This window comes from Salvelinus alpinus, chromosome 32 (assembly GCF_045679555.1).
Source record: "Salvelinus alpinus chromosome 32, SLU_Salpinus.1, whole genome shotgun sequence".
Lineage (NCBI taxonomy): Eukaryota > Metazoa > Chordata > Actinopteri > Salmoniformes > Salmonidae > Salvelinus > Salvelinus alpinus.
Window position 1 is genome coordinate 6,597,220 of NC_092117.1, and position 72,089 is coordinate 6,669,308.

The 72,089-nt window shown below is 41.0% G+C and overlaps 1 protein-coding gene across 2 annotated transcripts; it reads left to right on the forward strand.

Annotated features, from left to right (window-relative positions):
• The first annotated feature begins 2,118 nt into the window (after positions 1-2,118).
• fam204a (family with sequence similarity 204 member A) lies at positions 2,119-39,716 on the forward strand. Of its 2 annotated transcripts, XM_071379706.1 has the most exons (7): positions 2,119-2,591; positions 3,007-3,097; positions 3,577-3,619; positions 4,033-4,135; positions 17,176-17,265; positions 38,805-38,914; positions 39,364-39,716. In XM_071379706.1, exons 1-7 carry the CDS (start codon positions 2,334-2,336, stop codon positions 39,413-39,415), a joined length of 747 nt encoding a protein of 248 aa, XP_071235807.1. In that variant the 5' UTR covers positions 2,119-2,333; the 3' UTR covers positions 39,416-39,716. The 2 variants fall into 2 exon arrangements, with proteins under 2 accessions (XP_071235807.1, XP_071235808.1); XM_071379707.1 differs by lacking the exon at positions 17,176-17,265 and having other exon boundaries at positions 2,143-2,591.
• The last annotated feature ends 32,373 nt before the right edge of the window (positions 39,717-72,089 follow it).

Consider the following 72,089-nt stretch of genomic DNA (forward strand, 5'->3'; position numbering starts at 1 on the left):
AAACAGCTTCTATCTCAAGGCCATCAGACTGTTAAACAGCCACCACTAACATTTAGCGGCCGCTGCCAACATACTGACTCAACTCCAGCCACTTTAAAAATGGGAATTGATGGAAATTATGTAAAAATGTACCACTAGCCACTTTAAACAATGCCACTTAATATAATGTTTACATACCCTACATTACCCATCTCATATGTATATACTGTACTCTATATCATCTACTGCATCTTGCCATCTTTATGTAATACATGTACCACTAGCCACTTTAAACTATGCCACTTTATGTTTACATACCCTACAGTACTCATCTCATATGTATATACCGTACTCTATACCATCTACTGCATCTGCCATGCCGTTCTGTACCACCACTCATTCATATATCTTTATGTACATATTCTTTATCCCTTTACACTTGTGTGTGTGTGTAAGGTAGTAGTTGTGGAATTGTTAGGTTAGATTACTTGTTGGTTATTACTGCATTGTCGGAACTAGAAGCACAAGCATTTCGCTACACTCGCATTAACATCTGCTAACCATGTGTATGTGACTAATAAAATTTGATTTGATTTGATTTGATTACTTGGTCATTCACCTTTGTTTTGATTGAGGGTCACCTTTAAGGAAGATCTGGGTCATTAGTTGTGACTTTCACCCTGTTATGCATATTTTGACATCTGTAAACAATAATGTTCGCTGTCTACCAATCAATATAGTCCAGAGAGAATATGCACACATTTATTGTTGTCAGCCACATCCTTCCATACAATTGAAACAAACAGGCATATACACTCCATCGTAGGCAACATTTTTCATATAGACATAATTCATGTAGATTATTGGTTTGGCAATCACTTGCAACTAAAAAAGACTGATGTGATTTACTGAATTAGCAATTTAAGGGTAGATGTTCCTTTGCCAATGCCAAGGGCTATACAAGATTTGCATGCTAATCATTCTAATGATAATGCAATGCCTTCAGCTGTTTGAATAAATTGTGAACCATTGGTCACAAAATAGAATACTTATCTTCCTGAGAACATGGCATAAATAACAGATTTACTTGCCAGTTATAACAAACCACTTATCTACAATTACTAACACTGTATAACTTCCTTGGCGATACTGTTGGCTGAATCTAAATTATTTTTACCTGAATTTCTAGATCGAGAAAGCCAAATAGTTATTACCCTTATTGGCAAACCAGTGAGTATAGCCTATGCTTTTGTTAAACAGTCAAAAATCTGAATAGAATAAACCTAGTCTATTAAACATAGTGTAGGCTCCTACAACTCGCTGTTGGCTGGGCACATCGCTTGTGCCATCAAACCCCTACAACTTATCCAGAACGCTGCAGCCCGCCTGTGTTCAACCTTCCCAAGTTCTCCCATGTCACCCTGCTCTTCAGCACACTCCACTGGCTTCCAGTCGAAGCTCGCATCCACTACAAGACCATGGTACTTGTCTACAGAGCATCAAGAGGAACTGTCCCTTCCTCCTTTCAGGCTATGGTCAAACCCTACGCTCCAACCCGAGCACTCCTTTCTGCCACCTCTGGTCTCTCAGCCCAGTCGAAGCTCTTCTCTGTCCTGGCACCCCAATGGTGGAACCAGCTCACCCTAAATCTAGGACAGCAGAGTCCCTACCCATCTTCAGAAAACATCTGAAACCCTACCTCTTCACCCTATCATCTGAACCCCCCCCCCCCCCCCCATAAATAAATGAGGCCTTTTGTGAACTAACACTTGCACTTTCCTTTTTTCCACCTTACTAGGTCTGACAGATACTTTATTGAGGAAAAAATGTACTTACTATGACTGTGATATGTGATTGTCCCACCTTGCTATCTTAATTTGAATTCACTAACTGTCAGTCACTTTGGATATGAGCGTCTGCTAAACTACTTTTAAAAAATGTTATGGGCTGACCTTTTGAAAAATACAATAGCAGCAATAGGATATGTATTTTAAAACTAATCATGGAATACCAACACATTTATGGTGGTTATCTCTCTATAATTAGGTTAATTCTGAGAGGGACAATCGTTCAACATCTCAGCAATAATCTGAGATACGCAGCGCGACTGTAATAAAGACGACCTGAAACGCAACCATCGGCTTTAGTGCAGCGATAGAACAGTTTTCATTGGTAGAGACTATATTGTTTTTCCCAATCGGAGCAGTTGTTTTGCTAGAGTCACAATGTCCACCAGGAAGTGAAAATGTTTACAACGCTTCAAGTAGTTTTCGATATATTTTTAAATTTCAGTTTGTTTTGGATTATGACTAACACGTTATAAACTGATTTGCTGTTGATTTGCCATTCTCAAGATGTATAGCGGACTTTTACCGAAAGGTCTGAGCGATGCTGAAATTAGTTCAGATGATGAGGACGACCAAGGACAAAGTGTAGTTGCAGATCAAGAAAAAACGTTAGCCTCAAACAAATGTCGTGCAGTTGGACTTCCGCGTGGTCTTAAGGAAAACTGTGGGACACTTGTAGACACAAGTTCTTCTCATACACAGCCCGTCATAGAACATGACAAGTCGTTGGACTGCTTACCCGGGATTTCCGAGGAGAAGTGGCAAGTATGTCACACATGTTATGCTTGCTAGTCAGGTGTTGCATATCAAGCTAACGTTAGCTAGCTAGCTAGTTAGCGATGTTGCCTATATACTCTATAGCATCCCCTACAACTTTTGGATAGGCAGTCCATGAATGATGAAACCTGCATGGAAAACAATAACGTGTTATAACAAAATGGCTGCATTGCTTGGCTATACCACTTATTCCCGTTTCCCAGGATCAGCGCGACTTTCAAAAGCAAGTCAAATGTGGATAAGCTACTCATCTTTGTAAAGCTACATTTTATGTTTTTCTACCATATACACATTACACACAATTCATCAACTGTTGAAAGGGAGATTTTCATGATTCGGGTAAATGCTTTTGTTGCGTACATTGTTGTTGCTAAAATGAATGGTTACACTTCATGTTCTTTAGAGATTTAAAGAGCTACAGAAGAAAAAAGACGAGATCAAGACAATGAAGCTCCCCAAAAAAAGACAGCGGGGAAGACGACGACATAAGAAAGGTCAATTGCACTTCTTTTTAACCACACAGCCACTGAAAAGATAACGATCCAGGACGTCTTTGCCCTGGTCAGATGTAACCTACTTGACTTATCCCAGAAATAATGGAAATGTGGAAAGAAGAGGGTTCATCCTGTGTCCAAATTCTAAGTGTCTCATGACCCAAACGTTAGTGTTTTTGTTAAAGTGCTGTGTTCCTTTGTTAAATTCAAAATGGTATTATAATTGAGTTAGTCTTTTGCCTATAAAAGCTGAACTGGAATGGATCTGAGTGGAACATAATTAAATAATATACTATTCCATTGAAAGTCACTGAAAGAAATAGTCAGCCGGTCTACCTCTTTTCACTGTTTTGGATATGATCACAGTGTACGTTAATATTTCTGAGGCCATGAGTTATGACACAATACGACGGACTGTAAAATTGGGTGATTTTGGAGTTGACAAGATTCATTTCTTTGTGTTTCATGTCACTAAACAGATGATGAATCAGGGACTAAGAACATGGAATCAAACAATGAAAGGTAACGTAGGCCTAAATGTATCACAAAATCTGTTCAAACATAGTTCTATACAGTATTCCACTAACTACTAAAGAGTCTTCAAAGGCTTTGTCCCAATTTTCCACCATTCTCCCAAAGTGCGCATTAGAGCTTGCACACTTCCTTGCATGGAAACTCCATCCAGCCAATGCTTAGGCTACACCAATCCTATGCTTTAAATCCATGACAAGGAGTGTCCACGTGCACACTTATGGAAAAGGGTGGAGAATCGGGACATAGCCTTGTTGTTGGTGTAGGCCTAACTGAAAGCCTATTCTACCCGGGCATTCCAAAAATTTGATTGGTACTTAGCACCCATTTATAGCCTTAACATATGCTGTAGTCTTGTCCTGAACCGATAATAAACATGAACACTAATTTTTATTCTTCACCAGAGAGCCTCGAGCAGAGCATGACAAGCATTGGGATGGGCTGACGCAGTACTTTGGCATCAATGATAGATTTCAACCCCCTGCCTGTTACAAGCCTGCTCCCAAGGTAAAAAAAATAGTCTGCCTGTGTCTAATGCCATCAAGTTATGGCAAAAGCATTGAACATGTTCTGTCTTTCTGTATCCATACCTGTGTAACTTCTCATTGTTTTATTAAATATGACAGGCGGCTTAAGAGGTTTCTAGACTCAAACCTGACATTGTGTAAAATATAAACGATTGTGTTACATTCTAATGATGAGATTACCTTAATCTTGACATTGGGATGATTCTCCATTCCACTTTTTTTGGGTTGAGATTAAAGCAAAATGTAGATTTGCTCTAGAGAGAAGTGTCTGTACTGAATGTCTATACAGAAACCCGACAGCTCCTGCTCACCGTGTTACTGTATGTGGAAAGCTCAGAGTGCACTCAGTACATGCACAATAACATAGGCTATTCAAAGTGTGAGAGGCTAATTATCAGACCCATGGATCTAGCCTACATGGATATGACTCTAGCCTACATAGCACTAGCCTACATTTTGATGAAAAGGTGTATAGAAAATGGCATCACAGACACTCGCCTGCTTTTGTTTTAGTGTCTCTCAGCCTTGCGTCTTTGTGAAGGAAAGTGCATGTGAATAGCTGTTGTGTGTGTGTGTGTCCTAATAATAACCCTAATAAGAAACTCTTGGACAAATGAGTTAATTTCTTACTTGAATCCATTTAGAAATACATCTGTGTACTTGATAAATCTGGTGTAATAGAACAAGAAAGAGACATACATATTTTGATATGTAAATTGTCGTGCAAGCAAAATACTATATATATAATCGTGTATAATTTGTCCTAATTCAATTGTGAGTTCTCGTAATGCTTATTTGGAGTGTTATTTCAATTTCGTTTATCTGAAAGTACCATCAAATTTAGTTTCTGCTCTGTTTTTGCAGCAAAAACGGCCTACTTTGAAAGGGATAAGATATATTTAACAAGAAGCTAAATTAAACAGAACTTGTGAAGTCAACATAACGAGAAGGCCTTGCTCCTCCATTTTCAAACATTATTATTAGTGATCAATGTCATTTACATATTGACATGACATAAAAAAGGTTAGGCCTTTGTCAATTACACGCTAGACATTTAGAATCTATTTGGGTCTTTCTATAAACTACGGCACCAGTGAGAATTTCCTGCAGTGGACAACTTGTTACAGCTGTTAATAAGTCATTGATAATAATCTGCAAAACAATTTCATGTGATTACATTAAGATATAGGGGGGAACATAGCTATGTTCAATCAAATTCACGCTGGTCTGACCAATCGGAATCTATGCTTCAGGACTGTTTTGATCACGTGGACTGGGAAATGTTCCGGGTTGCCTCTGTGAATAGTGTCGACACACTGACTCTGACTTGGTTCATCAGAAAGTCCATAGAGGATGTTGTTCCTACTGTGATGATTAAAACTAATCCAACCAACGTAAGGCAATCAAAGAGGCAAAACGACAGTACAGGGACAAAGTGGAGTCGCAATTCAACGGCTCAGACACAAGACGCATGTGGCAGAGACTCCAGACAATCATGCATTAAAAGGGAAAGCGAGGCCTCCCGAGTGGCGCAGTGGTCTAAGGCACTGCATCGCAGTGCTAGCTGTGCCACTAGAAGTCCAGGCTCTGTCGCAGCCGGATGCGACCGGGAGACCCATGGGGCGGTGCACAATTGGCCCAGCGTCGTCCGGGCTAGGGGAGGGTTTGGCCGGCAGGGATTTACTTGTCCCATCGCGCACTAGCGACTCCTGTGGCGGGCCCGGGCTCAGTGCACTCTGACATGGTCGCCAGGTGTATGGTGTTTCCTCCAGCATTGTGTCAAGAAGCAGTGCGGCTTGGCTCGGTTGTGTTCTGGAGGGCGTACGGCTCTCAACCTTCGCCTCTCCCGAGTCCGTACGGGAGTTGCAGCGATGGGACAAGACTGTAACTACCAATTGGATACCACGAAAAAGGGGTAAATAAATAAAGGGAAAGCCAGCCATGTCTCGGACACCAGTGCCTCACTACTGAAAAAGCTAAGCATCTTCTTCGCCCGCTTAGAGGAAAACAACACTTTAGCCGCTGACGTGGGCCCCCGCCGCTCACGAGGACTGTGTGCTCCCGATCTCCGTGACCGATGTAAGACTTTCAAGCGTCTTAACCTTCACAAGGCTGCCGACCCAGACCGCATCCCAAGCCGCGTCCTCTGACGTGTGCAGACCAGCTGGCTGTAGTGTTTACGGACATATTCAATCTCTCTTTATGCCAGTCTGTTGTCCCCACTTGCTTATATGCCCACCATTGTTCCTGCACCCAAGAAAGCGAAGGTAACTGAACTTAATGAGCAGTGCCGCGTAGCACTCACTTCTGTCGTCATGAAGTACTTTGAGAGGATAGTTAAGGACCATATCACCTTACCCGAAACCCTAGACTCACTACAATTTGCATACTGCCCCAACAGATCCACGGATGACGCAATCACCATTACACTGCACACTGCACACTTCCCTATCCAGTCAACATTACACTGCACACTTCCCTATCCCACCTGGACAAGAGGAATACTTCAGCGTTCAACACCATAGTGCCCTCCAAGCTCATCATTAAGCTCAGGGCCCTGGGTCTGAGCCCCTCCCTGTGCAACTGGGTCCTTGACTTCCTGATGGGCTGACCCCAGGTGGGAAGGGTAGGCAATAATAACACCTCTGCCACGCTTATCCTCAACACGGGGGCCCCACAGTGGTGCGTGCTCAGCTCCCTCCTGTACTCCCTGTTCACCCATGACTGCGTGGCTACGCACGTCTCCAACTCAATCATCAAGTTTTCTGATGATACAACAGTGGTAGGCCTGATTACCAACAACGGTGAGACAGCCTACAGGGAGGAGGTGAGAGCCCTGGTGGAGTGGTGCCAGAATAACAACCTATCCCTCAACATTATCAAGACAAAGGAAATGATTGTGGAGTACGCCCCTATTCTCATCGATGGGGCTGTAGTGGAGCAGGTTGAGAGCTTCAAGTTCCTTGGTATCCACATCACCAACAAACTAGAATGGTCCAAACACACCAAGACAGTCGTGAAGAGGGCACGACAAAGCCTATTCCCCCTCAGGAAACTAAAAAGATTTGGCATGGGTCCTCAGATCCTCATAAGGTTCTACAGCTGCAACATCGAGAGCAACCTGACTGGTTGCATCACTGCCTGGTACGGAAACGTCTCGGCCTCCGACTGCAAGGCACTACAGAGGGTAGTACGTACGGCCCAGTACATCACTGGGGCTAAGCTGCCTGCCATCAAGGACCTCTACACCAGGTGGTGTCAGAGGAAGGTCCTAAAAATTGTCAAAGACCCCAGCCACCCCAATCATAGACTGTTCTCTCTACTACCGCATGGCAAGCGATACCGGAATGCCAAATCTAGGACCAAAAGGCTTCTCAACAGCTTTTACCCCCAAGCCATAAGACTCCTGAACAGGTAATCAAATGGCTACCCGGACTATTTGCATTGTCCCACCCCCCACAACCCGTTTTACGCTGCTGCTGCTCTCTGTTTATCATATATGCATAGTCACTTTAATTATACATTCATGCACATACTACCTCAATTAGCCCGACTAACCGGTGCCCCCGCACATTGCCTACCCGGACTATCTGCATTGTGTCCCACCACACGCCAACCCCTCTTTCACGCTACTGTTACTTTCTGTTTATCATATATGCATAGTCACTTTAACCTTATCTACATGTACATATTACCTCAATTAGCCCAACTAACCTAGCCTGTATATAGCCTCGCTACTGTATATAGCCTTACTACTGTTATTTCTCACTGTCTTTTTACTGTTTTTAATTTATTTACTTATCTATTGTTCACCTAATACCAATTTTTTTACTTAAATTCCACTGTTGGTTAGGGCTCGTAAGTAAACATTTCACTGTAAGGTCTACACCTGTTGTATTCGGCACATGCGGCAAATAAACTTTGATTTGATTGTGTGTGTGTGTGTGTCAATGTAGTGTGAGTGTGTATATGGTTGGTTTATATAGTCTAGTGTTATTTTATTGGGATCCCCATTAGTTGTTGCAAAAGCAGCACCTACTCTTCCTGGGGTCCACACAGAACATGAAACATTACATAATACAGAACATTAATAGACAAGAACATAACTACGTCATATTTAAAAAAGGCACATGTAGCCTACACATCAATACATACACACAAACTGTCTAGGTCAAATAGTGAGTGTTTGTAGGGTCAGTGCAGATAGTTTAGGTACCATTAATTGACTATTTATCAGTCTGGCTTTTTAGCAGTCTTATGGCTTGTGGGTAGAAGCTGTCCCTGGGCCTGTTGGGTCGAGAGCCGATGCTCCGGTACCGTTTACTGGACGGTAAAAGAGTGAACAGTCTATGGCTTGGGTGGCTGGAGTGTCTGACACCGCCTGATATAGAGGTCCGGGATGGCTGGGAGCTCGGCCCCAGTGATGTACTGGGCTGTCTGCACCACCCTCCGTAGCACTTTGGGGTCAAGGGCGATATATTTGCCATACCAAGTGGTGATGTAGCCAGTCAAGATGCTCTCAATGGTGCAGCTGTATAACTTTTTGAGGATACGAGAGCCCATGCCAAATCTTTTCAGCCTCCTTAGGGGGAAGAGATACAACCCTCTGTGTGGGTGTGTGTGGACTATGTTAGGTATTTAGTCATGTGGACGCCAAGGAATTGAAGCACTCGACCCGCTTCACAACAGCCCCGTCGATCTGGATGGGGTCGTGCTCTCCCCTCTTTTCTCCTATAGTCCACAATCAGCTCCTTGGTCTTACTGACGTTGATGCAGAGGTTGTTGTCCTGTCACCACACTGCTAAGACCAACTCCCTCAGGCCTACCGCCGTCGTGTCATCAGCAGACTTGATGGTGGTGTTGGAGTCGTGGGTGAACAGGTTGTACAGGAGGGGACTAAGCACACACCCCAGAGGGGCCCCCATCTTGAGGGTCAGCTTGGCAGAGGTGTTGTTGCCTACCCTCACCACCTGGGGCCGTCCCGTCAGAAAGTCCAGGATCCAGTTGCAGATGGAGGGGTTCAGTCCCAGGGTCTCGAGCAGGTTACCTTGGAGCTCTTGGGAAGAGGGACAATCGTGGTCAGCTTGAAACGTGTTGGGATTACAGAGTGGGTCAAGGATAGATTGAAAATGTCTGTGAAGACACTTGCCAGCTGGTCTGCGCATGCTTTGAGAACGTGCCCTGTTGTTCCATCTAGCCCGGCAGCCTTGTGATTTGTTAACCTGTTTAAATGTTTTGCTCACATCGGCCACGGAGAGCTAGATCACACAGTCATCCTTAACAACAGGGGCTTTCACTCAAGTCACAGGGTTAAATTCTTCGAATCGAGCATAAGGCATTTCGCTCGTTTGGTAGTTCTGCATCGCAGGGCAACTCATTGCTGGGTTGCCTTTGTAATACGTTATCTGCAGGCCCTGCCACATACGACGAGCGTCGGAACTGGTGTAATAGGATCCCTCCGTCTTCCTATATTGTCCTTTCGCATGTTTAATGTCTCGTCGGAGGTTGTATTGGGCTTTCTTGTATGTGTCCGTGTCCCGTTCCTTGTAAGCCGTTTGTTCTTTAGTCCAGAGCGGATATTGCCTTTAATCCATGGTTTTTGGTTTAGATACGTTCTTGTAGTCACTGTGGGGACGACATCGTCTATGCACTTATTGATGAAGCCCGTGACTGTTGTGGTAAACTCCTCAATGCTATTGGGGCTCCCGAGTGGCGCAGTGGTCTAAGGCACTACATCTCGGCGCAAGAAGCGTCACTGCAGTCCCTGGTTCGAATCCAGGCTGCATCACATCCGGCCGTGATTGGGAGTCCCAGAGGGCGGCGCACAATTGCACATACTTGACTTTTTGTTATTTTTATTCGCAAATGTAACGCTTGCACTGTAGAGCACTGCAAATTGACCACCCGCCAACGTGGCTGATAAAATAGACATTCTTACCCGCCAATACCTAAATCTACCTGCATGTGGCGGGTGTTAGTTTTATTCCCTGACTAGAACACATCCCAGTATGTACTAGCAAAACCATCTTGTAGTCTCGTGTCTGCTTCATCTGACCACTTCCGTATTGAGCACATCACTAGTACTTTCTGTTTGAGCTTTTGTTTGTAAACAGTAAGCAGGAGAATGGAGTCATGGGTAAGATTTGCTTGGAGGGCCTTTTATTCTACCCACAGAAATGCATACAAGTGGTCTAGAGTTTCAGCGCCCCTAGTGGCTCATGAGACATGTTGGTAGAAGTGACGGTTTAAAGTCTTCCCATGTTCAATTCTCCGCCTACCAAAAACACTGCCTCTGGGTGAGCAATTTCTTGTTTGTTTATGGCCCCATACAGTTCGTTGAGTGCCAGAGTGGTGTTGGCTTGGGGCGGGATGTAGACAGCTGTGATAATTACGGATGAGAACTCTCTTGGTAGATAGAAGGGTCTGCAGCTTACCATGAGGGATTCTATATCAGGTGAATGAAAGCTTGAGATTTCCCTCACACTTAAAGCAGCAGGAGACTCTGAAAAGAAGCTCATCCATCTTATTCTCGAGTGACTGGACATTTGCCAATGGAACAGACAGGAGTGCTGTTCGCTTTACTCTTTGCCTCAATTTCACCAGGACTCCTCCTCGTCTCCCGCGTCTATGCCTACGTCGTTTTGGTAGCCCATGGAACAAAGGAATAGGGTCCGGTATGAACAGCTGAGTCGAGTTGAAGTCGAAATCGACGTTAGTATTTGTCGATCTTATGTCCAGAAGTGCTTAGTGGTCATACACTATATATTCAAAAGTATGGGACACCTTTTCAAACTAGTGTATTCGGGTATTTCAACCACACCCGTTGCTGACAGTAAAAAATCGAGCACACAGCCATGCAATCTCCATAGACAAACATTGTCAGTAGAAAGGCCTTACTGAAGAGCTCAGTGACTTTCAACGTGGCACCGTCATAGGATGACACCTTTCCAACAAGTCAGTTGATAACATTTCTGCCCTGCTAGAGCTGCCCCAGTCAACTGTAAGTGCTGTTATTGTGAAGTGGAAACATCTAGGAGCAACAATGTCTCATCTGCAAAGTGGTAGGCCACACAAGCTCACAGAACGGGACGGCCGAGTGCTGCAGTGTGTAGTGCGTACAAATTGTCTGTCCTCGGTTGCAACACTCACTACCGAGTTCCAAACTGCCTCTGGACACAACGTCAGCACAATAACTGTTCGTCGGGAGCTTCATGAAATGGGTTTCCATGGCCGAGCAGCCGCGCTCAAGCCTAAGATTACCATGTGCAATGCCAAGCGTTGGCTGGAGTGATGTAAAGCTCGTCGCAGTAGTCAGTAGTGGACTCTGAAGCAGTGGAAATGCGTTCTCTGGAGTGATGAATCACGCTTCACCACCTGGCTGTCCGACAGACTAATCTAGGTTTGACGGATGCCAGGAGAACGCTACCTGCCCCAATGCATAGTGCCAACTGTAAAGTTTGGTGGTGGAGGAGGAATAATGGTCTAGGTCTGTTTTTCATGGTTCGGGTTAGGCCCCTTAGTTCCAGTGAAGGAAAATCTTAACACTGCAACATCCAATGACATTCTAGACGATTCTGTGCTTCCAACTTTGTGGCAACAGTTTGGAGAAGGCCCTTTCCTGTTTCAGCATGGCAATGTCCCCTTGCACAACTAGAGGTCCACACAGAAATGTCAGTGATGTGTACGCCGAGAAACTTGAAGCTTTCCACCTTGTCCTCTGCGGGCCCATCGATGTGGATAGGGGGGTGCTCCCTCTGCTGTTCTCTCACCTCCTCCCTGTAGGCTGTCTCGTCATTGTTGGTAATCAGGTCTACTACTGTTTTCGTCTGCAAACTTGATGATTGAGTTGGAGGCGTGTGTGGCCACGCAGTCATGTGTGAACAGGGGAGTACAGGAGGGGGCTGAGCACGCACCCTTGTGGGGCCCCTGTATTGAGGATCAGCAAAGTGCCGGTGTTGTTTACTATTTTCACCATCTGGGGGTGGCCCGTCAGGAAGTCCCGGACCCAGTTGCACAGGGCGGGTTTCAACCCAGGGCCCCGAGCTTAATGATGAGCTTGGAGCATACTATGGTGTTGAATGCTGATATAGTCGATGAACAGCATTCTTACATAGGTATTCCTCTTGTCCAGATGGGATAGGGCATTGCGATGACAATATGTATCTGACATTAGAATGAGGTAACACATTACTTGACATCCAGCGTCATAATATATCATAACAGCTGACATAATTTGTCATAACCTATCATAATATGGTCATCACTGTCATGACCCATATATTTACACCTGTTGTGACATATTATTTTATGGCTGGTTATGACACTTACACAGGAGTGTCAATACCCACATGGATTTAAACATGTTTTTTCCCAGCCAAGAAGTTTCCTTTCGTTTGTTGTTGTTGTAATGAATTCTTTACAGTCATGTTTTTTCATCATATTTTAAATAACTTGTAGACTCCAACACCATCATTAAGTTTGCTGACGACACAACAGTGGTAGGCCTGATCACCTACAGCGATGAGACGGCCTATAGGGAGGGGGTCAGAGAACTGGCAGTGTGGTGCCAGGACAACAACCGCTCCCTCAATGTGAGCAAGACTAAGGAGCTGATCGTGGACTACAGGAAAAGGCGGGCCGAACAGGCCCCCATTAACATCAACGGGGTTGTAGTGGAGCGGGTCGAGAGTCAAGTTCCTTGGTGTCCACATCACCAACGAACTATCATGGTCCAAGCGTACCAAGACAGTCGTGAAGAGGGAACGACAAAACCTTTTCCCCCTCCGGAGACTGAAAAGATTTGGCATGGGTCCCCAGATCCTCAAAAGGTTCTACAGCTGCACTATCGAGAGCATTCTGACCGGTTGCATCACCGCCTGATATGGCGCTAAAGAGGGTACTGTGAACGGCCCAGTACATCACTGGGGCATAGCTTCCTGCCATCCAGGACCTATATAATAGGCGGTGTCAGAGGAAATCCCATAAAATTGTCAGAGACTCCAGTCACATTTAAGTCATTTAGCAGACGCTCTTATCCAGAGCGACTTACAAGTTGGTGCATTCACCTTATGATATCCAGTGGAACAACCACTTTACAATAGTGCATCTTTTAAGGGGGGGGGGGGGGGGTTAGAAGGATTACTTTATCCTATCCTAGGTATTCCTTAAAGAGGTGTTGTTTCAGGTGTTTCCGGAAGGTGGTGATTGACTCCGCTGACCTGGCGTCGTGGGGGAGTTTGTTCCACCATTGGGGTGCCAGAGCAGCGAACAGTTTTGACTGGGCTGAGCGGGAGCTGTACTTCCTCAGAGGTAGGGAGGCGAGCAGGCCAGAGGTGGATGAACGCAGTGCCCTTGTTTGGGTGTAGGGCCTGATCAGAGCCTGAAGGTACGGAGGTGCCGTTCCCCTCACAGCTCCGTAGGCAAGCACCATGGTCTTGTAGCGGATGCGAGCTTCAACTGGAAGCCAGTGGAGAGAGCGGAGGAGCGGGGTGACCCAGTCACCCAAGTCATAGACTGTTTTCTCTGCTAGCGCACGGCAAGCGGTACCAGAGCGCCAAGTCTAGGACCAACAGGCTCCTCAACAGCTTTTACCCCTTAGCCATAAGACTGCTGAACAATTAATTAAATTGCCACCAGACAATTTACATTGACCCCCCCCTTCCTTTTGTACACTGCTGCTACTTGCTGTTTATTATCTATGCATAGTCACTTCACCCCCACCTACATGTACAAATTACCTCAACTAACCTGTACCCCCGCACACTGGCTCGGTACAGGTGCCCCCTGTATATAACCTCATTATTGTTGTTGTTATTGTGTTACTTTTTTATTATTACTTTTTATTTGAGTCTACTTGGTAAATACTTTCTTAACCTCTAACGAGTCACAAACCCGGATCCGGGATCCCCCCCATCAAAAAAGCTGACTAGCATAGCCTAGCCTAAAGCCACAGGGATATCATATAATAAAATGTTCATGAAATCACAAGTCCAAGACACCAAATGAAAGATACACATCTTGTGAATCCAGCCATCATTTTTGATTTTTAAAATGTTTTACAGGGAAGACACAATATGTATTTCTATTAGCTAACCACCATAGCAAAAGACACTTTTTTTTCTCCACCATTTTTTTCCTGCATAGGTAGCTATCACAAATTCGACCAAATAAAGATATAAATAGTCACTAACCAAGAAACAACTTCATCAGATGACAGTCTGATAACATATTTATTGTATAGCATATGTTTTGTTCGAAAAATGTGCATATTTCAGGTATAAATCATAGTTTTACATTGCAGCCACCAGCACAACTCTCACCAAAGCAACTAGAATAACTACAGAGAGCAACGTGAATTACCTAAATACTCATCATAAAACATTTATGAAAAATACACAGCGTACAGCAAATGAAAGACAAAGATCTTGTGAATCCAGCCAATATTTCAGATTCTTTAAGTGTTTTACAGCGAAAACACAATTTAGCATTATATTAGCTTACTACAATAGCCAACCACACAGCAGCATTGATTCATGCACGTTAGCGATAGCGAATAAACCAGCAAAAGATATAAATTTTTTCACTAACCTTCTCAAAACTTCATCAGATGACAGTCCTATAACATCATATTACACAATACATATACTGTTTGTTCGAAAATGTGCATATTTAGCGGCACAAATCGTGGTTATACAATGAGAATAGTAGCCAAGCTGCCAACAAAATGTTGGAAGAAATCTTGGGAGAGGCACCTAATCTAATCAATAACTAATCATAAACTTGACTAAAAAATACAGGTTGGACAGCAAATGAAAGATACATTAGTTCTTAAGGCAACCGCTGTGTTAGATTTTTAAAATGAACGTTACTACGACACAGCGTGCGCTAAAGCGAGACCGCACCGAAATTAATGGCGGAATAATAGTTTTACATTTTTTAACAGAACAACGAATTAACATCATAAATAGTTCTTACGTTTTGATGAGCTTCCATCAGAATCTTGTGCAAGTGGTCCTTTGTCCAGAATCATCGTTGCTCGGTTGTAGATTGCCGTCTTCAACTTAGGAATTAGCAGCAAACATTAGCTATGTGGCCCAGACGTGCCCAACTCTTCAAAACGCAGCACAAAGAAATATCCGAAAATCGCAATATACTGATATAAACTGATATAACTCGGTTTAAAATAACTACATTATGATGTCTTTAACACCTATATCGAATAAAATCAGAGCCGGATATATCTAAGGCCTATAACGAGAGCTTTTCAGAATGCCATCCTGAGGTCCTCCTTTGCGCCATGACGAACGTTGAAAAGAGTGCACCCCCGGTTCCATGAGCCTTTATATGGCCTCAAATCTGCCTAGCAACACCATTCCAATTCTCACTGCTTACTGACATCGAGGGGAAATCGTATGCAGTGCATGTCGACTCATAGATAACATGCAATTTAATAAACTGACCCTGGAACAGAGCATCGATTTCAGATTTCTCACTTCCTGACAGGAAGTTAGCTGCAACTTGAGTTCTGTTTTACTCACAGATATAATTCAAACGGTTTTAGAAACTAGAGAGTGTTTTCTATCCAATAGTAATAATAATATGCATATTGTACGAGCAAGAATTGAGTACGAGGCAGTTTAATTTGGGAACTAATTTTTACAAAGTCGAAATGGCGCCCCCCTATTGACAAGAAGTTTTAACCAACAATGCAGTTCAAGAAGAGTTAAGGGCTTGTAAGTAAGCATTTCACGGTAAAGTCTACACTTGTTGTATTCGCCGCATGTGACAAATAAAGTTTGATTTGATTGGGCTAGTTGCATGTCTGACATCAACGTGTGCGCAATTACAATGATCATTTAATATGGTACATTTCAGACAGTTTCATATAACATGGACTACTTGTCAACAGTGTGTTTATGGTGTAATGGAATGTTTTGCCTTGTGTGGTAGGTTTTGTGGGTTTTGACACTGTCATAACCAGCCATATTTTTCACAACAGGTCTAAATATGTGTCCTGACAGTGTTATGACCATGTTATGTCAGGTGTTATGACGCATTATGACATGGTTTTGACCGTGTCGTAACGTGTCATGGCGCTGGGTGTCAAGTGAAGTGTTACCTAGAATGACAAGATAGTAGCCTAGAGGCCATTTTTCACAACATGAACTGGTTATGAAATTACATGACAAATACATTTTTGGTGTCCATATTACTCTACTTCTGCAATTGTAAAGGATATAACTGCTAGTCCTAGGTCTATGCTGTTGTTAGGCAAAGTGATTTGCCAATTTGGCATATTCACTTTTATTCCTGTAAGGACACATGTGGAACTGCATTTAAAAAAAATGTTGATCCCAATGTGACACATTGAAATCCCATTTACAAACTATTTTATTTGGAACGTGACATTGCCACTTTGCCAGCAAATAGACCACTGTAAAGTTATGGTAGTAATAGAGGTAGATTTCTTATTTGTTTATCTGTAATTATTACTATATTGCCATACCATTATTAGGCTCAGCTTGCCGTCTTTGTCCAAATTAATTTGAGGGATGAGTGTGCGTCTATAAACAACCTGAGTCCTTGAATCATTCGTTTGAAGATGCTTCCGAGAGGGTTCCCCTAATTTAAAATGACAACATCTCGCTTTCATGCGTTCTGTGAAATTATTGAAGAAATGATCTTAACTCTACTTCTTCAGATAGTCTCCTTTTTTTGGAGAACCACCCCTGCCATCAGTAACCAGGGGCATCTTTGCTCCCTCCTCTGCTCCAGCCTGTAATGGAAATGTGTAATTAAAGAGTCACATAATGTTTGGTAATCTCCAGTAGCATTTTTGAAGATTTCCCCACTAATATCCAATCAAAAAGGTTTTCATTTGTGAAGGAAAATCTACATATTTGTAGTAATAGCAATCATATTAAAAATAAGGCCCAGGGGACTTTTGAAGTTACTCTTTGATTTCTCCCCCCCCCCCACTTTTCTATTTCTAAAATCACTACATTTTCCCCTTCTCTCCAGTCCAGCTTAGAAAAGAGCATAGAGAGCGCCATCGCTGAAGGGGACTTTGGGAAGGCGGAGGAGATGAGCGACAGACTCGCCACTCGAGAGGTATGTTGTACCGATAAGAGATCTTTGGGGCGCTCCTGCTGTGACAAATTGAACTAATGGATCCGTGGCCATTTCTTCCTTCCAAGACATAGGGGAACAAAAACACACACAGGCACCCGCAATTGAGAAGTCCTGCAGCCCTTTCCCATTGAGTTAATGGAAAGCCCTCCCCCTTAGTTTTGGAGTTCAGCAGTGTCAAAAGCACTTTTGGCTCAGCTTTTTAATGAAGGTCTACATTGCTTTCAAGCCAACTGTTAAAACATTCTCAAGGTGCGAGTTTCATACCTTTGAAGTGCACACGTCCCTAAATGCACTGCCTGCAGTTTCGAAACCACTCGTCTCGGCAGGCATCGGGGATCAAGCGGTTTGAAGCTAATTTAGCAGAAAAAGTTGCCCACACACCCATAATTGCGCTTAAGAAGACACCGCTACTACTTTTCATAGTTGTCGATTACAGTATGTTCAATTGTCACAACTTGAATTGTATTAAGTGAGAGATGTGATGCTCTTATAGAAGCACTGATGTTAATGATACTTTTGAAAAACTAGATGATTACTTTAGAATTCGGAAAGGATGTTTGGGGATTTTTTTGTTGTTGTTGACACTTCCCTGTTTTCTCAATGACATTTAAATCGGCGTTGAAAAAAGGCGCAAGTTTAAGTTTGTTCCGGCTGAGCGAATCTGACCACAAGTCAGAGACCACTATGATGACACACCAAATGTGTTTGATGGATTGCAGGGAAAGAGCAGGAATAGGCTTTTGTAGGCTACAGTCCAAGCCAATAGTGTGACTGTTGTCGGCATCCAAAGATTATCCAGTTTTAATAAACGCTTGGAGGTAAGGATGACCGCAGTGGTGTAGTCTACGGATATCACTTATTATTGGTATCTACATAGCACATTGATGTGAATCACACTGCTGCTCTCTCATTTAGCTATTTGCGCCTTACAGATTGTGGTTGTTGTGGATGGCTGTTCACAAATCTAAATGTGTATTTGAACACAATAATGGTTGAATTCAAGAAGTTTAAGCTGCCTATCAATCATTGTTTTTGTAACCAATGGACAGCCAGTGTATAATACGCTCTTGTAACAGCTATATAGTGTGGATCCCAGCCAATGGAATAAAAGTGGGCCTTTTATTGCTCAATCTAATTTGATACTGATAAAAAAAAATCCATAGGCCTAATAGATACATGCTCAAACTTGCACAAGTTTGATAGATTTAAAGGGACAATCTGTAGTTGCTACATCTATTTTTGGATTTATACATTTATATATAATAATATATACTACTGTTCAAAAGTTTGGGATCACTTAAAAATGTCCTTGTTTTCGAAAGAAAAGCAAAAAAATGTGTCCATTAAAAGAACATCACATTGATCAGAAATACAGTGTAGACATTGTTAATGTTGTAAATGACTATGGTAGCTTAAAACGGCTGATTTTTTTTTATGGAATATCTACATAGGCGTACAGAGGCCCATTATCAGCAACCATCACTCCTGTGTTCCAATGGCACGTTGTGTTAGCTAATCCAAATTTATCATTTTAAAAGGCGAACTGATCATTAGAAAAACCTTTTGCAATTGTGTTAGCACAGCTGAAACTGTTGTACTGATTAAAGAAGCAATAAAACTGTCCTTCTTTAGACTAGTTGAGTATCTGGAGCATCAGCATTTGTGGGTTCGATTACAGGCTCAAAATAGCCAGAAATAAAGATCTTTCTTCTGAAACTCGTCAGTCTATTCTTGTTCTGAGAAATGAAGGCTATTCCATGCGAGAAATTTCCAAGAAACTGAAGATCTCGTACAACGCTGTGTACTACTCCCTTCATCATGGTTACTACATGATTCTATATGTGTTATGTCATAGTTTTGATGTCTTCACTATTATTCTACAATGCAGAAAATAGTAAAAAAATAAAGAAAAACCCTTGAATGAGTAGGTGTCCAAACTTTTGACTGGTAGTGTATATATCCATTGATTCTTGACGAATATAACTTATACATTCCTCATGTGCTTAGTTCAAATGTCACACTCCATGAGAACCCAAAATATAAGCTTGTTTTACTCCAATGTTTTAAATATTGTAAATGTAAACAAACACTGTATAGCCTCATAACATGGTTAAAACAAAAATATATATATAATGGGTGGTCAGTCCTTGCGTCCATAGCTCTGTCTATTATTCTGAGAGTAGTTACATTTCTCCAGGCCCATCCCTCAGCTTTTTACCAAAACAGAGGCGGGGCGACCGTTTTGTTAATGTTTCATTTGTGGATTTGCCCAAAGTGTCACCAACAAAGAGGTAAACAATAGGCCTATAGCAAATGCAGCATATGGCATACATTTTTCACATGCAAATAGCACTTTTCAGTAGTGCTCAAAGCATGCCATTCCATGAGCGCAGCATTTATTTTTCAAATCGAATCAATGAGCCCAATCAGTCCTCCATGACAACAAAATCATAAACAACAGAGTAGGGCTGGCTAACACCTTGCACAAACCGGCTGCGAGCGTGCGCCATCGTGCGCTATCGTGCATACATTTAATTTGCCCCCCCCCACACCAAACGCGATCACGACACGCAGGTTAAAATATCAAAACAAACTCTGAACCAATGGCATTAATTTGGGGACAGGTCGAAAAGCATTAAACATGTATGGTCATTTAGCTAGTTAACTTGCTCTTGCTAGCTAATGTTAATTTGTCCTATTTAGCTAGCTTGCTGTTGCTAGCTAATTTGTCCTGGGATATAAACATTGAGTTGTTATTTTACCTGAAATGCACAAGGATCTCTACTCCGACAATTAATCCACACATAACATGGCCAACCGAATCGTTTCTAGTCATCTCTCCTCCTTCCAGGCTTTTTCATCGTTTAAATTATATGGTGATCGCATCTAAACTTTCATTGTATTACCACGACTACCGGCAAAACAGTTCGTCTTTCTATCACCCACGTGGGTATAACCAATGAGGAGATGGCACGTGGGTACCTGCTTCTATAAACCAATGAGGAGATGGGAGAGGCAGGACTTGCTGCGCGATCTGCGTCAGAAATAGGAACGACATCTATTTTAGCCCTTGGCGTCGCAGACGCTCGTTGGCGCACGCAAGCAGTGTGGGTGCAATAATTGAATAACATGGATTTCTAAATTTATTTTGCGACGCTCGCACACGCGACGTGTCCGGTCTGGTCAGCATGTAATAAGTCCTTAGATTTAGGGCCATGCTCAGGTAAAACAATTTGACTAATCTATACTTCCATATTTCCAAGTCCTGTTCTTGAAGATCATGGGGTATAACATTGATTGGAATGACTAGAATTCTGTTAACTTTGGTTTATAATGTAAAGATATAATGGAATCTTATTATTATATGTAGTAGAGAGAGATGGGTTAGAAGAAGCCTACATAACCAACCCATAAAGTAAAATTTAACATCAAATGGCCAGCTATGTAAACTTTAACATTGATTTATCCTGCAATAGATGTTGTTCAATTGGTAACATTTCTGTCTTCTAATGCCTCTTAAGTGGAAAGTAATCTAAAAGTAACGGAATGTAATCAGATTACGTTACTGAGTTTGGGTAATCCAAAAGTTACGTTACTGATTACAATTTTTGACAGGTAACTATTAACTGTAACGGATTACATTTAGAAAGTAACCTACCCAACGCTGATCATTACAGCATACACTTTTCAGTCTGTCAGCCATGTACAGTGTCTTCAGAAAGTATTCATATCCCTTGACTAACACGGAACCCAAACCGGCTGCGCGCGTGCGCTATCGTGCATAAATTCATTTTGTCCCCCTACACCAAACGCGATCACGACACGCAGGTTAAAATAGCAAAACAAACTCTGAACCAATGACATTAATTTGGGGGACAGGTCGAAAAGCATTAAACATGTATGGCAATTTAGCTAGTTAGCTTGCACTTGCTAGCTAATTTGTCCTGGGATATAAACATTGAGTTGTTATTTTACCTGAAATGCACAAGCTCCTCTATTCCGCCAATAAATCCACACATAAAACGGCCAACCGAATAATTTCTAGTCATCTCTCCTCCTTCCAGGCTTTTTCATCTTTGAACTTATATGGTGATTGGCATCTAAACCTTCATAGTATTACCATGACTACCGGCAAAACAGTTTGTCTTTCAATCACCCACATAGGTATAACCAATGAGGAGATGGCACGTGGGTACCTGCTTCTATAAACCAATGAGGAGATGGGAGAGGCAGGACTTTCAGCGTGATCTGCGTCAGAAATAGAAAGGAGTTCTATTTTAGCCCTTGGCAACGCAGACGCAATAATTGAATAACATGGATTTCTAAATGTATTTTGCGACGCTCACGCACGCGACGTGTCCGGTCTGGTCAGCATGTTACTCCACATTTTGTTGTCTTACAGCCGGAATTCAAAATGGATGATTTAAATATTTAAAACATATGTTTTCACTTTGTCATTATGGGGTATTGTGTGTAGATGGGTAAATTTAAAAAATGAAATGCAAAAATATGTAATTTACATAAGCATTCACACTGAGCAATTTCAGCTGTGAGTCTTTCTGGGTAAGTCTCTAAGAGCTTTCCACACTTGGATTGTGCAACATTCATTTATTATTTTCAAAATTCTTCAAGCTCTGTCAAATTGGTTGTTGAGCATTCCTAGACAACTATTTTCAGGTCTTGCCATAGATTTTCAAGTAGGTTTAAGTCAAAACTAACTCGGCTGCTCAGGAACATTCACTGTGTTCTTGGTAAGCAACTCCAGTGTAGATTTGGCCTTGTGTTTTAGGTTACTGTCTTGCTGAAAGGTGAATTAATCTCCCAGTGTCTGGTGGAAAGCAGACTGATCCAGGATTTTGCCTGTGCTTAGCTCGTTTCCATTTCTTTTTTTATCCTGAAAAACTCCCCAGTCCTTAACGATTACAAGTAGTGATGCACCGATATTACATTTTTGGCCGATATCTGATATTTTCCTTGCCCCCCAAAAAACGAAACTAATAACCGATATTACATATTTTTTTTTGTCCTTTTAAGCATTCTAGTACAGTTAAATAGTTAACCCACACATGGACGTAGCGGTCTAAGGCACTGCATCTCCGTGCAAGAGGCGTCACTACAGTCCCTGGTTCGAATCACATCCGGCTGTGATTGGGATCCCATAGGGCGGCGCACAATTGGCCCAGCGTCGTCCGGGTTTGGCCGGGGTAGGCCGTCATTGTAAATAAGAATTTGTTCATAACTGCCTTGCCTAGTTAAATAAAGGTTACACACACACCACACTGACCAAAAAGTTATTTTGTTGGCATTTACATATGTCCCCATTTACCAGTAAAACAATCAAAACCTATTTCTTTCACTTACTTGCTGTGCTGTTTCGTTGTTCAGTCGTTTCATTCTCAACCAGGATTTCATCATACATGTCAAGCAGTGAAGTTTCAGCTCTGTCTGTCCGTGGCCTCTCTTCCTCGGTGCACACTGTCACTGTGTCCGTTTCCATCTTGTCCAGCTGTGTATGTAACATTTCACGTAAACCCTGTTTCTTGTCTGCATCGAAGTAGCGGTCCTTGTACATAGCATCGAGCATGGTAGCAGTAAAGCAGTACACTGTAAAGAGAGAATGCCACCAAATCGCTTGTTCACAGCCTGAGTCGGCAGTTTTGTTGAGCAGGCGTTTCAATGCCATGACAGAGGGTATCATGTCTGCTACATGCGCAGTTGACGAGCTTATTTGTCTTGCCAGTTGTTCGAATGGAGCTTGCTAGTGTGTTCATGTTTCCAAGCTTCAAACATGTTCTCAAATGCCATTGAAATGGTAGCAGCGGTATGACAACCAGCACATTCATGAGCATGAAATACGACTTTCCTCCATACAAAATCCTCGACAACCCACTGTGCTGTCAGACTCAGCATGCTCATGGGGCTTATATCGCTGGTCCAAATGTCAGTCGTGAAGGTTAATAGCAGTGATGCTATTACTGTGTAACTCCGGTAGGGCAACAGCTGAAAAATAGCGCACTTGGTAGTGTGTATCGGTGCTTGACCAGTCGGCGAAAGCCAACATCACCCACGACAGAGAACGGTTGATTGTCAAGGGCAATGAATTCCATTATCTTGGAGTTAATGGATTTCACCTTTCAGTTTAGCGCAAAATTTTACGCGTTGTCATTACGTCATGTACCTACGTTATATAGGTATGCACGGTAGTCAATGTTGGCATTTTTAGCTAATATCGTCCGATTCCAATATCTTCACCGATATATCGTGCATCCCTAATTACAAGCATAACTATAACATGATGCAACCACCACTATGCTTCAGTAATGTGTTGTATTGGATTTGCCCCATACATAACACTGTATTCAGGACAAAAAGTGAATTGCTTTGCTACATTTTTTTCAGTATTACTTTAGTGCCTTGTCACAAACAGGATGTTTTGGAAGATTTTTATTATGTACAGGCTTCCTCCTTTTCACTCTGTCAATTAGGTTAGTATTATGGAGTATCTACAATGTTGTTGATCCATCCTCAGTTTTCTCCCATCTCCCATTATTTCATAAAGGTGAAAATAGCCATTGAACTCTGTTTTAAAGTCACCATTGGCCTCAGGGTGAAATCCCTGAGCAGTTTCCTTCCTCCTCAGCAGCTGAGTTAGGAAGGAAGCCTGTATCTTTGTAGTGACTGGGTGTATTGGTACGCCATCCAACATGTAATAACTTCACCATGCTAAAAGGGATATTCAATGTCTGTTTATTGTTATTTTTACCCATCTACCAATAGGTACCCTTCTTGGTGAGGCATTGAAAAACCTACCTGGTCTTTTGGTTGAATCTGTGTTTGAAATTCACTGCTCGAATGAGGGACCTTACAATTATCTGTATGTGTTGGGTACATAGATGAGGTAGTCATTCAAAAATCTTGTTAAACACTATTATTGCACACCGAGTGAGTTCATGCAACTTATCATTATTACTCCTGAAGTTATTTAGGCTTGCCATAACAAAGGGGTTGAATACTTTCAATTTTTATTCATTTGTAAACATTTTGAAAAACATAATTCCACGTTGACATTATGGGGTATCGTGTGTAGGCCAGTGACAAAGGAAAAATCTAAATTGAATCCGTTTTCAATTCAGTCTGTAACACAACAACATGTGGGAAAAGTAAAGGGGTGTGAATACTTGCTGAAGGCACTGTACCTAAACCTTCGTTCAGATGAACATTTGAACTTCAACTAAAGTTAGGCCATGCACGCAAATCGTGATGCTTTTCATACTCTGTCAAACATCAACCTGGTTGTCCTATTAAAAGTGTTGAAGAGGGACACGTGCAGTAAGGGATTTGATTTTACATGCAAGCAGACTGTTTGTTGAAGGCTGATTCTTGTACCCAGCATAATGTAAAACGGACCATAAAATACGATAATGCAAGTGGCTAAAGGAAAGATTAGAAAAATTGAATGACTTGCTTTGTTGATGACAAAGTGGCACCTGTAGTTCCAGAAAGCCTCTTAGAGCACTAGTGGATTTGGGCAGACTTAGCGGAGGTTCTTCGACCTATCTGTCACCTCCCTTGTGGCTTGCCAGGAACATGAAGGATGGGCTTGACAGCAGTCTGGCAGCCATAGCTCACTCTGTAGCTGTGTTTACTTCATGATGAGAACAGTGAATTGACTGACGTTTTGGGGGGGGCAAAGTATCATAAGGAACTATCACGTACAACAGAATTGGTGAGACAAGAGACTGCGTTCATTGTTCTGTGTCACTTGCTTTTTTTTAGGCCATTTATTAGCCTGACGGAAATATTTTCTACATGATAATGAGAGCTGATGACAACGGACCTACAAATTCCACCTACTTTTTGTGAAAATAAAGCAGCATACAGTGCCGTGAATGAGTAGGACATTGATAAGAGATTTCACCATTAATTCTACTGTAGTATGTTAACTATGTTGTACAGAAGTGGATACGGATGTGTAGGCTTGGGCGGTATCCAGATTATCATACCTTCATACCGACCTTGTGCCATACCGGGTTATTCGGTAATACCGGCACAGGTACATGTAAAATCCCATATTGAATGCTAACAATCGCATTATGAACATTTTATGCAGTCTCTGACCTAAACTATTTTCAGGACAGACAACCCAGCTCATAAAGTTATACACGTAACTCAAACATGCTACGCACAGTTTGCCGCACGTACAAAGCTAATATTACACAGCAAGACTCTTGATCCGGGAGGGGATTCTCAGCGTTAGTAGCTATCTAGCGAACTAGCTACTAAATTAGCGAACCAAATGCACAATTGCAGAGCATTTAGCACATTTTAGACAGTTCACTTAATAGTTATAAGATATCTAGCTGGCAAACATTTTAGTTGTGAATTCCATACTCGAACTTGATCAACTGGGCGTGCTGCACAGCAGTGAGTGACTCACAAGGCTCCATCCAGTCTATCGTCGTCGTGTACTGGGTACTACTGGTAAGCTTCATAATAAATAATTATGTGACAGGTGAAATGGAGAACGCGATCTTTGTCCCCTAACATATTGCACAAGTTCACTGCAGGTATTTACTTAAAAAGTAGCTAAAAAAATTCAAATGTATTAGACGGTATTGAAAAATGTGTCTATTTCCAAATACCCCCATATACGGTATACCACCCAAGCCTACTGATGTTTTTCATGGTGGCAAAGGGAGGGTATATTACTGGTAACTTTTACCAGTAAACTACCAGAATTATCCGAAATGTAAACCATCAACTTAATGAATACCACTGGTGTTTAATATGACTTTCAGCATAAAATATATTTTTGTTGTTTTGGTGCCAAGCTGGTGGCAGTTGTGAAAAAAGTCAATAGTTGGAGGAGTTGCAGAGTTAATTAAAAATAATGTCAGTGTTGTCTAGATGTTTTTCATTCATTAGGATATTTTCTCTTGAACCATATGGTCTATCCACTAGAAACTCATGGACAATATGGACACAGATATATATATATATATTTTTTTTTACTATTTATGAACATATATTTTTTTAAGTTATTCAAGTATAAATGACCAAAGTTGCCATAGATTACCTGTTAATTACCGGTAGTTTCCCAACCCTACTTATGTGTTACTGCTGCAATGTCCCTTTTCAAAGATGTTTTGCTCAGTCTCAGTAGTGGATGTTGGACCAAATATACTGTATCTAAAGAGTGGATAAACTTGAGAGTAGTGTAGTTTGCTCCAAATGGCTCAAGTGGCTGCTGGACGCACCTAGGTTGCAGCTTAAATTCCTGCATTCGAATCGAAAGTCTAAATGTAAATCACTTTGGCTAAAAGTGGTGGCTACGTGGCCTTATTATTGATAAGTAATGGCATGTGGTGTATGAAACATGCTCTGGAGAAAAGTGCATCTAAGTGGAGAATTCTACACCCACATGTCTAATCTGTCTTGAGTTCAACATCATTGCAATGACGTTTGAGTCACAAGCGTTGATTCAGGACAGTCCTAGGGTGAAAAACATTTAGAGCGTCAATATTCTCAACTGGGGCCAGAATCAATTTCAAGGTTGTTATTGAAGAGTCTCATTTGATACTGTATGTAATGGCTTATATGTTTAATTTGTTTACGGTCATAACACTTGAGAGACATTATGGCAGGCTTTTTAGTGCAGGAATAGGTCTTTAACACGGAAAGAACGGAAAAGGAATAGACAGCTGTGAAGTACTCAAGAGGGTGTGTCTGTCCCCCAAGGCATTATTTGTAAAGAAAACCTAGTACACTGTGAACAACTATGTATCACAGCATTTTCATACTCAATCTACCAGCATTGCACGTATCTCTTTGAACCACAGTGAAATGGCTGAAGATTGAAAGAAAGCCTGTCATAAGGTTCCTCCCAATAAAGGAAATGTTTGTTTCTGCCGTGTTTTGAGCTTGCGCAATCAATTAATGTTTTTTTTTGTTGCCTTTGCTTTCTTCTTTTTAATCTGAATATGAAAACAATTTGGTAAAACCTTTTTTTTTTTTTTGAAGGCTCCTTACAAATTCTCTGATACATGCGCTTTCATCTGTCCGGTTGCTTTGAGATTGTGTTCTCATTAAAGTATATATTTAAATATATTCTCCAGAGGCTGCAATTCTTTGTTTTTTGCACCTTTTTTTTTTTTTAAAGCTATGTTCTTCTTTAAAGTTGGAAGTTAAGTATTAAGTCCAAAAAAAAGGTGATACAAAGCAATCACTTTCCTTCAGAGGTATCTGTTCATACTATTAACTGGTACCTTACTGAGACTGTTTTGAAGGAAGCATTCAGTTTTCATCCCTAATACCTTTTACATTTTAGAAAACCATTGTTTGCAGATAGGATTGGCAGTGTTTCTTCTTTTCTCACGTGCAGTTTTGTTTGTTGATCTTTTGCCGAGCCGTTCTTTTCTTGTTTCTCAAAGGCCGCCATAGAAGTCACAAAATACTAGGAATAGCTTCTGGTCCCTAAAGTACTTCTTAATATTAATATAGTATATTAAGTGGTGCATGTCTTCCAATAAGGGCACTTGTGACTCCATCCTTTGATTATTGAACATTATTTTACCCAGCTGTAGGTTACATATAGTGTAATTAATTTCCGCAATTAGCATAATATTAAGTGCTATATATAACTCGCACACCCTTTTGTCAAGAGAGTTAATAGGATCCAGCAGCTCTATTTGAAAGATGAATTCCAGAAAGCATTCCTGAAAATGAAACGAAGGCTGTATTCGGGTTAAGACTGTAATTCAGTAGTACAGCAACTGCTCATAACAGCTCGTGGCTCCTTATAACGGCCTGCACAAGTTCATAAATGCCTATGATTCATTCACAATGCGTTACACACGTGGTGTAAAGAGTTTAACAGATTACCCCCAACCATAGATGTAGGTAGGTTAAATAGCTACGCGCTACTTAATCCAATGCCTATTGTAAATCACTGCCTCTTCAGCGAACATCCATCCTGCAACACTTGCTCATTTCCCTCTCCTGTACAAACCAAGCAATAAGCTCCCCTTTGAAATACTCCGCGGCAGTACTTTATAGAGTACGAGAGAATAATACAAGACAAAAAAATGTCACACCATGTTAGTGCTTCCAGTTTCCCCCTAGCACTGATCACAGCTATTAGCGTAGCATTACCACTTCGAAACAGAAACTCTCTAGTCTGACACAATGGGGGGAGGCGCATGTCCTTTTCATGAATTCCAGAAGCGGAAGAATATGACAATTCTGGAAAGAAAACACCTGCATGGTTCATCATAACCCCTTGGCTAACCGCTGGTAGACTAATGTACAGATCCCAGAGAAATGACACTCTGAAACATATACCATAGATAGTTGAACACAGGAATCCAAGCCAAATTATCTACAGGTGCGGCTCGTGGCAATCCAGATTCTTACAGTAACTCTGGATATCTAAATATGGTGTAAAGGACCAACTTAATTAACTTGACATTAGATCATTGTTGATCTGAGATATAGATCTAGAGCCATGTAAATGGTGGTTGCTAACTTGCATAGGGTTATCACTACTTCTTATACCACTCAAAATGGTTTGAGATTATTATAACCCTCATTACTTCTACCATTTCAATGGAACTAGAGCTAAACGAAAGAATGCCAAACCACCCTTGACATGCATCCCTTTAGAAAGCACTGCTTTAAGTATTGTGAAACAAAAGTGGCACAAACGGGCTTTGTTAGGCGAGACAAAGAGCTGAACACAGTGTTTTCATGTTATTTATGTTATTTGTGTGTTCTCCCTTTTCAGTGCCTTCGCCTAAGATGCCACGTGTTTGTAATAAAAAATGTAATGAGCATGGCTTTTGTGGAAAACACTCGTTATCAGATTTCCGCTGTCCCCGCCCCACATCAGAACACAAGGCTCTCTTCCTCTACCATTCTAGGTCCCCGGGCGACTGAGAAACAGTTAAGGAAAGTATTTTCTTTGTTCGTTTTCCCTGCACCATAAGCAATTTATCACAGAATGAACTTTTATTGTATCTCTGTATGACTCACATTAAATTCTCACCCATTAATTTTGAAATGGGTACTAAGCTTTTATCAAATGCTTGGGAATCTCATTTGGATTATTGTATTTCATTAATTACTTGATAGACAAAGCATACTTTTCAATGTAGATTTTTTGTGCTGTTTAATTAATTAGCATGTTTTCTCTTTTAATTAAAGCCATTTTTAAAATTAAAGCCCACAGCAAAACACATATATAATTTGTTTGTAATTAGGCCTTAATTGGTGGTAGTGGAAGCTTAGCACCCTCGGTTTCTTTTTTCATGATTGCCATTTTATTGCCAGTCAGTCATTAATTAAACTGTTTTTCTAATTAGCTTATAAAACTGTTGATGGTACATTATTGTAAGTGTGAGTTCAAAGCTTGCTAATAAGCCTTCCCTACTCAGAAGAGGCAAGATAATGGAATATGTACAAAGCGGGCAAACTTTCAGACTCTTTTTCAGTCCCTAAAGATGCCAGTATCTAGCATCAGATTATTAGGGCACAGAAAAATCGAGACATGCGTTATACCACTGGCTGTTCGGCAGCATCTTCCCAGGAGTGGCTCTCGTTTTGCATGTCATGTAATGCTGTTTGTCAAATTGGCAGCAAGATTACATAAACCTCTTACACGACTGCCCTTCTTTATTGAGAGAATATGACAATGCATCTCGAATAGAAAATAATATGGGGAGGATATACAGCTCATGGCTTTGATTAGATAAGCAGTCAAATGGTCTCGCCAGACAACCAATGCCAGTAATGCTTTCATGTACTTGGACTTATTGTTTTTACACCTACAGAATAAAGACTATTCGTCATCACAAAACATTTGACTGAAATTGTATATTGACCAATAGAGATGTGCATCTTTTCCTATCGAGACGATTTGATACATATCTAGATGCATGGGCTCCGATACGATGCAGGAACGATATGTTTTAGTTTGAAACGATTCGGTGTGAAATCAAGCTCAGGTGCATCCTGTTTCCATTGATCATCCTTGAGATGTTTCTACAACTTCATTGGAGTCCACTTGTGGTAAATTCAATTGATTGGACATGATTTGGAAAGGCACACACCTGTTTTATATAAGGTCAGAGCAAAAACCAAGCCATGAGGTCGAAGAAATTGTCCGTAGTGCTCCGAGACAGGATTGTGTCGAGGCACAGATCTGGGGAAGGGTACCAAAACATTTATGCAGCATTGAAAGTCCCCAAGAACACAGTGGCCTCCATCATTCTTAAATGGAAGAAGTTTGGATCCACCAGAACTCTTCTTAGAGCTGGTCGCCGGGCCAAACTGAACAATCGGGGGAGAAGGGCCTTGGTCAGGAAGGTGACCAAGGACCCGATGGTCACTCTGACAGAGCGCCAGAGTTCCTCTGTGGAGATGGGAGAACCTTCCAGAAGAACAACCATCTCTGCAGCACTTCACCAATCAGACCTTTATGGTAGAGTGGCCAGACAGAAGCCACTCCTCAGTAAAAGGATTTCCTGAGTCATATTCTCTCAATAAAGATGATCATTATTGTCGTTCAGGGGGCAGTCGTGTAAGAGGTTTATGTAATCTTGCTGCCAATTTGACAAACAGCATTACATGACATGCAAAACGAGAGCCACTCCTGGGAAGATGCTGCCGAACAGCCAGTGGTATAACGCATGTCTCGATTTTTCTGTGCCCTAATAATCTGATGCTAGATACTGTCATCTTTAGGGACTGAAAAAGAGTCTGAAAGTTTGCCCGCTTTGTACATATTCCATTATCTTGCCTCTTCTGAGTAGGGAAGGCTTATTAGCAAGCTTTGAACTTACACTTACAATAATGTACGATCAACAGTTTTATAAGCTAATTAGAAGAACAGTTTAATTAATTAATGATAGACTGGCAATAAAATGGCAATCATGAAAAAATAATTGCCTAGTAAAATAAAATAAATTGATACCCGGCTTGGAGTATGCCAAAAGGCACCTAAAGACCTAAAAATAAAAAAAAGATCGAACTCTTTGGCCTGAATGCCAAGTGTCACGTCTGGAGGAAACCTGGCACCATCCCTACGGTGACGCGTGGTGGTGGCAGCATCATGCTGTGGGGATGTTTTTCAGCGGCAGGGACTGGGAGACAAGTCAGTATCGAGGGAAAGATGAATGGAGCAAAGTACTGAGATCCTTGATGAAAACCTGCTCCAGAGCGCTCAGGACCTCAGACTGGGGTGAAGGTTCACTTTCCAACAGGAGAAAAACCCTAAGCACACAGCCAAGACAACGCATGAGTGGCTTCGGGATAAGTCTCAATGTCCTTGAGTGGCCAAGCCAGAGCCCAGACTTGAACCCGATCGAACATCTCTGGACAGACCTGAAAATAGCTGTGCAGCGACACTCCCCATCCAACCTGACAGAGCTTGAGATGATCTGCAGAGAATAATGGGAGAAACTCCCCAAATACAGGTGTGCCAAGCTTGTAGCGTCATACCCAAGAATACTTGAGGCTGTAATCGCTGCCAAATGTGCTTCAACAAAGTACTGAGTTAAGGGTCTGAATTCTTATGTAAATGTGATATTTCAGTTTTATTTATTTTTATAAATGTGGGAATTTCTACAAACCTGTTTTTGCTTTGTCATTATGGGGTATTGTGTGCAGATTGATGAGGGAAAAAACTATTTAATACATTTTTGAATAAGGCTGTAACTTAACAAAATGTGGAAAAAGTTGAGTGGTCTGAATACTTTCAAATGCACAATAAGTCATCTTTGTCAAAGTATGATATATTTCGGCTTGAAGTCTTACTTGTCTTTTCCTATGAGATGACGTGCAAAAATTTTTTTGCCTACATTTCTTTTCAGGCCTGTGTTTTATTTAAACGTTGACCACCATGCAACATGGAAATGTTTATTAGTCAGAAACACCTGCTGATAAGTTCTTCCTGTTTGCGAGTTGTCTGAGAGCCAAACAGCTTTGCTCCATAGCCTACACTTGGGTTTCCACTAGATAAAACAGCCACAAAGTCAAAATTGGCTATATTGTACAAATTCATGAAAACAAAAATTAGCTTTTTGGTCTAAATTTAGGGTTAGGCAAAGGTTAGCAGTGCAGTTAGGGTTATAGTGAGAGTTAGGTTTCAAATCTGATTTTAGGTAGAGAAAATGTAGTTAACTCGATGTGTTAACTAGTGACGACACTGCACTTGGCCGCCTTGCCATGAAGCAAATAAAAATATGTTGTCCAAACTAATGTTTTCGCACCTTCCCTTTTTTACCAGCAAATTATCGTAATCCATTGGGTCATTTGTTGAATTTAAATATTTTTTTTGCCAGTCTGCATAAAAAAAATGACAATTTTATAAAAGTCATTGTGTCATATGATTGCATTTTAGAACCCCGCTCCCCCCGTCGCCACAAGATGAATGGTTTTGAGCAATAATGTTTTAGGCCAATTCATTTTGCATGGCCAGGTGTGCAGTGTTTGCCTATTTTCTACCATTTCATTGATCCTAAAGAGTGATCTCAACCCACCCGGAGCACCTGGCCATACAAAACAAACTCGCCCATGGCTTCAATGCACCCTCCAAAACGTTCAATAGTTAGGCTATCCATATTACCGGCGCTTATATTCTTTCTATTGCGGATTTGCAGTCGCAATTTAGATAATGCATTGATATAGCTAGCTAGCTTGCTGACATGATAACAGAGAGAACAAAGAATGTAGCTATTTGATTATGTCTGTGTGCGTTTCCAAATAGGAATGACGTCTGGAATCCGACACCGTTTCACTGGAGTTATCAAATGGCAAGAGTCAGACAAACATCAACCCGAAAACATGTCAATAGCTCGTTTAGGCACGGTTTAGCTGAGACTCATCTCTTGACGGGTATTTATTTTCCTGAAATAATTATTTTCTTAACTGAAATGCCTTCACATAAACTTTCATTAGCTAGCTAAGGTTAGCATGCTAGCTAGTTACACTCGGAGCGGTCAGTCAGTGCCCTATTTGTTATTTCGCTGCTACATGTGGAAATCACAAAAATGTTCCCACCCCCAAGTCCTGAATATGTATTAGCAGACTGCGTCAGTCTTCGAGCTGGAACCGTAACGAGAATTTCCACTCTAGGTCAAGGATTACTTGAAAACAGTGGTGTGCAGAACGGCATCTCGGGAACCAACAACTTGTCGGTTCTTGTCACGGATGGGCTATTGTAGCAGACGACCACCTCGGGGTCCATTTCTATCAGCTAAAAACAAGAAGAAGTGGCTTCAGTGGGCACCGAGATCACCAAGACTGGACAATTGAGGAGTGGAAGAACATTGCCTGGTCCCGACATTGCGTCATGCAGAGTCAGGATTTGGCGTATGCAGCATGAGTCCATGGCCCCATCCTTCCTGGTGTCAATGGTACAGGCTGTTGGTGTGGGGATTGTTTTCCTGGAACACCTTAGGTCCATTGATACCAATTGAGGAATGTTTCCATGCCCCTAGGAATTCAAGCTGTTTTGGAGGCAAAGGGGGGATCCGAACCGGTACTAGATGGGTGTACCTAATAAAATGACCTGAGTGTATAGCACAACTTTGAATTTCGCCCCATTTCATAATCAAGTGGTTTAGACAGTTTGTAAGTTTTGATGGACTCTTCTTCTCCCACTTTTCGACCATGCAGTGCGGGTAGCAAAAGTGATTGTTGTCCTTATTATGAAATGATTACCCTTTATATCAAAAATATTACCATATATACTGATTATTTCAAGCAAAACTATTACTGATGGTGAACCTGAACAATCAAAATAAAACGGATATAGGCTAGACCCCGATCAGCATGTATCCTACCTATAGCCAGATGAGAGTTGTGTCTCCGGCGGTAGCTTAGGCCATTTCTTTCTGGTAAAACATATTTTTCAACAACGCATTTGATTTAAAAAAATACCTAGCAAATTACATTGGCTGTGACTCCACTAATAAAGCCTAATATTGTGCAAGCCATTTCACAAACATGGCTGCTTTGCTCTGGCTGCTTTGCTTGATGTATTGTTGTCTCTACCTTCTTGCCCTGTTGTCTGTGCCCAATGATGTCTGTACCCTGTTTTGTGCTACTACCATGTTGTCATGTTGTGTTGCTGCCATGCTGTGTTCATGTTTTGCTGCCATGCTATGTTGTTGTCTTAGGTCTCTCTGTTGTGTTGTCTCTCTTGTCGTGATGTGTGTTTTGTCCTATATTTTTATTTAATTTATTCGTATTTTTAATCCCAGCCCCCGTCCCCGCAGGAGGTCTTTTGCCTTTTGGTAGGCCGTCATTGTAAATAAGAATTTGTTCTTAACTGACTTGCCTAGTTAAATAAAGATTAAATAACTAAATAAATGATGCACTCATATTGTAAACATTTGAACCGGGGACCGATGCGTATCGGTGAATCGTTACATTCCTATTGACCCAAGTTTCACCCCCGTCCAGGACTCAACCGGTTCCAGCGGCTAACACCGTAGCTTACCAAGGGATCCAAACCTCTTGACGAAGTTAATAGGTGTTGGGTTAAAGTTGCTACACTTACCCTTCTTCTACCCTCTCCTTCTCCATCTCAAGTTCCTAATGCCTGGGCACACTTCGATGGTCTCACGGTAGCGCCGTCACACTTCTGACACCAATTCACAAATTCATGTGTTGCCTTGACCTGGTCTCAGACTTGGGTCATGGGATTGTCATCCCAACCCTTTGTAGCTGTTATGCAGAGAGAGAAAAAACTCTGAACCTCTTGATGGTGTACCGTAGCTAGGTGTTGGGTTAAGGTAGCTTCTAGCTACATTCTATTGCGTGGCCCTACACACCATTGGGCTCACAGTGAAATAAGAGCACGTCAGCATAATATAACACTCGCAGAGGTGAAGCTTTAGGCCTAGGCATTCCATTTGGGCAAGACGTCACTCAAATCATTGTCAAGACTTTCGGTTATCCATTATCTCTTTGATCACAAATGTTATATTTTCCACAGATACACAGAATATTAACTTTCATGTTTCCTCCCTGGCTTTTTCAGGGGGTTGAACTAGACCTAATTCTTCTTATCAGCATAGGCATTTCTTTGTTTAACCTGCACAGATAGGACAACCAATAATTGGAAATAGATTGAATGACATCAAAGCAATTTAGTGGACAAACTGCTTTGTGCTTCATTGTCGCAGTAATGCTTTTACGTGGCATAAACAAGATCAATTTGAGGTATAACAATCTGACTTTTCAGACTAGAAATCCATTTTTCCTTTTTTCCTCCCTACCTCGATTCTTCGAAATTAGATTGAAATGACATATGAGCTGCTAATCTGATATTCATTCCATTCTTCTATAGCCCTGCTTCCCAAAGTTGACTAAGGCCACATTATTTAGGCATTAAGGTAGTGTGATAAGGGAATTAGGCTGGTCATTAATCGTTTACACGTCAAATGCAGCGGAGCAGCTCGGGGTGGTGATTTAGCGAGGCAAAGCCACCTAGCCCCTGTTAATCCACCTCTCACACGTTTTAATTGGAAGAGGCTTCCCTGGATAGGACATTTATGAATGGGTTTAAGGCCATTTCTCCCTTAAAGCCATCATTTATTTCATATTCTTAATACCAGCTTGAACATTTTATCCATATAGAAAAGCGTTCACGTTTTCAAGTTGAATCGTCTCTCCCCTACCATTGTCTTTTGAAGCTGCTGTTGTTTGTAATGTGTACCTTGGGATATCCAGGGATCCAGAAGTTACTGACAACGACGCATTCTGAAGACTGTATGCAGTCGTGTTGGTAAACTGGTAGCACTACCGGCATGATCCCCAATGTCTTGATTCTTTTGGAAGGGATGTCACTGATAGAAGACACATCCATGCTGTCCATGAAGTAGGCTATGCTGTAGCATACAAGTCAGCTCAAGGGGGGGGGGGACTATGACAATACCTCGTGTTACTCAGTACTATTTTGTGTCCATACAATGGACATGTCTTATCACAGCCTTATCTTTAACATGGTCTGTGCTGAAGTGACATGTAATATAACAAGGCCCCATATTTGGAGGTCCACTTGAATGTCTACGATGAGCCAAACATGAGTGACAACAGAAAGCGGTACTATTGTCTTAACCCTCCTAGTGGTCCTAAGGTGCTGCTGCTGCTGCAGCGGTATAATGCACCATGAATATTCTGCCTGCAAACCTTCAAAAGGTCACAGTATTAATCCTTTGAATAAACCTTGTGTTAAACAGAGGCTGTGCTCAGGATGGACTTTAAAGGAAAGACAATGGTTTTGGAGGGGGGGACTGATGGTATCGGACACTAAATCTTCTTTTAATATGGGTTTTAAGGAAACATGGATTGGCTTGTGTGACTGCCTTAAACAAAGAACACATTAGTTTTTTTTTTCCTGTTGTGTAGGCTCATGTCTCTTTTTTTTTCTAGCTTTGTATTTTTTATTCTGGCAGCACATTTTTTTCATTTCTGCCGGCTTGTGATGTGAAAGGATTTGGCACTAAGACGCAAGAAGGAGGGGGAGGAAAAAATCCTGAAAAGTGGATCAAAAAAGTAAATGAAAAATAATGTCATATTACTGAAAATATGAGAGGCTAATTTGTGCCGACTTTTTGCTAATTTTGTTCTCGCCACAGAAAGAGGAGCCGTCACCTGCTCGGCGCCACAGCGCTGACAGTGCCAGTGATCCATGAAATAAGCTGCCGCTGGCTTTGTTCAGATAAGAATGAACAAATCTGCACAATGTACTGCTCTCGGAATCTCATTTTCATACTTGCATGCAGGCTAAAAGAAATAAGCTGTTTGCAGGCTTGATTAATCAGACATTTGAGGGCTTTTTTTGTCTCTTTGATCTGTTCTGTCGCCTAGGTAACTTGGTTGACATTAATGTTGAGCCCCAGTAAAGACAATCAGGGATTGTAGACTGAACTGATAAAAAAAAATTAAAGACCTTTAACGCTTTAAATATAGTAACTGCTCAGTGGCTTCATTTGAAAGAGAATAGGGGGGAATGTGAGGGGTTTTAATTTTGGTTTTGGAAGAATGTTTAGGAAGGCGTGGTTTCTAGACCTTTGCATTTCAAATGATCCACACAGGAGAGCAGGTTAATGTGGGTAATCCTTGTGTTGTAAAGAATATACATCTCTGGGTGTAAAATTCAAAAGGAGCCATTTAGGATCCTCCCTATTTCAATTTATTTTCTCTCAAAACTATGCCTTTTACCCAATTTACTTTATTTTTGGAAAATGTGTGAACACAGGAGCCTTTCTGAGATTTGTCAATAATTTAATAAACCTTCAGATGTACAATCCCAGCGTGTGCCACAGCCACGCAAATGCATTTAGTACTTACACCACTTAAACATGGTGCTCAAAACGCCCTGATGAGAATTATCTGCTGGCAAATCTACTCCCGACATGAGAATGAACACCCATTGTAACTTTCCCTTTCTCCTGCATTCTGACTAGAAAACATAATTTATTGGCTATAAAACCTATAAAAAATGGCAAGGAATTAGAAAACTGTCATAGTATGTTAGCTTCAGGTTATGCAGACGCTTTTACAAATCTTCCAAGTGACTGTATAGATTAATGCCTCAAGGGCCCAGCCAGAGCCCAGTACTTGCAGCCAGCTGAAGCCCTTATCTTAAATCCAAGCAAAGTACCATTAATCTTTTTGAAAGACCTTTATGGCTTTTAATGTATCCCAAATTAGAACATTTTACACCCTTGGTTCCTGAAATATGGTGATAAAAAGCCTTTAGAGTTACATTTGTCCTGGCTGCTCGCTCTGACCTGCTTAATCCCAGCATGCATTAGGAGATATTTTAGTTTTAGTCTTTCTAATAAAGTTTATCCCACTTAATTATAATTGAAAGGAAAAAAATCACCAGCAGGTTTTTTTTCTTCCAGTTAAGAAATGGCGGCACATTTCTTCATTACCTTAAGACTTTTTTTCTCTCTCCCCTGATTGTACTCTGCATTTTTAGAAAGGGTAATTTGTTCCAAGTGTTTATCAAACTTTTCATTCGGTCGAATAATAAACCTATCTCGGGAGTGACAGGATTTTTCCTTTTGTTTCTCGTGCTGGGGTTATTGGGATTATTCTGCTCTACAATACATGCACTTCCTCCCTGGGATTTGAACAAAATGTGTTTGCCACTTGCAGTCACAGTCATTCCTTTTAACTTTTCGGTCTCCTTTAGTGTACATTCAAACCATTTAGGAAAGGTCATGACATTTATTTTTGCACGTTCGTGGTAAAGGGTTGACTGTCTTATTACTGTTAAGCAGTTGTCTGTGTGTATGTACCATGTTTGTTTTTCTTCTTCACCAACACAGGGATCTTTATGCCATCATGACTGTCATTGCATCATGGTCGGGGTGAGACAAAACGGGGACCGGAGGCACTCATGGGAAGCCACCCTGACACATCAGTTGGAAGAGCTCTGCTTGCCAGAGAGACTGATTTACATCCTCTAATGGGCCTTGTCTTTGTCTCCCTCTCAATAGCTGGCCGTGAAAATCGCTCAAGCCGCCGATTGCCGTGACTTTGTGCAAAGCAAACAGGAAGCGGAGGCTTCTCGGGCAGCCCAGAAAAGGAAGACGCAAATCGCTTGGGGGTGTGTTGTCTTTTTGCTCTCCTCCCCACAATTATCGCCTTAATTTACATTACATCACAGTTTGTTAGTGACATACATTTTATTATGCATATTTGCCTAGCTTGCCAGCTTATTTCCCACTTATTTCATGCACAGGTATGCGTACATGCTAAGTTTCGCCTATACAGAGAAAGCGTGTTCTGTAGCCGTCTCGTAAAATTAGATAGACGCCATTTTGAACTGTCACAGTGGATGTCATGGTTAGAATATGTGTAAAATGTGTTATGCCAATGTTTAAGAACTACACTCAACTTACTGTCATTTCAAGCTCTCAAGAACTTGGAAATATGTATATTTCATACAGAAATTAATTGTTTTCTTTTCTGTAAAAGAGAATACATTTAGCAGGATTTTTATTCCAAGTAGTCAAAATAGGTTTTTGCTAAATCAGTATTTTATTATTGTTTCAGGTTTGAAGCCAAGCAAAGATGGGAAACCAAAAGCAACATGGGATATATGTGACATAAACCCAGAAGAGAAATAAAAGTAAAAAATGTTTGTAAAGATTTGTGTAATTTCTCCGTTAATTTAATAAAGTTTGTTCGAAAAGATGTTTGTACCAGTACAATTTTGAGAGGAAATGTCAGGATACTGTACAAAACAATAACAATAAAAAAACAAAGCCCGTATAAGATAAGAATTATGGAATGTTCAAATGAATTCTCTGAGCACTCCATGGTGGCTGCTGTGTGTGCTATTTTCCATTTCTGTGATTTGAGAATTTCTGGGCCTTTTTCCTTCCAATTAAATCTGGTGTACATTACTGGATGATGCGTTTATTTATTGCTGTAAAGTGGGTTAATCATGAAGGCGCTCCTTTCTTCTGAGGAGGTAGAGAAAGAAGAGATTAGGGTCCTAATGCAATGTACAGGATAATGTGCGATAGGATTTGCCAGTGCAAAATGAAATTTGGCTGCTGTAAACTGTTCTGAGCAGTCATAAACTGTAAATTGTGTCAACAGAGAGGGTATGAGACATGAAACGGAGGCTTTGGTGTTGGCCTTCACCCATGCTGAGAAAGATGCCATTGTTCCTCGGCTTAAACAAGAAGCACAGGGTATTTCTGAGAAGCCTACTCTATGGCTGTGAAGAGTCTGAGCGATGATTAACAATGTTGTTGTACCCAGTAGATTTGATGCCAGTCTTTTACAGTTTCTTTGCACCTTGATCATATTTTGATCTGCAATGACCTCTCCCAACTGGTCCAACCCAAATGCCCCCCCCCCCCCCCCCCATGCCGATTGCGATAATTGTTATTGTCATTTCAGATTTCATGCTGGAAAAATAGCAAGTCTGTTAATTGCCGTTATTCATAACCTTACATTATTTTGTTAACAATGCAAAATGATTGCTTTGCTCCAAGGCAATCTGGATTTATCCACCTCAGTTGTTTGCTTTTCACCCATTTGTGCACCCACTCCCAAATGCTGTATCCTATTCTCGTAGTCTTGCTGAATCAGTCACTCACTGCAAGACTACATGGGCAGAACATCAGCATAAAAAGTTTACTTGACCGAAGCAGCTTAAAAAGTTTCAACATCTGAAAAAGCTGAGAACTACAATGAATTCCACAGACAAGAGAACCAGCTGTTTTTCATTTCTGAGTAACAATTAAGTACCTTACTGTGATTATTTTTCATCAAAAATTGTCTAAAAGAAACACAAATAGCTTCATAGCAAAGAGAAATGTCTCAAGCAACAATTTAGCTTGGACTGTCTGGGAGTGGTCTGAAAACAAACTGTTAGTGGCAGAGAGGTTTGGAAGTCTCTTATGATATATTAACTAATTCACCGCCTGGTGATGTCAGGCCAAAACTCCGTCCCACAAAACAAGCAGACATTTCAGGTGATCTTTTCAATCAGCTCTTACACTAAAAGGGCATCATCTTTTCACAATTTCACAGTATTATTCCAACCTCCATAGTGTGGAAATATATATAAAACACAGGAAATGCATGTTTTTGACTGCACTGGGCCTTTTAGTGTTAAGTGTATAAGTGTCATTATCATTGGCAATAGTTTTCGGGAATCACTTTTACATGATACTATTGTTTATTTGTGGGTGGACATTTTGCTGTGGAAAAAAGACATTTGCTCTACAGTATATGTTTTCATTGAGTTTCTGAGACCATCAGATGACGATTGTCTGAACGAGCGAAGACTTACTAATAATTTCCACGCTGGAGCCTACAGTATAGGACTCTGTGTGTGTGAAAGGCTGTCAGATATGAAGATGATCTCATTTATTTAACAGTCCTTTAGTGAGACAGAGTTTAACAATGTTAATCACGTCAAAGTGCTCTATGGGTTTTTGTCCTCACTTTGATTGCGATTATTTCAAAAATGCATATTGATTGAGAACAGAGCAAAAGATTGGAATGGTTTTCATACACAAAACATTAGACCGTTCATTTCTGGTGCCTAAAACTAAGATCAAATTGGACAAATCCTTCTAAAAACATTGCTTTAACATGTCACATTTGTAATTTATCAAGCAGTATTTACTATGGTTCATTATGTTGATTTCCAATAATACTGAAGCCTAGCTGTTTCAAAAGTCTGGATGCAAACTAAGCAAAATCTCCTTAGCATTTTAACACCCACTTTAACAAAAAATGATTTTAAGTTGACCCTTAAATTGACCCTTTTTTTTTTACAGTGTTAGGCTTCCAACACTGTGTTTTTTGGAAACTGGTATTTTAAAACTAACAGTCATTCAATCAAGAACACTTGGCAGTGTTGAGCTCACAACACTGTGGGTGTTGGAAATACATTTTTAAAAGCAAGTCATTCAATCAAGATAAGTGTTTTTCGCCTGACACTGGGCGTTGGTGACATGACAACCTAGTGTTTCCACAGGAGTAGCATCGAAACACTCTGGATGATCATAATTTAAACTACTTCCTGTCATTTTAAATGGTTTCACAATGAACTTGCACTGCTAGCAATGTGGTAATTGTGGATCATTTCTGAAACGTTGCACCCCCCCACCCCCCCCCCCCCCCAACGCTCAGAGAAAATGACTGCTTTTTATGAGGGTGATATTCCATTTGGCCTGTTCTCAGATTATGTTTAACTTCTCTTGGAAAGACCCTTTTATATGTACATCATCTCATCCTGTGTCCTTGGCATAATGCTGTTGAACCAGTGGACTCAAAACAATGGCTAGAAGCAATTCGCATCTGTGAAAATGCTTTTGCTATATGTAAAAAATATATATATATATATTTAGCCTGCATATAGCCATTTAAATGTTAGCAAGACGAGTGTTTTCATTGAACATGACCAGCGTACAGCCTAGAGCGGCGCAGCCTCGTATCAATAGCATCTCCGTTTATTAATCTCTTTGAACATAATGCCTTGAGCGGAGAAGATACTGTTTTTTAAGCAGGAAAATCCTGTTTCCTTCTCTCCATGTTAAGGAGTCATTTTCAATGGGTTTTTACTGCAGGCCAAGCTTGGCCTCTGACCTATGTTGATTTGTTGTGAAATGCATCGACAAATTCCTCGGGCACATGTTGAAACACTTACGGGGGGAAAGCAGTTGTTGTCAGGAGTGGAATAACAACAACAACAATCCTATTAAATGGTTGAAAAGTAGTCGTCGTGCATTGTTGTGAAGGTTCTGCCGTGAACAGGGACACGTGTACCTTGTAATAGCATATCAATGGGATCACTAGCTGGTGTATCACTAGATTAAAAACAAACAAATATCAAAAACAGACGTAACTCCAGAAGCTCCGGGATATAACCCCAGGAAAATATCTCTGTGTCTCAACTGAGATGCTACAGATAAGGGGAAATATTCAAAGTATCTTGACCATAGACTGGTCTCTAAGAACAGAAGAATCTCTCGTAGGCTCACGCACATCCATAGATAGATGGATGTACAGAACATTGGCTTTGAATTGGACTACAATCTCAAATTGTAGTCAAATAAAAACATTTGGTTGCATTTTGTGTCAATGCTGCCCCTTCCTTATTGAAGGAGTTTGGTTGTGTTTTATATTCAGTACGTTCATTCCTGATGAATGTAAACTAGTCTCGGAGCGACAGGCGGTGTGGATGTTGACATTTCCCCCGGCTGATTTAATGACCTGTTTAATTCTGGCACGTCCACGGCACCTCACAGATGTTTTGCAGTTTTAATTAGCGTAATCATCACTCTTGAAAAAGGCCATAGGGCTGTTTAATGGGTCTTGTTTGTCAAGATGCGCAGAATTATAACACAAAGACATGCCGTTTATTCTAATGCAACAATCATTAAATGATTATGGATCTGTCACAATTAATAATCACACCAAAATAGATTTGTCTTTGAGCCAAATTAGCCCCTTTTCCTTTGAAAAGATTTGATTGTCTGTGTTTGACTGTTCATACTTTTTCAGTCCAATGGAGTGGTCTTATTTAAAGACTAGGTATAATGCTTTTTAACGTGTTATTAGTCTGTATGAGCTTTTAACCCATGTTACAATAAGGTTATTATGTCTCGTTCGCTGCATGGGAATAGTAATCTCAAAACTGCTATAAAGAACTGTATTGAACAGCAATCAATGGCTTACTTTCGAAGAATCAAGATCATTCTCGAAGAATTTAACACCATTGCAGGCTGTATCAGAGAGACAATGGAATTAGTAAGTGTTAATATGGTCTATACAGTGTCTATATAGACCATATTAGCACTTACTCTGTCTACTGTCTATATAATAAGGAGGTGGACGTAACATGGAGAAAACCAGTACATACCTTGCAACAACATTGCAAATATACAAACTGTTATCTCTTTAATGCTATCTGTCTCACTCAGAGTAATTATTGAGGACCTCAGATTCATATGACTGTTTTCAAATCAAATCCAGAGCAAGAAAAGAGGGATCTCTTGGGTGACCACAAAGCTTCACATCAAATTATGAAGGCATGTTATTTCTTTCACTAATTGAAGTTTGGAACTCAGGATAAATTCCAATACCCAAGCTGCCAAGTACCAAGCAAGAAATATGCCCACTGTATCATACTTCGATTAGCTGTATTTAACACTTTCCTAAGTTTTTTTTTTCAAACTGCAACTTTTTCAAGCTATGGGAATGAGGTCAAGTAGACATAACGTTTTATAATCTGATTAAAAAAAGGAATGCTTACAAATACAATTTCACAATAATTAAAAATAAGACTGTGGGTTAGTTATTATGTGGGTTAGTTAGTATGAGCTGCAAATTGCAAAAGCATTTGAGATCATGTATTATCATTTTACATAACTTGAAGAACACAAAATGAAAAATGAACTTTCAATTAATTTTTTATGCTATCTGGAAGTGGAATAAAATACTCTCAAGAACAAATATGCTGAGCACGCAGTCATTATGCATTCGTCTTCACTAAGCAAACGGCATATTGCGTTTTATCTGTATGGATATTGTATTTTTCTTTAAATAACTATTTAACAATGCACACAAAGGTAATGACGTCATAAGCAACACCAGAGCAATACCTGCTTAAAAAAAAACATGCCCGCTTTGTTTTACAGTCAGTAGTATGCGACATAATGCAATGTGTATGCATGTGTATGTTTTACCCATTGGTTCTGTTTAGTACCTCTACTGAAACCATGTACTTTAATATGCCACTTTTAGAAAAACTGTTCTCCAAAAACATGTAACATGACTTTTACTGTGAAATGCTGTGACTAGAAACGGGAGAGTAAAGTGACCACGCATACAGGAAATTGGGCCAGAGTTGCTGAGTAGAATAAATTGCTTTAGAAAGAGCCATTTACAGTAAAAACACACCTGCGTCACCCTAACCTTCAGGTCAATGCAGCAACTGACAGAGCAAAAAGTATTCTTTTGTCTTACAAATGAACAAAAAGGGATCCGAAATCGCTCCAGGGGGATTTGCTCAAATTAACGTAAGTGACGCAATTAACGTTACCTTGATTTGTCTCGGAATGAGCACAGTGAGTCTGGCGTTTGTGGCCATTCATTGTCTACTTCCTAAAGAAAGAACCACCACCTACATCAAGCTGCGTAATTATAGAACTTTGCTTGATTGAAAACAACCAGCTACAGTCAAGAGTTGTCCAAGCACTGCTGAAAGAATACTATGCATTGTCTTTTACTGTTTCGTTGGAGAAAAAAAAATAACATTAGATGAAGCAGATTATCACCAAAAAGGATGGACAAATATGTTCCCGCTTGAAATTTGGGTAACACTTTATTTTAAGGTACACATGTTGGCCACTAATTTGTAGTTTGTAAGTATGTATATAATAAGGCTTTTATGATGTCTTATTAACCATATATTAGGTCTTAATTAAGTGATTTGTTAGTCAAACATTAGAAGTCATGTAGTGCTGGACAATCCTTAACAAACTCATTATTAGCTACAATAAAGGTATATTTACACTGAGTGTACAAAACATTAGGAACACCTTCCTAATATTCAGTTGCAACCCCCTGGTGCACCTAGTCAGTCTAGGTCATGGAAAGAGCAGGTGTTCTTAATGTTTTGTACACTTTGTGTATAGTTAATAAAGAGCAAGTTACACAAGAAACAGACTCTTCGTAAGCTGTCTCAATGTGGAACTAATAAGGGCGTATTACCTCTATGTGTTTGCATCAATTGTTTACATCAGATTTGAGTGCTGGCTATATGACGTATATACTGTATGAATCCATTTATCATTTTATCAAACTACACACATCCTCAGTTTCAGCCAATAATTTGCTGTTGCTCAAGGGGTGGGCAGGTGTTTCTCTTTGCTATTCATAATATAATCTTACACAGCCGACATTCCTATGGAAGTACAGTATATATGGAACTTTTGTTGTTCACATCAAATGTTGTAATGAAATGTTGTTATTAAATGTTGTCTGAAAGGCATATATGAGGGGAGGTGTGCCCCTTTCTGTCCAATGAGATCATTTCTGGACAATTTTTCTGCAAGCAAAAATATGATCACACTTCAGAATATGGAACACATATTGAGGTCCTACGCCCGTATTAGTCCCACATTGAGAAAAGCTTACTAAGAGTCTGTTTCTTGTTTAAGTAGCTCTTTATTAACTATAAATATACCTTTTATTATAGCTAATGATGAGGTTATTAAGGATTGGCCAGTACTACATGACTACTAATGTTTGACGAACAAATTACTTCGTTAAGGCCTAATATATGGTTAATAAGACATCATAAAGGCCTTATAAGCTGCTCATATACATACGTATAACCTACAAATTAGAGGCTAACATGTGTACCTTAAAACGTTAGCTTAGCATTGATGTAATGTGCACACAAGTAAATGTTCCTATTATGGTAGTCTTGAACTGCTTGGAGACAATACATGTGTGCAAAATGTAGTTTTTCATTGAACCATTCGTCACTCTCGTCTGCAGCTTTGTGACACTCCTGTCCTTGCTGTTGTAGTCAAGGCAGAAGGTTGTGATATTTAAGGCTCATCTGACTGTTAGCGAAGGCCTAATGAGCACGGAACCAATTTGTCTTCAAACCCCAAGGAACTTCGTGAAACTCTCCAAAGTAATTCCCCCAATTCTGACTTCCTAAAACCTTGTCTCGACACAAACAATAGCCATGCTTTGTAAAAGCCATTCTAAAACCGCTGCCAAGCATATTTATCATTTGAATGACAATAGGCCACTTAACACTGCTTAAATAATTTCGGTGCACTATCAGCTACTCGACTGGCTTTGTGTTGTAACAACGGACTATCATTAACTGCATGGGTTATGTGGCAGTCCCTTATCAGGGGCTGTGAGTTTGATTTGGAACCAACTGCTGTACCATGTCATAAACAACTTTTTCAAACGAACACAAAGTAGTGCAAGTAATATAAGTATATCTTTCACTTGATCCTTTTTTGTTAGATTTTCTTGGATGTTTTTATTCAAAATATAAAATGGTTTGAACTCTCCATCATAAGGCCTACATTACTGTCATATAAGACCACGTGGGGTAGGACATAACATGTCATTTAAACGGATTTCCGTTTATGGCAAGTGCCCATGGCATAGTAGACATGATAGGGTTAATGTACGCTACCAACACACTTTGTAAATGAAGTCAAGAACCCAAATTAGATTGTAAAATATTTCAATGTATGGAGGCAAGATAGATTTATGGCATTATGTCCTGTCTGAACAAGATTGATCTGAAAGTCATTCATTTAGAAGAAGTTGTCACATTTATAGAAACTGTTTATTTGTCATCCTTAAACGGTGTAGAGACCTGCATCCCATCTCTTGCTTTTGTGACATTTCAAGGTTTGCTGCTTGAAAATGCAGCGCAGAGACAAAGAGACGGAGAGAGCGAGCGTGCGCGAGAGAAGATGGATCATCTTCAAAAGGACGAGATAATGCTGTCCTGGGTGGTCTTAGACTTTCTGAACATGTTTGATGCCCACATCACACTCATCTATGATGATGAGTACAGATACCAAAGTACACATTGGCAATTTTTTTTACAACAAGAAAATAACAGTCCTAATATGTTCTATCAAGTGTAATGCAATGCTCACGGCAGTGTAAGACTTTGTGGCAGATCATTGAAGTAATGCTTTCCACAATGTTCAGCTGACAAAAGTATTTGAATGAGATTTGCCATCCAGACTGAGTGAAAAAGACTGACCATATCTGGAGTTTGGATTGGGAGAGAACTGAACTGAATACTAAGAAGCTAAAACTTCCTTTATAGGACCAGTGACCAGAGGTGCCTTCACCCTATACGTATTTCAAAAGGCTGCAATTAAATTCGTTTGGAAGTGACTTATGCAGTGGTGTGAGGCTTTCAGGCAGTTTTGGCAAAATAGACCCCAGGCAAAAAGAAACAACTCTTTTGGTAAATAGAGACTGTTTGTTTACTCAGTGGAAGAAAGAGAGGGCCCCGAACAGAGCGCTAAGCTTAGCCAGGCCCCGCCAAACGGGACCTCTCACCATCAACTTCAGACTTATTAAATAGATTACCAACTCCAGCTAATTAATCAGAGACAGTGCCCTTTCTTGTCATGCAGGGAGGGAGCTGTGTGTGTCTCGCAGAGTTACCCTCTCTCAGTAACACCCCTCTCCCATCTGCTTCTGTTCCCCTTTCTCCCTTTTCTTTTCTCGGCATTGATTGAAGTAGAGGAACAGTCATTTTCTTGCATCATCTGGGCTGGAAAGATGGGAAGACAAGTAGTAATTACCTTAAACAAACAAGGCCACGATTGCTTGTAAAGCTACCTCTTTATTGAAGCTGGTGAAATAAGGATTTCAAAACACACTTAAGAGCCTTGTTTTTTCGCTCTGTCCCTTACAATTTGTCCTTTTGTAAAGGAACAAACTAAAAGATTCTAATGACAAGTCGACAGACATCACTAAGCCATCTATCGTTTGAAGCTTGGCCAGGTGTTGGGGGAAAGCGTTCCACTGTTCTCCCCTGTCTAGACTGGGTATTCATCTCTACAACGCTATATTCAGGGATGTAGTGGTAAAAAAAAGATGGGTAAATGCTGAATAGAAGGGTGGCCACCATTATAAACTCTATCAACACTAGTTTAGTGCAATATGTGCTTAAATGCGATATACTGAAGCAATAAGGCACAAGAAGGTGTGGTATATGGCCAATATACCACGGCTAAGGACTGTTCTTAAGCACGATGCAAGTGCCTGGATACAGCCCTTAGCCGTGGTATATTGGCCATATACCACAAACCCCCGAGGTGCCTTATTGCTATTATAAAAAAAAAACTTTAAAAAACGTCATACCCGTGATATACGGTCTGATATACCACGGCTGTCAGCCAGCCAGCATTCAGGGCTCGAACCACCCAGTTGATAAATTAATATATCACGATATACTATACGATAGTCATATACATCGTATACGATATATGGTATTCAAGCGCGATATACAATGAAGATAATAGTAACGCTCTTGTGAATTTCAGAGGTGTAGATGATGACTCTCACATGGTTTTTCAGTACAAGTTGCTAATAGGAGCACATTTACAATGATTGAAGTAAATGTTGCTGATTGAGGCACAAGGTGAAGTCAGTGAAGGGAACAAGAAAACATAACGTACCTTCCTGCACCAGAAATTACGTTTTGAGTAGACATTTCACTAATCCGTGACTTGGTAATCAATTAATTGATTAAGTCAGTAATTCATACATTTAATTTAATGGCCATAATATACACAATCAAATAGATATTTTCAACGCAACCTTCAAGGCATATGGAGACATTTGACATAACTGCAGGCAAAAGAGATTACGGCGTGTGTTGCCCCTTTAACTACGGAGTGTTTCGCTATCTGTTAGCTGTCAGTCAAACTGAAACCGAAACGTAAGTTTAGGAGTGGTTAGGGTTGAGGTTTGGGATAGGGTTAAAACCATTATTTTGTTTTTTTACAAAACAATGCCTAGCACTGGGATTGAACCTGCAATGCCCAGAGCCATAGTTCATGTTTTAAGCTCATCCTCAAACCCATCCCCAACACCCTGGATGGTACCAGGCACTCACTTTGACCCTAGTGGACGGTTGAAAATTGCCATGGAAATGAAATTCCAAGCCATGCCGTAACTTCACCATTCTAATAATGGGTGGACAGCGCAGAATCCGCTGGAGTTTGGGCACGTCATTTTTAATAGAACAGTGTTCTAGACCGTGTCATTGATGGTTTCTACTGTGTCTCTGCATTGAGGAAATATCGGCATTGTGTGGGACTTTCATGAGCCCAGATCCTCTTTCCCCCAAGCCTCACTTCCTGCTGTTCTGTATGATTGTGGAGCCTTTGTCTTAGCCTGATGTGTTTGCCTCTTCCTCTGGAGAGGCTAATAGAGGCTTTTTTTCTCCCCCAATCTTCCAAAATGCCAAGTGTAACTGGTGCCCCTATTGCTCCTAATTAATGCGTGATTAAAGAGTGAAATAAGGGATTCTACCCGTGATTTGTTTTTTCAAGGAGTGAGAAATTAATCCCCTTTGGATCTTGCGGAATCATTTAAGGATTTTTCTTGTTCTGTTTATCAAATAAACCAAGTAATTAGAGACTTTAGATAAGTAGGCTAAATTGATGCCCGCCCTATGTCTTCCTAGGCTGTTCCCTGATAGAGACTGCCGTTTTGCTCTGGTAATGTCTGGCATTATACTTGTCCAATAACAATGCCTTTGTGTTTGCCATATTAGTAATTATGCTTGGGAGCTTCCTTGACCTTGGTAAGCATTGTCTATCTTATTCCTGGATCAGTGTACTGTATTATATTGTTAATGCAAGGAGTTATCACCAGGGAGTTTACTGGATCTAACCAGTGAAGAGGTCCCATGTAATAATTTGTGTAAATTTGTATAACTAACAATACACATAGTATTACCATATCATTTGACACCATTTATTATGATATTTGACTGCAAAAGCTTAATACCATAAGTGTGAGTGATTTATTGCTGTGTCCTTGTTGTGGTTCTCCAGCAATCTAAAAGGAAGAATGCAAGCTGTCACTTTCAAAAGAGTAAACTTCCTCCGAGATCAAATGTTCCACAGGGATTGACTCTTGGACCTCTAATATTTCTAGTTTATATAAAAGGGATGGTGTGACATTTTGTCAATAACTTCATTGATACCCTCCTTTTGTCTCTGTATGCAGTTTGAAAGAAGTTGAAGGTCGTTTCTGGAGCCATTGCTAACTAGCTTTAGCGCAATGACTGGAAGTTTAAAGGATCAGCTAGCATGCACAAATGATCCTGTTGTAAATGATAAGCTGTCCAATATATCAAAATGCTCTATGCAACAATTCCACTAGCAAATAGGCCTTTATTTTTATGATATATACGTAATAGTATTGTAATAAACTTCCTTTGAAAGAAAAAATATTATGTATGAATTGTAACTCAGTAAACAAACAAAAAAACTGATTAGATGAATTGATGAATTTTGCTCAAGGTTGGCCAACCTAAACTCAGTAAAAAAAGAAACGTCCCTTTTTCAGGACCCTGTCTTTCCGAGATAATTCGTAAAAATCCAAATAACTTCACAGATCTTCATTGTAAAGAGTTTAAACACTGTTTCCTATGCTTGTTCAATGAACCATAAACAATTAATGAACATGCACCTGTGGAACGGTCGATAAGACACTAACAGCTTACAGATGGTAGGCAATTAAGGTCACAGTTATGAAAACTTAGGACACTAAAGAGGCCTTTCTACTGACTCTGAAAAACACCAAAAGAAAGATGCCCAGGGTCCCTGCTCATCTCCATGAACGTGCCTTAGGCATGCTGCAAGGAGGCATGAGGACTGCAGATGTGGCCAGGGCAATAAATTGCAAGGTCCGTACTATGAGACGCCTAAGACAGCGCTACAGGGAGACAGGGCGGACAGCTGATTGTCCTCGCAGTGGCAGACCACGTGTGACAACACCTGCACAGGATCGGTACATCCGAACATCACACCTGCGGGACAGGTACAGGATGGCAACAACAACTGCCCAAGTTACACCAGGAACGCACAATCCCTCTGTCAGTGCTCAGACTGTCCGCAATAGGCTGAGAGAGGCTGAACTGAGGGCTTGTAGGCCTGTTGTAAGGCAGGTCCTCACCAGACATCACTGGCAACAACGTTGCCTATGGGCACAAACCCACCGTCGCTGGACCAGACAGGACTGGCAAAAAGTGCTCTTCACTGACGAGTCAAGGTTTTGTCTCACCAGGGGTGATGGTCGGATTCGCGTTTTTCGCCGAAGGAATGAGCGTTACACCGAGGCGTGTACTCTGGAGCGGGATCGATCCACCTCTATCGGTTTTAGAGGTGGAGGGTCCGTCATGGTCTGGGGCGGTGTGTCACAGCATCATCGGACTGAGCTTGTTGTCATTGCAGGCAATCTCAATGCTGTGCGTTACAGGGAAGACATCCTTCTCCCTCATGTGGTACCCTTCCTGCAGGCTCATCCTGACACGACCCTCCAGCATGACAATGCCACCAGCCATACTGCTCGTTCTGTGAGTGATTTCCTGCAAGACAGGAATGTCAGTGTTCTGCCATGGCCAGCGAAGAGCCCGGATCTCAATCCCATTGAGCACGTCTTGGACCTGTTGGATCGGAGGGTGAGGGCTAGGGCCATTCCCCCCAGAAATGTCCGGGAACTTGCAGGTGCCTTGGTGAAAGAGTGGGGTAACATCTCACAGCAAGAACTGGCAAATCTGGTGCAGTCCATGAGGAGGAGATGCACTGCAGTACTTAATGCAGCTGGTGGCCACACCATATACTGACTGTTGCTTTTGATTTTGACCCCCCTTTTGTTCAGGGACACATTATTCCATTTCTGTTAGTCACATGTCAGTGGAACCTTTTCAATTTATGTCTCAGTTGTTTGAATCTTGTTATGTTCATACAAATATTTACACATGTTCAGTTTGCTGAAAAGAAACGCAGTTGACAGTGAGAGGGCGTTTTTAATGAATGAGTGTACTGTTAACCTTATAATCTGAGTGCCTATGACTATTTCTTCCTTAGACTACACGTTATGGCTATAAAATACCTCTATATATATATATAGATATGTACCAAGCCTCGTCCTTTGTTGCATCCACATTCTAACAAAGCACCTGCAGCAAGTGTCCCTGTCTGATCTTTTTGTCAGACACTTTGAAGCCAAGAAAGGCTAGTCTTTGTGATAGTATTTGTGTTACATAGGTCTGAAAGGATGAACGTGGTAAACTGCCATCTCTTAGTATGAAAAACGAGAATAGAGCTATCTATATTCATAGCTTCTTAGACCTTCCATTTACCTCTTCTAATATGTAGTGTTTTTGCCTTTTTTGAAGAATAAGGGGGGGTATAAATCAATATACATTATTCTAATTGCTTACTTAATTTAATTTGTTAAAGAACATTACTTTAGATGAGATTTTCTTTGCTGAAGAAATCCAATGTAAACGTGACACTGCTTACAGATTTATTCAGTCATAAAAATGGTCCATTGTTTTGTCGTTGCATCATTGGGGAAGCACGTTTGTCTTATTTTGCCTTTGTTCAGATGCTTTTCAACCCCAAATAGACTAAATACTCTCAATCCAGTCAATTGAAAGGATGTAAACTGACGTAAACTGAAAGGATCTCAACTCTCACGACGCGTTGTTATCGATACAGTCTGCTCTGTATGATGTTAATGTTAAAAGAATCATTTTTGACGGGATAAATGAAAAATGTCATATAAAGGATTAGTTCTTCTTTGTAAAGTATCCATAAAATACAGGACTCAAGAGCTAAGTGGGTCATAATATGATTATGCCCTGGTGAAGTGATTTATGATTATTCAATAATCCTGTTTTGCCAGCTGCTCTTTATTCCAGCAGCACTGTCTTTGAATTATGTTAATTCTCGGATTGATAGGCCTCCAATCCTGCATCTATTGCATTCCTGTATGTGATGGTTGAATAAAATTGCTTGGTAAATGTACACTATTGTGTTGTCTGTCTATTTCCTTTGCCTTCCATAACTTTTGTGCTGTCTGATGAAATCTTCTGAAATGTACTTGTACAGTATATGATAAGCTCCATAGCAGTGGTACAGGCAAGTTGGTGTCAAGGGACTACATGGTGGTACTACAGAGGCCAATTGAAATCAGGTTTCATGTCCACCAGCTGTCCACTGAGTGGAAGTTGCAGTGAGATGAGATGAATCATGATGATCTCCCATGGTAAAGATGATAGAGCAATGTAGCAGCCACGGAGCTTGTCCCCAGCGATTGTTTGCAAGGCCTTGACGCAGCCATGTTTTCCTCAAACCCTCTCCTTTCCCTTCCTTCTTTCCCTCCTCCCCTCTCACAATCCATTCCTCCTCTTGTGTTTTTGCGGGGACCCTATCTGGCGCAAAGCCTCCCTCCAATTAGAACAGGAATTGCGGTGTGGATCAGGTGATGGAGTGGGATGCCTGTTCTTCTGACCATGGTAGATATTTCTAGTCACCATTTCAAAGTTGTACGCTCGTCGCTCCCCCCCCCCCCCCTACCCTCCTTGGTTTGCATTATAACATAGCTGCAGGAAGAATGACAAACACTGTTAATCTCCTTGCTCGCTGGCAATACATTACAAAGGGGGTAAAGCAGGATATTTCACCAGCACTGTAAACACTCAAAATTCAACATTGTCCATTACCTCTTAAACACAGCTGATAACAAGCATCATTAATTAAACTGTGGGAGTAAGTGGGGTTACATAAATTGAAATTAATAATCGTCTGCATACATAAATAGAATGCACATTTCAGAATTGTTTTCTCAAACCCCCCCCCCCCCCCCTCCCCCGCCAATGTAGATGAAAAGGTTTGGCTTCCATATAAATGCGATGTTTCAACCCAATCCTAGGGATAGGTTTAGTCATGGAGTGCTCTTTTAATTTGTTTGCCACATTCTCATAATATTTTCCCAGAAAAATGATCAAGTAGGCATTTAATTGCTTGAAGAAAATAAATCACTTCCCATAGCTATTGTATTGATGCCAAGTCTATTGCACATAAGCTGCAAAGAACATGAAATATTTCGCCACTTGTTTTTGAAATATCCATTGTTGAAGGAGCACCACGGACAATGCTTTGACTCACTGATCATCATATTATTTCATATAATATATTTAAAGTCAAACTACTTTTTTTTTCTTTTTTCGATCCGCTTGCTCTCCACTTCGTAGTGCCTCAGTCTAATCTGTCTGATGTTCCTTTACGACTCTACCAACGTTTATCCCCTACCTAACAATAATCGTAATGATCTGATCCCAGATTTAAATCATGTATAGCATGTTTTGGCTAGAATGTTGACATTACACGAGACACTCCTGAATTCTCTAAAGACTTAAGCATGCCTGACTGACTAGACAACCATTAGCTGTGTTGTCAGGGAGAATCAAGTTTGGACATGCCCACCATCATCTGGCAAGGAGAAGAAAGATATTCTACTTTAAAATGATTTGTAATTGAATTAACTCTTTCCTCTGGAAATGACTATTTCAGAGGATGGTGTAGATTATGTAAATATGGACGGGGCCTGTCTTTGTGAGCCCCGATGTGCATAACTTTTCAAGTGTTGTGTTCAGGTCTCGATGAATGTGTTTCCTGTTTTTGAAACATGAACTTCCAGTTCAATCTCTTGAGAAAAAGTCATAGAAATGACAGGCCATTATTATTGATAACCCATAGATAGAAGGGGCTATACGTAGAGGAACGAGGCTTGTTGTATGAGAGGTCTAATACTATAGTAACATTGACATGCAAACGGCTAGAGATATGCAATATCCACAGTAGTTCATTATTTGATGGTTTGCAGGATATATAAGAACACTTATTGTGATTTATGTAATTTCATAGGACTGAATTTCAAGTGAACATTATTGTACCCGTTGCCATTGTACCGCTATTGTCATTTTGAATTTGAAGATTTTTGCCATTTTGGGATACATCGATGTTATCTCAATGGGATAACCAGCATAGACAAAGATTACATGATTGACATTTGACCAGAAGCATTTCATGCTGGGAAGAGACTGATCCATCAGAGGGTAGTATAGATTTTACATTCCCGCCATCACTTCAAATCCCTTTGAAATACAGACAGATACATGAGGGCTTTGACAAACATCTGCCATAAGCCACATGTCACATCCATTGATGATTAGGAGATAATTGGTCTGCACAAGTCCAGACTTGAAGACATGAGCATGGATCCATAACTGCCTCATTGCCTATGTGGGTGGGCAAAGGTGGCTCGGGTTGGAGGGGTCTTTTTTCAAGTAATTTCACATGGGTATCTACAGTATATGCCTGGGGGGGGTCCTATTGGTCTAGGAGATGGGATTTCTCACTGTACTTCCTGTTTATAGCATGTTCAATGTCTCATTAATATTGAGGACCTCTGCTCTGTTCATACTTCCAAATATAATGACCATAAAGGAATAGCATACTTTGACGGCCATGGACATTCTAGTTCAAAAGGTTGACAAATTAGTAGCTTTGTTGTGTCATTTACACACATCTTGACATGACCGAGATAATATCATAGGTTGAAATCAGATCCCTGATTAGCTGGCGGTTATGCTGATGCCTCAGTGATAGAAAATCAGTGTTTCCCCAGGTCCTCCACTCATTTGTGGTCCCTGATTCATTAGGATGGCAGGTCTCAGTGGATGGCAGGTCTCTTCTGGGTCCCCTCAGCAACAGACTGAGGCTGTAACTCACAGCAGTCATGGAAGATCTGCCAATATTAGCCTACAGCCCGCTAGGACACTGCACCCTAAACAATAGGGCTAAAACAATTACTTGAATGGCGTCATTTACGTGGTCTTTTTACAACACTCTTCTCTCAGTTACTAATGAGATAGCCGACAACAAATTGTCATAAGCACATTGCCCATAGCTCATATACCACCATGGGAATTTCCATTAAAGGCGTTTGAGTTGGAATCAGCGAATAAATAAAGGATGTCCTCGTGGGAAATCAAGGTAACAAGCAGATACATGTTAAAACTCTGGAGAGACTTCCCATGGAAGCTGAAGTGGGCTTCACAAAATGCAGATGTGATGGAACCACAGACGGTGCTCAACGGGGCTCAGGCCTTAAAATAAGTAATGAAGCAATTAGTCAGACAATTATGAACACCTGTGACGCTGATTGGCACAATGCTGCTTCGTCTGTTTTCCTGATTCTAAAGATGCCTTAATGTTGCTAAGTTAACCTCTAACGAGGCTTGTAATAACAAGGAGGGACAAACACACCGTAGTCACACACACACACACACACACACACACACACACACACACACACACACACACACACACACACACACACACACACACACACACACACACACACACACACACACACACACACACACACACACACACACACACACACACACACACACACACACAGGAGGTTCACATTAAGAAGAGGAGTTCATCCCAAAGAGCAGGTTGCGTCATGTATTATTGAAACCAGCTGTTGTATAAACACAACTCCAATAAATTGGGGTCTCCATTTTTCAGATTCATTAAGGTTAATGCAGTTTTAATTAGTACTTGATTTGAAGCCTATTAGATGTAATTCACAAGTATTTTCTAAGACCTGCAAACGGCGTTGCATGGGATTAATAAGATAAAAGGCACAACTTGGAATTAGTCACTGTTGGTTCATGCGTGGACACAGGGATACCTTTCTATCCACTGTAACTGTCTGTTTATTTGCACAAGTGCTTTCAGTCACATTAAAACAATTTAATGAATGGAGGGTTTTGGACTGCAGGGATTGCATCACCAGTTAGAGGAACAAATGGAATGGAGGTTCCGGCCTGATTAAAATAAATCCTAAACCGAGTTTTCTTTTTCTCAGCTATAAAATGAGGTGTTCTGTGACACCTTTTTTATTTCTCTTCCCAGTATGTGACATAAATGGGGACATAAAATGGGAATATGTTTGTTGAGTTATCAGCCAGAGGTTCTCCTATAAAAGTTTCTCCATAAACTCTATGAAGCTGCTCTTACAAACACCGTAGATTTCCCCTTCCTGGTTTGACATAAACTATTGTAAACACGTTTTTGAAAGCACATCAGTGAACAGTGAAGATGGGTGGAAATTACAGGAAGAGAGCGCGTAGCTGAGCCGTTGACAGCAGAAGTCACAACCCATTAGGAGATCCACCACGTGGGGGCTCTTTTACCATGACATGCTTACTGTACAGGGATGAATCATTAGCATACCCTGTTTGACATTGTCACACTGAGACATTTTCTATCAGGGCAGAGAAGTCAGATAAAATGGTGCTCCAGCTTAAACAAGGTTATGAAACAGGTGGAGCACTTCTGGCTCACAGGGTCTCTGTGCAAGAACTCTTAGTAAACATATATATTTTTTTAAACGGTCACATCTGTAACTCAAACTCCACAGCCTCCACTTTTGAGACCTGAGATCTATTTTGTACATTTCTTCTTTGAGAGAGGCACACAATGGGAGTTCACTGAGGATCAGTTTTCAATTGGATAATAGGCTTGTGAAATGAGGGGATTTCAAGTGCATTGCTTTCACACATTCTTATATATCTCTGTAACGTGAACCACATTCTGCTCAAATCTCAATTCCTCTGTATCCTTTTTAGAGATCACATTCAATTCACACATCATGCTTCAAAGCAACCTAGACGGGACAACCTGCATCTCATATCTCAACACCTCTAAAATGATAAACATAACGTTCATTTGACATGTTTATACCGTTCCCCTTGAACCTGTGGGCAACATTCTGCGTACGCCATTAAACTATACTGAATCGTTGTATTCGTCTCCTCAACTAATACAGTATCTCAATGACCTTTGCCCCTTTGAACTCAAGGTGACCTATGATTCTGTAAACCCATGTTGAGATTAGGATTACAGTGATCAGGCTGAAGGGTTAGGAGAGTTATGCTCACTGAGTGCCTATATGTACATCATTACTCTCTCTATAGCAACAAATTATGCCTTTCATGTCTGTATTTTAGTCCTAAATGAATTCAGTGTAATCTCAATAGCACATGGTACTGCATGGCATAGCCATATGGCATGAGAAATTTGATCATGTATTTGTAAAATGAATAAATAATTGTGAATCGTTTAGGTGATTAACTGTACTTTTACCCTAATTGTGAATAACTATTATTGTGATTTATAATATTTCCCAAACAATTGTTTTCTACAACCACATCCACATTGTTTCTTAGCTATCACTTGACTAACATAGAACTAAGAACACAGAACATAACACCGCAACTGGCTGTATTGTTGGGCTTGGCAGTGCATCCTCACCAGCTCTGTTCATTCCTTTTCCATGAATGGAGGCTCCTCTCCACACTGCAACTTGAAGACAGAGAGTTGCTGGTCACAGTGGACCTGCTGCATCTCCTTTAACCCACTGTAGCCACTAGATGGTGTATGATAACCACAGAGACTCATCCCACTGGGGCTGACTCCGACTCTCTGATGAGGTACTGCTCGCTAGAGGAGAGACCTGGGGATGAGAGACAGGAGTGGAGAACAGTCTAGAGACTTTACGATAGATTCCAATCTGCCTTCTCACGTGGTTCCGTACATGATTTATTGTCTCTTTTTTTCCCCCGCAAATGAAAACTTTGCACTTGCTGTACACTGTTATCATTTTTATGGCTGTCTTTACAGATGGGAAATGTCATTGTTAGGGACGGACCAATAAAAGTCAGTTGTAAATTACTTTAACAACATGATGGCTGGTGCACATTTCTGTCCCTAACACCAGATTGTTGGAGTGGCCTATCGATTTCAAATGACTCATACTGTACTCTCGGTGTAGAAGAGGAACTTGACACGTCCTTTAATTTTGGCTCACAACTGTTGCGTTATGTCTGAGCTGTGAGCTCTTTCATCACACTAGTGACACATTTGGTGTTAAGGTTCTGTGGGACCACTGTGTGTTCCCCATAATGAACCGTAAACGTATCATTTACAGTTATATAGACAGCTTTGTCTCATATGGTGTACAGCATATTACCCTCTAATTACCTGTAACTTTTAGTTACACTGAATGCTCAAAGCTTTGAGGTTGAAATTGTATTATTAATAATAATAATAATAGTAATATTATTAACCTGTAAAATATAATGCAAAATCACATGGGCTAAATACGTACATAGTACTTTAGAAGAGGGTTAATACGCACACTACCAAGCGTGTCTCCTTGGTGGTGCTGGGAGATACTGTCCCGTGTATGCTGGAGTATTTTTTTAAATGGTAAATACATAATGCGTAATACAGGACAAGTGCATTCTTGTATTGTCGTGCTTCTTGTGTCGCTGAGTAAATTCGGCAGCTTTTCAACACATACATAAACGTGAATGTATCGACATTCGTTATACATTTTACATACGTTCTCATCCAGAACAATTTACAGGAGCAATTAGGGTTAAGTGCCTTGCTCAAGGGCACAGTGACAGATTTGTCACCCGGTCAGTTTGTGGATTCAAACCAGCAACCTTTTGGTTACTGGCCCAACTCTCTTAACCGCTAGGATACCTGCCGCCGCTGCATACTGTGTCATACCGATTTGTGCTACACTAATATAACTGTGGCCAGGAACTAGAGTACATGTAGTGGGGGAACTTAATAACCCATCACCTGCATTAAGGCTTTCTATGGGTTCAGTCAAGGGTCACTCACACCAATAGCTAAACCAGATTTATTTTCCTGGGGGCACCTATGTCAACACTAGTTACAGATCCTATTATTAGACGTCAAATATTTTGATCGTTTCGGTAAACGGCAGGATGGTTTTTGGGGACAACAATAAGAAGACAATTCCAATATTTTGGATCAGAGATATTCCCTATACTGGTCACCTTTAGAGTCTCAATGTTATGCTGGACTCAATGCATTTGAAATAAGTCAAAGATTTGCTTCATGCACTTCCCCAGTTTAAACAAGATCTTTTGGATGGAAACGTGTGGATTTATTGTAAGTAAGAGATATAAGAGAGAAAACTTAATCCCCCACCCAATTGTAAATCCCACCTCCACTCCATAACGCCCCACCCCATCCCACCCCATCACTGACCTTTTGTCTATTTTTTTTCACAAAAATAATGAATGCTTTCAGACTATATCAGAGGAACGACCTTACGCATGGTCCACAGTATTGGAATGTCATAACACAAAATCACCCAATCAGCATGCGGGGCCGAGAGCAAACAGAGAGCAGCAAGGCCCTGGCACACTGAGAACAGTGGTGAAAAGGGCCCTCTGGATGTCAATGTAATAGAATGGCTTATGATGTGTAAATAACACACCACTTAATAGCACTCTCGGGCCTGACAACTCCCTTCTAGCACGCTGAGATAGCATTGGAATCACAGGGGCCATGGAGAAGGAGAGGGAGAGAAACACATAGTTCTTTGGGACAGTGTCTGTCTTCTACCGCAGTTCTGACTCCAGAGCCTCCCCTTCTCTATACCATTACTCCTGTTGACCTTAACAAACAGCAGGAAATCATATGTTACCAGCGAGGACTCAACCAGCGTGATAGTCAAAATAATTTCAATAATGAAAAATCATTATTTGTCTTTCAAATATAGACTGTTATTTCAATGAATTTGAGAAGAAAGGACAGAAAGGTTCCTTATCTTCTCTTGAAATATTGAAGAGGATCTTCTTATGAAATATAAAATGGGCATGAAAATGTTTACTTTACTTTGTTACTTTGAAAGCTGTACAAAGTGGATTTTTTACCTTTTAAAACAATAGTTTTTTATGACTTTGCGCTCCGGCTCATCATAGCTATTCGGATTTAGCACTATAGCACACATGTATTTAGTGCAGTACACTCCAGTATAGTACACTCTCACTCCTGTTTTGCAGTTCGCTGCAGCTAGCGACTGGAACGAGCTACAACAAACACTCAAACTGTACAGTTTTATCTCAGTCTCTTCATTCAAAGACTCAATCATGGACACTCTTACTGACAGTTGAGGCTGCTTTGCGTGATGTATTGTTGTCCCTACCTTCTTGCCCTTTGCACTGTTGTCTGTGCCCAATAATGTTTGTACCATGTTTTGTGCCTTGTTGTGTTGCTACCATGTTGTTGTCATGTTGTGTTGCTACCATGCTGTGTTGTCATGTGTTGCTGCCTTGCTACCTACAGTACCAGTCAAACGTTTGAACATACCTACTCATTCAAGGGTTTTTCTTCATTTTCCCAATTTTCTACATTGCAGGATAATAGTGAAGACATCACAACTATGAAATAACAAATATGGAATCATGTAGTAACCAAAAAAGTGTTAAACACACCAAAATATATTTTATATTTGAGATTCAAGTTGGACCACAGGGTGAAGGAAAAGCAGCCAACATGTGGGAACTCCTTCAAGACTGTTGGAAAAAGCATTCTTCATGAAGCTGGTTGAGAGAATGCCAAGAGTGTACAAAGCTGTCATGAAGGCAAAGGGTGGCTACTTTGAAGAATCTAAAATCTAAAATATATGAAGATTTGTTTAACACCTTTTTGGTTACTACATGATTCCATATGTGTTACTGCATCGTTTTGATGTCTTCACTATTATTCTACAATGTAGAAAATAGTTTAAAAAATGAAAAACCCTAAAATGAGTAGGTGTGTCCAAAATGTTGACTGGTACTGTAAGTATTAACACCCCTGAGTCAATACTTTGTAGAAACACCTTTGGCAACGATTACAGCTCTGAGTCTTTCTGAGTAAGTCTCTAAGAGCTTTCCATACCTGGATTGTGCAACATTTGCCACTATTCTTTTAAAAATGATTCAACTCTGTCAAATAGGTTGTTGATAATTGCTAGACAATCATTTTCAGGTCTTGCCATAAATTTTCAAGTAGATTTAAGTCAAAACTCTAACTCGGCCACTCAGGAACATTCACTGTCTTCTTGGTAAGCAACTCCACTGTAGATTTGGCCTTGTGTTTTAGGTTATTGTCCTGCTGAAAGGTGAAGTAATCTCCCAGTGTCTGGTGGAAAGCAGACTGAACAAGGTTTTCCTCTAGGATTTTGCCTGTGCTTGGCTCCTTTCCGTTAATTTTTTATCCTGAAAAACTCCCCAGTCCTAATGATTACAAGCATACCCATAACATGATGCAGCCACCACTATGCTTGAAAATATAGAGTGGTACTCAGTAATGTGTTGTATTGGATTTCCCCCAAACATAATACTTTTTATTTAGGACAAAAAGTATATTGTTTTCCCAAATGTTTTGTATTTTTACTTTAGTGTCTTGTTGCAAACAGGACGCATGTTTTGGAATATTTTTATTCTGAACAGTCTTCCTTCTTTTCACTCTGTCATTTAGGTTAGTACTGTGGAGTAAGTGCAATGTTGTTGATCATCCATCCTCAGTTTTCTCCTATCACAGCCATTAAACTCGAACTGTTTTAAAGTCACCATTGTCCTCATGGTAAAATCCCTGAGCGGTTTACTTCCTCTCCGGCAACTGAGTTAGGAAGGACGCCTGTATCTTTGTAGTGACTGGTTGTGTTAATGCACCATCCACATTGTAATGAATAACTTCACCATGCTCAAAGGGATATTCAATATCTGCTTTTTTTTACCCATCTACCAATAGGTGCCCGTCTTTGTGAGGCATTGGTCTTTGAGGTTGAATCTGTGAGGTTGAATCACTGCTCAACTGAGGGACCTTACAGATAGTTGTATGTGTAGGGTACAGAGATGAGGTAGTTATTCAGAAATCAGGTTAAACATTATTATTGCACACAGAGTGAGTCCATGCAACTTATTATGTGACTTGTTAAGCACATTTTTACTCCTGAACGTATTTAGGCTTGTCATAACAAAGGGGTTGAATACTTACTGACTCAATATTTTTCAGCTTTTCATTTTCAATAAATTTGTAAAAAATCCCGAAAAACATCATTCCACTTTGACATTATGGGGTATTGTGTGTCGGCCAGTGAGCAAAAAGATCTAAATTGAATCTATTTTAAATTCAGGCTGTAACACAACAAAATGTGGAAAATGTCAAGGTGTGTAAATACTTTCTGAATGCTCTGTACATACTGAATACTACATACGGAACCTGTTCATTCAGCAAATGAAGATATGTACCACATATGTAACTTTTCACAACTCAATCATACTGTTTGAATACACATTAGTCAATACCGATTTACGGAAAGTTGTGGTTGGTTGGTGAGGGTTGTTTTAATCAAGAAGACACAAAGAAAATCTTATCCAAACCTACGGCTAACTATTTCAAAATGGCTTATGTCAGCATAAAATGTGACTCTATACTTACCACTTGTCATGCTCATGACTTATAATTGTTATTAATTGTAAATCGTGATGACGGCGATACTATGTCATCCATTTGCATATGCATTTAATACAGTTTCTTGCACATTTTGAATGAAAGATAGCCTATATGACTGATCAATGCAGGTCATATGATGTGTGTTAACATGTTAAAACAACTAGATCTGTTGTTTGTGGCATTTCATTAATCCACCGCCTTTTCAGACATTGTTTTCACAGTGTATTTTGTATGAATATTCAGGCTTCATAATAATAATGCAATTTTACAACGTAATTGTTAGTGTAAATACTGTAAGTAATAATGGGTATTTCTAATGTGCAAAAATGTTGAAGGCTGAGTTACAGTAAGCGATAAGAATGTCTTATGAGAAAGTACGTCTCATCGTATTGTTTATCATTTTGAACAAGTCATTTTGCAATTTGCACAAAAAAGTATTATCTTTTGGGGTTCCTACCAGCGTGCAATTATCTTTATAGCGTTTTAATATAAAAACAGTATCTGTCTTTAGCTTCAAACATTTCATTTAAAGTTAAAGGCTGGATAGATTTTATGAAGGATTTAAGCTATTGCATTATATTCAAGCGTTTCACTGTAAATTCTTTAAAACTTTTTAGGATCAAAAAATGTGGGACAAAGTGAAACATTTTACATTACAATAACAGTTCTGCTGAAACAATTGTGGAAACATTAGTAGCTACTTCCACAGTAACTAGCATGATAACCCAGTAATTTACAGACCAAACTAAAGAGGAGGGTATCATGTACAGTATCTGTCAATGTGGATATGCTAGCTACTGTAATGTATATTTGATACTTTCTGCTTGCAGTAATAGAAGAGATGTGACCTCCGTGGAAGTATCAGTCATGAGCTGCCTTTGATTCGGTCTCTATTTCCGGGAGACTCGGGACAGAACACCAGTTCCCACATCAACTGACCTTGGCGTCTCTTTAGAACTCTCTCCAAATCTCATTTGCCGGTGCTCAAGGTTGCGTTGCGTTTGTCTGTTGTTTACGTTACCGAACCTCAACCCCTACGCCCCGCAGGAGCCCCTCTTGAGAAATAACACCTGAGTCTAAGGTCTAAGATGAGGTGGCGTGGGAGTACAGGTTGAGGTGGGTCAGTTAGGGTGATCAAAAACAAAGCAGAAGGATAAAAAATAAAATTTTACCTCCCCCATAATCCTAGGCTTCCAAGAATGACCTTTGATCTCGCAGCATGTGTGGTATGCTGAGCCGCCTGCTCTTGGCATTCGCTGCTCTGATCCTGGGAAGCAATCACGACGAGGACTGCTATCAGAAAGGCTGCTGGGAAACACTCTAAGCCTGACACCGGAGGTGAATGCCAAAGCAAAAAGCAAATGTGTAGGGATGGAAAAAAAATTGCCCAGTGCAGCCAACCACATAGAGAGCCTGATGAGCCCCAGCACATAGCATGATAAAAAGTACTGAGGAAATAGACAACACTTTCTGATGCCTGGTGTGAGTCAATAGTACTAAACGCACAACAACATCTTGAGACATCTTCTCCGGTGTAATGCAAACAAAGGAAGATAAACATTCAACTGATCACTTTCCAAAGGTAGGAATTCCATTACTGCACCGTGTTTGAAATTAATATTACTGCACCCTATTTGACCTTGAATTTGTGTATCATTAGGACTGTAATGACCCTGTTTTCATAGCCTTGACATGATTTGTGTGAAATGGCAACTGAACGCTGAGTAGACCATTACATTGGGTGCCACCTAGTGAATTCTTGAACTATGCTTAATCTTTTTTAGCCTGACTCTTGATGGCTGCTATGCCTAGTGAACACGACAACTGTATATTTGTTTTTCAAATGGACGGCAATACTAAGCTTACTAATCTGTCAAAATATATTTTGTATACTCTGTCCAAAATGGCCTCGAGATTTTAGAAAATCCCCCCATAATTTGTCATATGTTGTTTCTCTGGTTAAACCACTGAGAAAATCAGTAAATGTGCCCACACAAACTCTCTCTCTCTCTCTCTCTCTCTCTCTCAAGCCTTGGGCATAGCGAATTCCGTGCATGTGCGTTTATTTGATTGTTTAAGAGCGATTTCCGGAAACCAAGTTTTTGAGGGCCAGGAGCTGCCTTGTAACAATTAGGGGGTTAAATGGCAGCTGGCCACACAGGAGGGCACTGGCTCACTGGTTCGCTGGCAGCCCCTTCCTGCTCCTCAGAGATCAGAGGTCGAGGGACTTTTCAGGAAAGTCAATTTCTCAAGCAGCCCAAAACAGGTGCAGGCCTGGACACCACTATTTACCCAAACTAAATGAGGGAGGTGGAAGCACTGCTGAAGAAATACCACCCTTGTATAGTGTTTAACAATGAGATAGTGGCAGTTTGGGTGCTCCGTACACAAGTATACACAAGAAACAGTAACATTTCTCGAATCTCTTGTGTGAAACAGTGAGTGCAGCACTTACAGGTAAAATATGCACATGTAAAGAAAATATGTAAAGAAACCATAAAATTTGACGGTTACTTTGCATGTTTAAAAAAGTTATAAAAGCTGTTACGCTGTATTACATTTTCATTTGTATAGATGCGGCAACTCCACACTGTCATACTATTCGTTCAAAACATATGGTTTACTTTTAGTCCAAGGCATCTTGACATTTCCAGGGAGGTGTTCCTGTCTGCAGACATGTCAGGTGTAGCCAAATGTTCATTTGTATTGTGTGTGTATTCTTATGTTTGCATGTTTAAACCCGTGCTGTCCAAGCATGTACAGAATGTACCTGTATATTCACATTCTGTACACACAAACACACAAACACACAAGTGCACCCATATACATACACATGCGCGAACACACACACACACACACACACACACACACACACACACACACACACACACACACACACACACACACACACACACACACACACTTTTATAAGTGCTATAACAATAACTCTACCTAGAAGTTGTTTCCCAGCAGAACTAAGTTATGAGAGAAAATAATAATACAAAAATGTTTAAGGTAGGTAGAACTCGTATCCCCTGTGCTTTCTTTGGATTGGTAAAACCAGCAGGGCCTGGAGTCGAACCCATCAGGAAGGGCTTAAGTGTTTGGGATTAGGGCTCTAAAAGGTATTTGGAGGTCCTGAATCTGTCAGAGGATTGGTGTGGAGGGAAGCCCTAAGATGTCCTAAGCGTTGGGCCTGCGAGGTAATCAAACAGAGGGGAGGTAGAGGGCCCTAGCACACCTGCAGGAAGGGCCCACAGCATAGACAAGAGAACGTCCCTGCAAGTGGGACACGCTGGTCCGTTTTCCCTTGCCACAGAGCGACAGCAGCTGGGTATGGTGGCGTGGCCCAAGGGCAAGGTCGACCAGCGGACCAGGGGGAACAGCGGGTGGATTGTTTTCTCTCACGTAGTGAAAACACCGGCCATGGAGACACTGCATGTGCCAGCTGTGGTCAAGGCTTTTTAGCCCACAGCCTGACACCATATTAACACTATAAAGGGAAGCTAGATTGTCTAAATGACTACCGCCCCATAGCACCACGGGCCTCTGGCCCCACCTGAGCAAAACACCCCGGCCATACAGCGACAGGTTGGTAATAATAACTTTGGGAAAGAGCCACAAAAAAAGAGCAAAAGTTTAAAACTTAACTCAGGGATGTAAAGTGGATGCACATACTACAATTAATTTTAGACCGTACAACTTGCAAAGTGTGATATCCCTTAATTGTCAGGTTTTTATTGCTTTACACCTGCTTACAGTCAAGTTTTATTTGAACATTTATGAGCTATTCCATTGTAGACATGATCCGTTGCATAAACATAGGAACAGAAAACACGTTACAAAGGCACTGGGATGCATAGCCAATGTTTTATGGGCTGCTGACGAACCATCCAACAGCAAAGTGTCAATACAGCTACTAATCCTACTAATCCTACCAATACCTACATGTTTCAAGCAGACCCCCATAGTCCCTGTGCCCAAGAACGGGAAGGTAACCTGTCTAAATGACTACCGCCCCATAGCACTCACATCTGAGCCATGAAATGCTGGTCATGGCTCACACCATCATCCCAGAAACCCTGGACCCACTCCAATTTGTATACCGCCCAAACAGATCCACAGATGACGCAATCACTATTGAGAATCCTGTTCATAGACTACAGCTCAGCATTCAACACCATAGTGCCATCCAAGCTCATCACTAAGCTAATGTCCCAGGGACTAAAAACCTCCCTCTGCAACTGGATCCTGGACTGCCTAACGGACCGCCACCCAGGTGGTGAGGGTAGGCAACAACACATCAGCCATGCTGACCCTAAACATGGGGGCCCCTCAGGGGTGCATGCTTAGTCCCCTCCTGTACTCCCTGTTCACCCACAACTGCGTGGCCGCTCATGCCCCCATTCACATCTATGGGGCTGTAGTGGATGGGGTCGAGAGCTTCAAGTTCCTCGGTGTCCACATCGCTAAGGACCTATCATGGTCCAAACACACCAACAGTCGTGAAGAGGGCACGACAATGCCTCTTCCACCTCAGGAGGCTGAAAAGATTTATCATGGCCCCTCACATCCTCAAAGAGTTCTACACCTGTACCATTGAGTGAATCTTGACTGTCTGCATCACTGCTTGGTATGGCAACTGCTTGGCACCTAACCGCAAGATGCTGCAGAGGGTAGTGCGTACAGCCCAGTACATCGCTGGGGTTGAACTCCCTGACATGCAGGACCTCTATACCAGGCGGTGTCAGATCAAAGACTCCAGCCACCCAAGTCATAGACTGATCTCTCTGCTGACGCATTGCAAACGGTACCGGAGCGCTACGTCTGGGACCAAAAGGCTCCTAAACAGCTTCTACCCCCAAGACCACTAAATAGTTAACCAAATAGCTACCCAGACTATCTGCATTTACCCTTTTTTCACTAACTCTTTTTGACCCCATGTACATAGTCAAGCTATCATTGCTCATTGTGTACATATCCCTCGTGTTCCATTTTTCTTTTTTCAATTATTATTATTTAAAAAAAAAATTGTATTCTGCTTTGTTTGGAAAGGCCCGTAAGTAAGCATTTCACTGTTACTCTACACCTGTTGTTTACAAAGCATGTGACAATTAACATTTGATTTGATTTGATTTACTGTAATAGCAACTTTTACAAGATTTCCATTGAATAGGTGAATTGTATAAAAAAAAACGTGATTGATATTTGCTTTGATTTCAGTCAAACCTCAGTAGATTGGTTGGTTTTTACGGCGCAGATGCGCACAGTGAAAGCTCGCGCTGCAACCTGAAACCGTGAAACAGTCAGAAATCACCGATGTCCTCAGGCCTAATTGGTCTGGACAGTTAACATCAAAGGAGATGGGCTTTACACGTAATCCATTCATGCCTGTACCGCATTCTCATACAGACCCTTTAAAAATATATATTCAAACATTGTAATGAAGGTCATTCTCCATCAATTTGCTTTGATGTAGATGCACTAAGTTTAGCATTTTAATAAGAATCCTTTACTCTACACCCACCCACCCCCACACACAGACACACATACAGTGCACACAGAAAATATTAATTTGACGCTATGTAGAATTACTGCTACTGTAAGCAATTGGGACCATTAGAAGAACACCACAACGCATAGAAACAAATCGTTTGACCTTCCCTAAAGCAATTACTTTACATATATCCAGGACATCAAGATCGTGCCGACAGAGATGGTCGCCTCGCTTCAGGTCCTTAGGGAACTATGCAGTTATTTGTTTTTTTATGTATTATTTCTTACATTGTTAGCCAACAAAATCTCAAGTGTTATTACATACAGCCGGAAAGAACTATTGGATATAAAAGTGAGGTCAAATTACCAACATTACGACCAGGAATACGACTCTCCCGAAGCGGATCCTTCGTTCGGACCTCCGCCCTGGACGTGGGATCTTATCCCAGAGGCCGATCCAAAACAACGTGGTCTCCGCATGAGAAGCAGACGGAGCGGCCTACTGGTCGGACTTAGAAGGCGAGCACACCATACACCGCTTCCTAGCATATTACTTGCCAATGTTGAATCTCTAGACAACAAGGTGGACGAAATTAGGGCACGAGTTGCCTTCCAGAGAGACATCAGAGAATGTAACATTCTCTGTTTCACGGAAACATGGCTCACTCGGGATACGTTGTCAGAGTTGGTACAGCCACCTGGTTTCTTCACGTATCGCGCCGACAGAAACAAACTACTCTCTGGTAAGAAGAAGGGCGGGGGTGTATGCCTTATGATTTGACTCATGGGGTGATCATAAGAACATACAGGAACTAAAGTCCTTTTGTTCACCTGACCTAGAATTCCTTACAATCAAATGCCGACCCTATTATCTACCAAGGGAATTCTCTTCGATTATAGTCACAGTCGTGTATAGCCCCCCCCCCCCCCCTCCAATTTGCCTACCGCCCCAATAGGTCCACAGACAACGCAATCACCATCACACTGCACAATACCCTATCCCATCTGGACAAGAAGAATACCTATGCAGGAAAGCTGTTCATTGACCACAGCTCAGCATTTAACACCATAGTACCCTCCAAACTCGTCATTAAGTTCGAGACCCTGGGTCTCGACCCTGTTCTGTGCAACTGGGTCCTGGACTTTCTGACCGACCGCCCCCAGGTGGTGAGGGTAGGAAACAACATCTCCACCCCGCTGATCCTCAACACTGGGGCCCCACAAGGGTGCGTTCTCAGCCCTCTCCTGTACTCCCTGTTCACCCATGACTGTGTGGTCATGCACGCCTCCAACTCAATCATCAAGTTCGCAGACGACACTACAGTGGTAGGCTTGATTACCAACAACAATGAGACGGCCTACAGCGAGGAGGTGAGGGCCCTCGGAGTGTGGTGTCAGGAAAATAACCTCTCACTCAACGTCAACAAAACAAAGGAGATGATCGTGGACTTCAGGAAACAGCAGAGGGAGCACCCCCCTATCCACATCGACGGGACAGTAGTGGAGAAGGTGGAAAGTTTTAAGTTCCTTGGTGTACACATCACGGACAAACTGAAATGGTCCACCCACACAGACAGTGTGGTGAGAAGGCGCAACAGCGCCTCTTCAACCTCAGGATGCTGAATAAATTTGGCTTGTCACCTAAAACACTCACAAACTTTACAGATGCACAATCGAGAGCATCCTGTCAGGTTGTATCACCGCCTGGTACGGCCACTGCTCCGCCCACAACCGCAAGGCTCTCCAGAGGGTAGTGAGGTCTGCACAACGCATCACTGTAGGCAAACTACCTGCCCTCCAGGACACCTACAGCACCCGATGTCACAGGAAGGCCAAAAAGATCATAAAGGACAACCCGAGCCCGAACCACTGCCTGTTCACCCCTCTATCATTCAGAAGGTGAGGTCAGCACAGCTTCTATCTCAAGGCCATCAGACTGTTAAACATCCATCACTAACATAGAGTGGCTGCTGCCAACATACCGACTCAAATCTCTTGCCACTTTAAGACATTTAATAAATGGATTTAATAAAGTTATTACTACTCACTTTAAATAATGGCACTTTAATTGTCACGAACGTCGTAATCCTCCTCGTCTGAGGAGGAGCAAAGATCGGACCAAAGCGCAGCGTGGTTAGAATACATTCTACGTTTAATGACACGAAAACGAAGAACACTTGACAAACTATATACACAATGTGCTAACATGCAACATAGACATAGACAATAACCCACAAACTACCCAATGAATATGGCTGCCTAAATATGGTTCCCAATCAGAGACAACGATAGACAGCTGTCTCTAATTGAGAACCAATCCAGGCAACCATAGACATACATACACCTAGACTAGACACTGCCCCATAAACATAAAAAAAAAAAACTAGACAATACAAAACACATACATCCCCCATGTCACACCCTGACCTAACTAAAATAATAAAGAAAACAAAGATAACCAAGGCCAGGGTGTGACATTAATAATGTCTACATATCCTACATTACTCATCTCATATGTATATACTGTATTCTTTACCATCTACTGCATCTCGCTCATCCATATATATATATATATATATATATATGTACATATTCTTATTCATCCCTTTACATTTGTGTGTATAAGGTAGTCGTTGTGAATTTGTTCGATCACTTGTTAGATATTACTGCACTGTCGGAACTAGAAGCACAAGCATTTTGCTACACTCGCATTAACATCTGCTAACCATGTGTATGTGACCACTAAAATGTGATTTGACATATTTAAATGATACCCAAACCTATTTTGCTTGATACAACACTATGGTGTATAGC

Coding starts and splice junctions, on each gene's coding strand:
- fam204a (XM_071379706.1), top strand. CDS start 2,334: ATGTATAGCGGACTTTTACCGAAAGGTCTGAGCGATGCTGAAATTAGT. Junction 3,620..4,032: donor ATGGAATCAAACAATGAAAG/GTAACGTAGGCC, acceptor ATTCTTCACCAG/AGAGCCTCGAGCAGAGCATG. Junction 38,915..39,363: donor AAGACGCAAATCGCTTGGGG/GTGTGTTGTCTT, acceptor TTATTGTTTCAG/GTTTGAAGCCAAGCAAAGAT.